A 72,089-nucleotide genomic window follows, 5' to 3' on the forward strand; every position below is an offset into this window, starting at 1 on the left:
AGCCTGCTTCCCCCTTTCTCTCCGCCTGCCTCTCTGCCTACTTGTGATCTCTGTCTGTTAAATAAATAAAATCTTTAAAAAAAAAAAAAGATATTTAAAATGGTTCAAAAGAACATATCAAATTAAAATACAGACATTGCCTATTCTCACTGTTTTTCTTCAACAATGTACTAAAAGTCCTAGCCATAGCAATCAACCAAGAGAAAGCAATAAAACGCATCCAAGTTGGTAAAGAAGAAAAACTTCTATTATTTGCAAATGACATGATACTGTGTAGCAAGAACTCAAAGATTCCCCCCCAAAAGCTATTAACTAATAAATGAATTCAGTAAAATTGCAGGATACAAAGTTAATATACAGAAATTAGTTGCACTTATATACACAAAGTAGCAGAAAAGGAAATTAAGAAAATAATCCCCATTTGCAATCACACTATAAAGAACAAAATGTTTAGGAATGAATTTAAGCAAGAAGGTGAAAGACCTGTACTCTCAAAACTGTAGAACACTGATGAAATTGGAAGGCATGCATTGCATGGAGAACTGCATGTTATATATAAACAACAAACCTTGGAACACTGCATCAAAAACTAATGGTATATTTTATGGTGACTATCATAGGACAATTAACCAAAAAAAAAAAAAAAAAGATAGAGAGAGAGAGAGAAAGAAATTGAAGGCAATGCAAACAAATGCAATGATACTCCATGCTCATGGATAGGAAGAATTGATATTATTAAACTGTCCATACTACCTATCGCAACCTACATATTGAATATAATCCCTATCATTCCTTATCAAATCAATCCCCGTTAGCATTTTCACATGACTAGGATAATCATAAAATTTTTTATGGAACCATAAAAGATCCTGAATACCCACACCAATCTTGCGAAGGAGAACGAGGATGGAGGTTTCACGATCTCAGATTTCATGGTATACTATGAAGTTATGGAAACAGTATGGTACTGGCACAAAACAATGCACACATAGGTCAATGGGACAGCTTAGAGATACCAAAAATAAACCCACAGTTGTAGTGCCAATTTACCTACAAGGAAGGAGATGAGAATATGCAATAGAGAAAAGACAGTCTCTCCAGTGAATGCTGTTTGGAAGACTGGACAGCTTGTAATAGAATGAAATTGGACCACTTTTCTACACCATACACAAAAATAAACTCAAAATGGATGAAAGGACAAATGTGGGATCTAACATCATAAAATTCTGAGAAAATAACATAGGGAGTAATCTCTTGGGCACAGACCTTAGCAATGTGATGTGTCCTTAGGCAAAGGAAACAACAGCAAAAATAAACCATTGGGACTACACCACACTAAAAATTTTTGTTTCACAAAGGAACCCTCTAATAAAATGAAGAAGCAGCCGACAGAATGGGAGGGGACATTTTCAAATAATATATCTGATAAGGGTTAATATCCAAAATATACAGAGAACTCTTCCAACTCAACACCAAAAATACTACTCCTCCAATTAAAGAGACAGAGAGAGGAGCTGAATAGACATTTTCCCATATAAGACATACAAATAGCCAACAGGCACAGGAAGAGATGCTCAACATCACTCATCATCACGGAAATACAAATCAAAACCACAATGAGATACCACCTCCCACTTGTCAGAATGGCTAAAATCAACAACACAGGAGACAATAAATGTTGGCTGAGAAGTGGAGAAAAGGGAACCCCTATGTACTGTTGGTGGAAATGAAAACTGGAAAATGGTATAGATGTGGAGGGCATTATGTTAAGGGAAATGAGTCAGAAAGAGAAAGACAAATGTCATACGATTTCCCTTATATGAGAAATTTAAAAAGAGCTAACAACAAAACCAGAAGAGAGTTGTAAGTACAGAGAACAAACTAATGGAGGGGATTTGGGCAGATGGGTAAAGCAGGAAAGGGGATTAAGATGTAGAAAATTCCAATCATAAAATAAATAAACCACAGAAATGAAAATTATAGAATAGAGAATGTATTCCTTATTATAGTAATTTTGTATGGTGATAGAGGGTAACTACACTTATCTTGGTGAGTACTGTGCTATGTAGAGAATTGCCAAAGCATTATATTACACACCTGAACCTAGTATAATATTCTGTGTCAATAATACTTCAATAAAATGAAGAGGTGTGTATCTATTCAAGAGAAAAAAATATAAATGAAAGTCTAAGCAGAATGCATGATCCAACAACTTGCTGTCTAAAACAATTGGCAGAGTCAGACTAACAGATTATTCAATAAAATAAAGAAGTGTGTATCTATTCAAGAGAAAAAATATAAATGAAATTCTAAGAGGAATGGATGAACCAACTATATGCTGTCTAAAACAAATGGCAGAGCCAGACTAACAGATTAAGCTCAAAAGATGTTATAAAAAGTTCCACGCATGTAGTAACCAAAGGAATGCAGTGGTGGATATATTGTTAGCAGACAAAACAGACTTGAAGTAAAATATTTTACTACAAAGGAGGACATTGTATATTGGTAAGAAGTTCTACCTGTCAAAAGATACAAGAATTATAAACATGCCCACCTAACAACAGAGTTCCAAATATCTGAGTCAAAAACAGACAAAATTTGAGAGGGAAATGGTTAACTATATCCAATGAAGGATACAAGAACAAAAGATCACTGATGAACTAGAAGATATAAACACTATTATAATCCACCAGTGCTAACAGGTATATACAGAACAGTACCACCGCCAATAGAAGACACATTCTTCTGAAATGCACATTCAGTATTTCCCCAGATGGGCCATATGCTAGGTCATACATAAATTTCAATAATTTAAATGGATTGAAATCATAGCAACTATGTTCTCTCACCACAATGGAATGAATCTAGAAATCAGTAATGGAAGGAAATTCTGGAAATTTAGAAATATGTGTAAATTAAATAGCCAGTCCTTAAATACTCAGTGGGCCAAAAAAGAATTCACAAGGGAAATTTTAAAATACCTTGAAATAAAAATGAAAACACAATATGTAAAACAGCATGGGGTGCAACAAAAGCAGTTTCAAGAAGAAATTTGTAGCTGTAAACACTGACATAAGGGGAAAAGATCTCAAATGAATTACCCAAACTCACATCTCAAGAAACTAGGAGTAAGAAATTATAACCATAGAAAAAAAATTTAAAAAGAGGAGAGTAACAAAGGCTAAGATGTAAATTAAAAATAGAGAATAGTAAACATAGCAGAGAAAAATCAACAAAAGTCAAAAGTTGGGTCTTTAAAAAAGTTAACAAAACTGGGAGTCAAGATGGCAGGGAAGTAGGAGGAGGCGCCGTTTCAACCTGTACCCTAAAGTGAGCTGATTGCCTATGAAAGAACTCTGATCACCCATGAAATCAGCCTGAGATCAGAATTATACACATCTGGATCTCTACAGGAGCAGAAGACACCAGTGGGCAAGTAAAGCAGAGTGGGAACTTTGGACTGATATCGGAAGATAAAGAAAAGGGGGAGGGAGCCACTAGAGGCGACCAATTGGAAAGTAATGCCCCAATACAACAGTGCCCTGGGTGTGGGGACCAGCATTAACTTGGAGTCTGGTTGAAAGCACTTAAAAAAGAGCAAAGGATCACTGGGGGGAATTGTGGGAATTGGGGCAGTTAGGGACAGGGGCTTAATTCCTGGACCCAGAACAGCCTCCCCTGGTGCTGAGCCAGAGAGAATGGGGCAGAGAAACCAGGCCTTAGTCCCTGAGCCAACAGCGTGCCTGAGCTACCAGCATCCCCGGGGTCTGGCTCCCAAGAGGGGCTGGGAGCCTTGTGAGATGGCATTCCTGAAACACGCATGTCCCACACCCTCCCTGAGAAAGGTGCAGGCAGGCATTAGCCTGCCTTAGTTCTGCAGAGGGAACAGAGCCTGAGGCTCGTGCATCCCACACCCTCCTCTGGGAGGTGCTCATAGGTGCTAGTCTGGACCTCTGGCATCCTGAAAAACCAGGCACCCAGCCCGGGCCAGTGGGAAAATCTCAGTCTGTGATCACTGCTTGGAACCTCTCTGACAGTCTGGAGCTGCCCAGACAGCTGCCACTGCCGTGGTTTGGGGTACAAGGAGGAGATCCTGCATCCTCAGGGAATGTGACTCAGAACCTACTGTGCCAGCAGCTCTGCAGAACATTCTGAGGCTTCTCTCTGAGAGGAAGGTCGGGGTGCAGTTTGCTCTCCTCTAAACCTCCCCAAACCATCAAAAGCTGTCAAGACAAGAGAAAACAGATGAACAAACATAAAAGCCTCCACAGAACAAAAGCCTGAAAAAAAAAAAAAAAAAAGGTTTCCTCAGAGCCCACCCCCTTGGGGGGGGGAGGACATAACTCAGGGAACATCATTGACTGAAAACCCACATCGCAGGCCGTCCCCCAGAAAATCAACCAGGAAAGAAGGAAAAAAACAAACAAACAAATAAACAAAAAACAAAAACAAAACGACAAGAGAACAACCACCACTACTTCATAAATACAACTTTTATTTTTACCTCTTTACCACTCTTCTGGTTCATTTTTTTAATACATATAGATAATTTTTGAACCTATTTACCATCACAGTGAGATGTCCAGTACATCAAATTCCTTAATAACCTTCTAACCTGAACTTTTTGTTACATTCACCTGTTTTTATTTTGCGTTTCTATTTTTAAATTTTTTTTAATTTAGTTAAGTTTAGCCTAGTTTATTCTTTTATAATATTTATTTTCTGATATACATATAGAGTTAAACTTCAAGGTAATCCTCTTTCCCCAATCAATGTTACCCCTATAGGCAAACCAATTTTTAATCCCCTTTTACCTTAGGAAAGTTGAGTCCCTTAACAAAGACATCAAGATACATCCAGAAAGAATAAAAATAACCTTCCTCTCCCAAACTAGAATTTATAACCACTCTCCCATCTTTTTCTTCCGCCAGTGTTTCTGTGTATTTGTGTTTGTCCTGATAATTATCTTATCTAATCTTATACTTGGGGTTCTATGTGAGGAGGTACTTCCTTTTTTTGCATATATACACACACATATACATATGACAAGAGAAAAAAAGATTATATATATATACATATATATACACATATATGTACATATATAATATACATATATATATATATATAATCTTTTTTCTCTTGTCATATACATTTTTAAATTTTTTTATTATTTTTTTATTTGTTTATTTACAGCATAACAGTGTTCATTGTTTTGGCATCACACCCAGTGCTCCATGCAGTACGTGCCCTCCCTATTACCCACCACCTGGTTATATACTTTTATCAGTCTTTTTGTTTGTCTGTTTTTGTTTGTATGCTTCATAAATCTTACCTTGAGGCCCATTTCAGCTGAGCCTTCTCTTTTATCTTCCCTTTATTTCCTCTCTCTCTCTCCCTCTCTCTTTTCTATTTCTTTTTCTTTTATCTCTCATTTGGGTGGGGAATCCTGATTGCATAGAAGCGTTCCAGGGTGCACCTTGACTATAACAAGTCAATACATCCAGCTGCCTTTGTTCAGTCATCTCTTACCAAAATGACTAGGAGGAGGAATGCCCAACAGAAGAAAAATACAGAGCATAGACCTTCTGCAACAGAGCTAATGGCTATCAACATAGACAATATGTCAGAAAAGGAATTCAGGCTAACAATTATCCAGGCAATAGCTAGGTTGGAGAAAGCCATGGATGACCAAACAGAATTGATTAGGGCAGAACTGAAATACACCAGGGATGACGTTCAAAATGTTAGAGCAGAACTGAAGCCATCAGGGTTGATGTTCAAAATGTTCTCAATGAGTTCCAATCTAAACTAAATTCTCTAAAAGCTAGCGTAACTGAGGCAGAAGCTAGAATTAGTGATCTGGAGGACAAACAGATAGAAAGGATCAGGAGGAAGCCTGGAACAAACAGTTCAGAAGCCACAAAAACAGAATCAGGGAAATAAATGATGCCATGAAACCTTCCGACATCAGAATTATTGGAATCCCTGAAGGGGAGGAGAAAAAAAAGAAATGTAGAAGGTATAGTGGAACAAGTTGTCCATGAAAATTTTTCCAATCTCACGAATAGAACCAGCATTCATGTACTAGAGGCAGAACGGTTTCCCCCCAAGATTTTAGATTCTCTAAAGTCCTTGTGATACCTGATAGTTAAACTCCCTGGTATGAGGACATGGAGCTGCAACATGGGGGTTAGGGGGATAGGAGAAGAATAAATGAAACAAGATGGGATTGGTAGGGAGACAAACCATAAATGACTCTTAATCTCACAAAACAAACTAGGGGTTGCTGGGGGGAGGTGGGGTTGGGAGAGGGGGAGGGGGTTATGGACATTGGGGAGGGTATGTGCTATCATGAGTGTTGTGAAGTGTGTAAACCTGGCAATTCACAAACCTGTATTCCTGGGGATAAAAATATATTATATGTTTATAAAAAAAAATCAGAAGGGGAGGTGAACCATAAGAGACTATGGACTCTGAAAAACAACCTGAGGGTTTTGAAGGGTCGGGGGTGGAAGGTTGGGGGAACAGGTGGTCAGTAATAGGGAGGGCATGTATTGCATGGAGCACTGGGTGTTGTGCAAAAACAATGAATACTGTTACTCTGAAAAAAAATAAATAAATTTTAAAAAAAGAATGAAGAATTATAATTCCAGACAGACCATCTTGAAAGCAGCTAGGACAAAGAAGCTGCTTACATACAGAAGAAAGCTTATTAAATAACATCAGATCTCTCCACATATACCTGGCAAGCCAGGAAGGGCTGGCAAAGTATATTCAGAGTACTAAATGAGAAGAAAATGCAGCCAAGAATACTTTATCCAGCAAGACTGACATTCAAAATTGATGGAGAGATAAAGAGTTTCCAAGACCCACAAAGCTTAAAGACTATGCAACCACCAGGCTGACACTGCAGGAAATATTAAGGGGAGGTTCTATAAAAGAGAAAAAATCCTATCAGTATCATTGAACAGAAATATAGAGACAATCTACAGACAGAAAGACTTCAAAGGCAACACGATGTCAATCACAATCTATCTATCAATAATCACTCATAGTGAGAATGGTTTAAATCCACCAATTAAATTACACAGGGTTGCAGATTGGATAAAACAACAGGACCCATCCATATTTTCTCTACAAGAAACCCATTTTGAAACTAAATATACACCCAGACTGAAAGTGAATGGATGGAGAAGCATCTTTCATGCCAGGGCCTCAAAAGAAGGCCAGGGTAGTGATTCTCATATCATATAAATTAGATTTTAAACTAAAGACTGTAGTCAGAGATACAGAAGGACACTACATCATTCCTGAAGGGACTATCCACCAAGATAATCTAACAATTGTAAATATCTACACCCCCAAAATGGGAGCAGCCAACTACATAAGAAAACTAATAATCAAGAGAAAGAGTCATATTGACATGAATACACTAATAGTAGATCTTAACATGCCTCTCTCAGTAATAGATCATCGAAGCAGAAAATCAATAAAGAGATAAGAGTATTGAATGAAACATTGGACCAGATGGACCTCATAGACATATATAAAACATCCCACCCTAAAACAACAGAATACTCATTCTTCTCAAGTGCACATGGAACATTCTCCAGAATAGACCACATACTGGGTCATATCAGGACTCAACCAATACCAAAAGACTGAGATTATTCCCTGCATATTCTCCGATCCCAATGCTTTGAAACTGGAGCTCAATCACAAGGAAAAGTTCAGAAGGAACTCAGACACCTGGAAGCTAAAGACCACCTTGCTTAAGAATGCTTCAATCAAGCAGGAGAACAAAGAAGAACTTAAACAATTCATGGAAAACAATGAGAATTAAGACACTTTGATCCAAAACCTATGCGATACAGCAAAGGTGGTTCTAAGGGAGAAATACATAGCCATCCAAGCCTCCCTCAAAAAAATTGAAAAATCCAGAATACACCAGCTGTCTCTACACCTTAATGTTCTGGAGTATCAACAACAAATCAAACTAACTCCACACGCAAGAAGGGAAATAATCAAGATTAGAGCAGAGATCAATGAGATAGAGCCAGAGATACAGTAGAATGTATCAATGAAACTAGAAGATGGTTTTTTGAAAGGATCAATAAGATCGATAAACCATTGGCCACACTAATCCAAAAGAAAAGAGAGAAGGCCCAAATTAATAAAATTATGAATGAAAAGGGAGAGATCACAACTAACACCAAGGAAATAGAAACAATCATCAGATTATTACCAACAGTTATATGCCAATAAGTTAAGCAACCTAGATAAAATGGATGCATTCCTGGAAAACTATAAACTGCCAAAATTGAACCAGGAAGAATTTGACAACCTGAATAGACTGATATCTAGTAATGAGGTTGAAGCAGTGATCAAAAACTTCCCCAAAAAAAGGAGCCCAGGACTGGACAGATTCACCGGGGAATTCTACCAAATTTCAAAGAGGAGATAACACCAATTCTGAATCTGTTTCAAAAAATTGAAGCAGAAGGAAAACTTCCAGACACTTTTTATGAAGCCAGCATTATACTGATGATCAAAACAGGCAAAGACCATATAAAAGGAGAATTTCAAACCAATATCAGTGATGAATATGGATGCTAAGATTCTCAACAAGAACCTAGCAAACAGGATCCAGCAGCACATTAAAAATATTATCCACCATGACCAGGTGGGATTCATTCCTGGGTTACAAGTTTGATTCAACATTCTCAAATAAATCAATGTGATAGAAGAAATCAATAAGAGAAGAGAGAAGAACGTGGTCCTCTCAATTGATGCAGAAAAAACATTTGACAAAATCCGGCATCTATTCCTATTAAAACACTTCAAAGTATAGAGATGGAGGGAACATTCCTGAAATTAATAAAAATCTGTCTATGAAAGACCCACAGAAAATATCATCCTCAATGGGAAAAAGCTTGCCGACTTCCCATTGAGATCAGGAACACGATAAGAATGCCCACTCTCACCACTCTTGTTCAACATAGTATTAGAAGTTCTAGCAACGGCAATCAGACAAAAAAGAGAAATAAAAGGAATTTAAATTGGCAAGGAAGAAGTCAAACTCTCTCTCTTCGCATATGACATGATTTTTTATATGGAAAACCCAAAAGACTCCACCCACACACTACCAGATCTCATACAGTTCGGTAATGTGGCCAGATACAAAGTCAAAGTACAGAAATCAGTGGCTTTCTTATACATGAACAATGAAAATACAGAAAGGAAATTAGAGAATCGATTCCATTTACTATAGCACCAAGAACCATAAGATACCTGGGAATAAATCTAACAAAAGAGGTAAAGGATCTATACTTGAGGAACTACAGAAGACTCCTGAAAGAAATTGAAGAAGACACAAAAATAGATGGAAGACCATTCTATGCCCTTGATGGAAAGAATAAACATTGTTAAAATGTCTATCCTGCCTAGAGCAATCTATACTTTTAATACCATTTCAATCAAAATTCCACCAGTATATTTCAAAGAGCTGGAGCAAATAATCCTAAAATTTGTATGGAATCAGAAGAGACCCCGAATTGCTGAGGAAATGTTGAAAACAAAAAGAAAACTGGTGGCATCACATTCCCTGATTTCAAGCTGTACTACAAAGCTGCGATCACCAATACAGCATGGTATTGGCATAAAAACAGACACAGAGACCAGTGGAGCAGTGTAGAGAGCCCAGATACGGACATTCAAGTCGACGGTCAAATAATCTTCACCAAAACAGGAAAAAAAAAATATGCAGTGGAAAAAAGACAGTCTATTCAATAAATGGTGCTGGAAACTGGATAGCTATATGTAGAAGAATGAAACACGACCATTCTCTTACACCATACACAAAGATAAACTCAAAATGGATAAAAGACCTCAATGTGAGACAGGAATCCATCAGAATCCTAGAGGAGAATATACGCAGTAACTTCTTCGATATCAGCCACAGCAACTTCTTTGAAGATATGTCTCCAAAGGCAAAGGAAACAAAAGTGAAAATAAACTTTTGGGACTTCATCAATATCGAAAGCTTCTGCACAGCAAAGGAAACAGTCAACAAAACAAAAAGGCAACCCATGGAATGGGAGAAGATATTTGCAAATGATAGTACAAACAAAAAGGCTGATATCCAGGATCTATAAAGAACTCCTCAAACTCAACACACACAAAATAGATAATCATATCAATAAATGGACAGAAGATATGAACAGACACTTCTCCAATGAAGACATACAAATGGCTATCAGACACATGAAAAAATGTTCATCATCACTAGCCATCAGGGAGATTCAAATTAAAACGACATTGAGATACCACCTAACACCAGTTAGAATGGCCAAAATTAGCAAGACAGGAAACAACATGTGTTGGAGAGGATGTGGAGAAAGGGGAACCCTCTTACACTGTTGGTGGGAATGCACCAACACATCTGGCCAGCTAAACAAGGTCAAATTAAGGCAAAACTCAAAGGGGTCCACACAGATCCTGTGCATGTTATATTATCTAGCAAAAGGAATGTTACAAATATGATAAGATTAAGAGCCTTGAGATGAGGAAATTATATTGTGTTATTCGAGCAGTCTCGACATGTTCCTTGGAAGAGGAATGCAGGTGAAGTCATAGAAGAGAAAGACATAAAAAAGAAAAGAGCCATGGAGTGATGAAATTGAAGATAAAGAGGCCATGAGTGCATGAATACAGGAGGCTGCTAAATTGAAAGTGTCAAGAATATGTGTTATCCCAGCAGAGACTCTAGCTGAGCCAGCCCTGCTGACACCTTGATTTCAGCCCAGTAAAATGAGTTTTAAGTTTCTGATATTCAGAAGAGTTAAGAGAATAATTTGTGTTGTTTTACCCCTATCTATTTGTGGAAATTGGTTACAACAATAAGAGTGAATTAATGCAGTAATTATTTCTCTCTTATCTAATATGAACCCCTTGTGTACAGAGAAAAAAATTATAAATCCATGCTGGTGGGAATACAGTGTACAAAGATGTCATTTGTGATAACAAAAAAAGGTGAAGACACAAAGAATCAAAGTTTATACATATTTTTTAAATGAGGCTGGCATTAAATCAATCGAATATGTCAATTTTAATCTCCAAGGCAACTCCTAATAGAATGATCCTAAAATATTTAGTAATAAATCCAGAACTAAGACAACAAAAATGAACAAAAAAACCTAAGACATTTAAACAAACCCTTAGATATTTAAAATGGTTCACTAGGAAATATCCAGTTAAAAGACAGAGATTGCTTATTCTCACTGTTTTTATTCAACAGTGTACTGAAAGTCCTAGCCATAGCAATCCAACAAGAGAAAGAAATAAAACGCATCCAAGTTGGTAAAGAAGAAAAACTTCCACTATTTGCAGATGACATGATACTATGTAGCGAGAACTCAAAGACTCCCCCCAAAAGCTACTAAACTAATAAATGAATTCAGTAAAATTGCAGGATACAAAGTTAATATACAGAAATTAGTTGCATTTATATACACAAAGTAGCAGATAAGGAAATTAAGAAAATAATCCCCATTTGCAATCGCACTATACAGAATAAAATGCTTAGGAATGAATTTAAGCAAGAAGGTAAAAGACCCGTACCCTCAAAACTGTAGAACACTGATGAAAGAAATTGGAAGGCATGCGTCGCATGGAGCACTGCATGTTATATATAAACAATAAATCTGGAACACTGCATCAAAAACTAATGATATATTTTATGGTGACTATCATAGGACAATTAACAAAAAAAGAGAGAGAGAAATTGAAGGCAATACTAAACAAATGCAAAGATACTCCATGCTCATGGATAGGAAGAAATGATATTGTTAAAATGTCCATACTACCTATGGCAACCTACAGATTGAATATAATCCCTACCAATCCTTATCAAATCAAATCCCTATTAGCATTTTCACATGACTAGGATAATCCTAAAATTTTTATGGAACCATAAAAGATGCTGAATACACAAACCAATCTTGAGAAGGAGAACGAGGATGGAGGTTTCACGATCTCAGATTTCATGGTACACTATGAAGTTATGGAAACAGTATGGTACTGGCACAAAACAATGCACACATAGGTCAGTGGGAAAGTTTAGAGATACCAAAACTAAACCCACAGTTGTATTGCCAATTTACCTACAAGGAAGGAGATGAGAATATGCAATAGAGAAAAGACAGTCTCTCCAGTGAATGCTGTTTGGAAGACTGGACAGCTTGTAAAAGAATGAAATTGGACCACTTTTTTACACCATACACAAAAATAAACTCAAAATGGATGAAAGGACAAATGCGAGACCTAACATCATAAAATTCTGAGAAAATAACATAGGGAGTAATCTCTTGGGCACAGACCTTAGCAATGTGATGTGTCCTTAGGCAAAGGAAACAACAGCAAAAATAAACCATTGGGACTACACCACACTAAAAATTTTTGTTTCACAAAGGAACCCTCTAATAAAATGAAGAAGCAGCCGACAGAATGGGAGGGACATTTTCAAATAATATATCTGGTAAGGGTTAATATCCAAAATGTACAGAGAACTCTTCCAACTCAACACCAAAAATACTACTCCTCCAATTAAAGAGACAGAGAGAGGAGCTGAATAGACATTTTCCCATAGAAGACATACAAATAGCCAACTGGCACAGGAAAAGATGCTCAACATCACTCATCATCACGGAAATACAAATCAAAACCACAATGAGATACCGCCTCCCGCTTGTCAGAATGGCTAAAATCAACAACACAGGAGACAACAAATGTTGGCTGAGATGTGGAGAAAAGGGAACACTTACGTACTGTTGGTGGAAACGAAAACTGGAAAATGGTATAGATGTGGAGGGCATTATGTTAAGGGAAATGAGTCAGAAAGAGAAAGACAAATGTCATATGATTTCCCTTATATGAGAAATCTAAAGAGAGCTAACTAACAAAAAACAGAAGAGAGTTGTAAGTACAGAGAACAAACTAATGGAGGCGATTTGGGCAGATGGGTAAAGCAGGTGAAGAGGATTAAGACATAGAAAAGTCCAATCATAAAATAAATATACCACAGGGATGAAAATTATAGCATAGGGAATGTAGTCCTTATTATAATAATTTTGTATGGTGATAGAGGGTAACTATGCTTATCTTGGTGAGTACTGTGCAATGTATAGAATTGCCAAATCACTGTATTACACACCTGAAACTAATATAATATTGTATGTCAATAATACTTCAATAAAATAAAGTAGGTATCTATTCAAGAGAAAAATTGTAAGTGAAAGTCTAAGCAGAATGGATGATCCAACTGTATGCTGTCTAAACCAAATGGCAGAGTCAGACTAACAGATTCAGCTCAAAAGATGTTATAAAAAGTTCCGCGCATGTAGTAACCAAAGGCATGCAGTGGTGGATATATTGTTAGCAGACAAAGCAGACTTTAAGTAAAATATTTTACTACAAAGAAGGACATTATATACTGGTAAGAAGGTCTACCTGTCAAAAGATACAAGAATTATAAACATGCCTACCTAACAACAGAGTTCCAAATATCTGAGTCAAAAACAGACAAAATTTGAGAGGGAAATGGTTAACTATATCCAAAGAGGGACACAAGAACAAAAGGTCACTGGTGAACTAGAAGATATAAACACTATTATAACCCACCAGGGCTAACAGGCATATACAGAACACTACCACCACCAATAGAATACACATTCTTCTGAAATGCACATTCAGTATTTCCCCAGATGGGCCATATGCTAGATCATACATAAATTTCAATAATTTAAATGGATTGAAATCATAGCAAATATGTTCTCTCGCCACAATGGAATGAATCTAGAATCAGTAATGGAAGGAAATTCTGGAAATTTAGAAATATGTGTAAATGAAACAACCCATCCTTAAATACTCAGTGGGCCAAAAAAGAATACACAAGGGAAATTAGAAAATACCTTGAAATAAATGAAAATGAAAACACAATATGTAAAACAGCATGGGGTGCAACAAAAGCAGTTTCAAAAAAAAAAAAAAAATTGTAGCTGTAAACGCCCACATGAGGAAAAAAGATCTCAAATCAATTACCCAAACTCACATCTCAAGAAACTAGGAGTAAGAAATTATAACCACAAGACAAAAAGAGATTAAAAAAGAAAAAAAAAAGAAAAAGAGGAGAATAACAAAGGCTAAGATGTAAATAAAAATTAGAGAGAGTAAACAGAGCAGAGAAAATCAACAAAAGTCAAAAGTTGGGTCTTTAAAAAAGTTAACAAAACTGACAAACATTAGGTTAGACGAAAAGGGGAAAAAATAGAGATGACTCCATTACTAAAACCAGAAGGAATAAGGACATCACTAGGAACTTTACTGAAAAAAAATTAAAAGACTATACTAGGTATACTTATATGTCCACAAATTACTTTTTAAAAATCTGATATGAGTTTAATATCCAAAATATATAAAAATCACTAAATATATCATCACTAATCAGGTCAATAACAACAACAAAAAAATAGCAGAGAATCTGAATAGACTTTTTTTTTTCCCCCAAAGAAGATACATAGATATCCAACAGACACATGAAGAGATGCTCTACATCACTCATTGTCAGGAAAATAGAAATCAAAATGTCCACAGATTTCTTAACGTAGATAAAATATCCAAATTACTAGAAAAACACAAGCCACTGGAAACTTTTTTTTTAAACAGAAAATTTGAATAGATCTATGACAGATAAAGAGATTGCCTTGTTAATCAAAATTTCCACAGGAAAGGGGGCCGGGCAAGATGGTTTTTAGGGTTAATTTCATCAAATGATTCCCTAAGGTCCTTAATGGAAATATATTTTCGATACAGGGTTTGCCATCTTGTAGCAATCAGTCAATATGACATTTATTATTATTCATCAGAAATGCATTGGGTGCTTAACATGTGCCTTGAGTTTTGTCACATCCTGGTGCCTTTGATGATCTAGTTAGCATCTGTGTTTCTTGTTTAATGGGCACTGATAACATTGATCACTTTGCTTTCCAGTATCCCTCAGAAAGCGTGTTTCAAGGCCTTATAATGACACAATGCCTAGAAGCGAAGGTTTCTGAGATGACTGGGTACATCCTCACCATAAATAATCTTTGTTAGCATGAAAAAACTGAGTTTTACATAAATAAATATAAAAGTAACGTTTCATGGTATAAGGCGACGTTGTAAAGTTTTTAGGTAACAACGTTCTTTTCATTTTATTATGTTTTCACATACGTACTATTTCAAACTTCATGACTCATACTGAGGTAAAGTGACGGATGTTGTTATCACAGTTGCTCAGAAGGGGAAAGTGAGGCACTGGTCTGTAGTCAAGTGTGCAGTTCAGGGGTTGGAGTGGAAATCGGTCTGTTCTGACAGCGGATTTGAAATTGTAAAGGCTTAAATTCCATGGCTCAAAACCTACGAGTCATTGTGGGAACCTTTATCACGGCTTCAGTTTGTCGCCTGCTTGCTCGGTCCGTTTTTCGGCGCGGACTTGACCTGACTTCTGTGTTACACAGTGTCATGCATAATTCGTGAGCGTGAGCAAAACACGGGAGCTTTACGTGAACTTTGCTATTTTCCATGAGCTTTTCAGTGCCGGAATTATGTGTATACTAACTTATACCCATTTTACCCGAGGCAGCCACCAGACGGAGTGGCGCTCCTCCTGCCCACAGCCGGCGGCGTAATGAGTCGCACAAAGGCTGCTGACGTCATACGTGATTCACAATGAGGCGCGACGGGAGTAGCACCAAACGACTCTTTTCAACCTCGGGCTCCGCGGCTGCCATCTTGTTTCGGCGGTTGAGGTAAAGGAGGCCTCGTTCGTGGAAGGGACTGCCAGGAGAGGGGGAAGGCTGTGGCAGTGTGACTCTCCGCTAGCCAGTCCGCGGGGACGGAGGAGGACAAGGAGGGCGGCTGCTGGGCTTGCTTTGGCTGCGTGAGGAGTGGGCGGCGGGGCGATCCGTGGACGCAGCGCTGGTAACTAAGGGTCAGTGAAGGCGCCTCCCTGGCCCGGGGCGTGATGCTCTGGGACTTTGCTGGGGCCTGAGCTGGGTCTCTGTGGCGGCAGCCTATGGGCTGATCCTGGGGCGGGCCCCACGTTTGTTTTTAAGAATGTGACCTAGTGTTTCCCAAGGCCCCGTACCAGCTTTTAAGTAAGTTTCAGGTCAAACGTACCTAGGCACAAATCTCATTCCTTTGCAGACAGAGCGGCTAAAGTCAGCAGTTTGAACGTACCTAGCGAACATATGCCATCAAGGATTTTAAACCAAAATTATCCATTCGTCTGCCAGCACTTCTCACAGCCTCCAAGGGGACCAGACCGTGGTCTCGGAAGTTCTATTTGACTTCCATTTCCCCCAGAAAAGGTTTTTGAGGAACTTTGTTTTCAGACGGCCCATCGCTTGCTGACATCGTCTTCCTGGTCACCTTGCAAAGCTAAAAACACGGACCAGACTATGCAGAGCATCTAGGCCTGGCGCTCTGTCAGAGACTTCTTCCTCACATCTCTCATCATAGCTTCTTCTGCCAGAGATCCTCCGGATCCAGCGTTTCTATTCAGATATTTGTTGCTTTGTTTCTACGTTCGACTTCACTACCCAGTCCTAAAGACGTCTTTCTTTCTGCATCCCCTTCTAGACCCAGCATTTGTAATTAATGGCCCACCTCCCCTAACTCCTCAAGACCTTAGCCTCTTCCATGAGAAACTCCTTTGGGCCCCGCATTGCCCTTCAGTGACAAGCCCTCCGTATCTACTTTTGAAGAGTCTCTTTCTTTGTGGTCCCAGCATTCTTTCCAGATAACCCTGATCTATCTTCCCTGCGAGCCTCGTCACTGGCGAACATCACACAGGAACTGTTTGCACAAAGCTGTCCTCCATCAGAGGATTCTCCCAGTGCCGCCCTCACTTCCATAAGTATCTGCCCCTATCGATTTGGGTCCTAACCACCTCTGTCCGGTACAAGTCTTCCCAGCCTCATCCGAGGCCTGTCTGTGAATTCAAAAGTCAACAGCTGCCGTAGCTTCACTCAGTGTCCCTTGACTCCACGTCACACATTGTAGTCTTCCCTGAGAGCCTTTCAGGTGTTCCCTCAGGTGCCCTCACCTTCTGCTTTCTGCTTCGTGGGATTCCTTACCATTATCAGATATCCCCTTCCCCATGATTTCCACCAGAGTAGAGTGCTCTCCCAGCATCTACTGACTGTGTGCGCTCAGAGTTACCGACTGACCAGAGAACTTCAGATTCTAGCGAGCCTCTTCTCAGTCCTTTCGGCCTGAACCGTCTTGTCTGTCTGTCTTTCTTTCTTTCTTTCTTTTTTTTTTTTTTTTTTTTGCATTCCCTTGGAATGGGAAGTGAGGGAGGCATTCCAGAGGTTAGCAGGAATGGAGCTTAAAGAGTTAAACTGGCACTCTCTTACCATCCACCCTGCAGCTGCATCTGAGCTTAACCTCCTCTTTTCACTTCCTCACAGCAACCCCAACATGTAGCATCTCTTCTTTATCTTTCTCTTCTTTAAAAAGCACTGCTAGTAGTTAAGGCCTTCCCTCCTCCAAACTTGCCACCAACAAGAAAGGCTACCCACCACAGAGGGCTCACCTCTAGCCCTTTTCTTTCAGATGTCCAGCTCGCCACTCTCCAAGAAACGCTGTGTGCCTGGGCCTGATCCAAAACCAAGTTGTGATTGCCCTTCTACCTGTTCAGCAATGTTTAACGTGCCCTCGGGACCGACCAACGTGAGTATCTTCTCCTTAAAGACTCATAGGTGGGGTGCAGGGTGTAAGAGAGTGCAGTTTGTTAACTATTTAAGTTCCTTTCTTGCTAAGCCCTGGAACGTGTTTTCCCCTCTTCATTCCTAGGGAATGCCAAAAAAAGAGAGGGAAACAGACATAGATGAGGGTCTTTACTCCCGACAGCTGTAAGTCTGGCTAAGTATGGGGATGTGGAGTGGGAAGGGGCACAGAAAAGATGGTATTGATTCCGTCAAGTCCTGACCCAGACTCTTTCCCAACCTGGCAGGTATGTACTTGGCCATGAGGCAATGAAGCATCTCCAGTCATCCAGTGTACTGGTATCAGGCCTCCGGGGCCTAGGGGTGGAAATTGCCAAGAATATCATCCTTGGTGGGGTCAAAGCTGTCACCCTGCACGACCAGGGCACTGCCCAATGGGCTGACCTCTCCTCCCAGGTACCTTCCTCTTCCTGGCTCCTTTACTACCTTTGCCAAGATACCACCCCCCCCCCTTGAGCTTTACATTTACTTCTCTTCCTATACCCTGTTGTAGTTCTACCTGCGGGAGGAGGACATTGGTAAAAACCGGGCTGAGGTATCACAGCCCCGCCTTGCTGAGCTCAACAGCTATGTGCCAGTCACCGCTTTTACTGGTACCCTCACTGAGGACTTCCTTAGTGGTTTCCAGGTACCTTGCTGCATCGTGCTTCTTGCCTAATTTTCTCAGATTCTATTTCTGCTTGGTCATTTGAGGAGTTACTAAATAGACTGTCCCAGTGTTTAGGTTCGTTGGGGGCGATCTCAGGGATGTAGGGAGGAATTGGGTTCCGGACTTTGTCCTGGGGGGATCTCACAGCTTTTCTGAAGGGAGGGTAGGGCCAAGTACTGTGATGCAGTGTTAGTGAACATTGAACTCTGAAGCCAGACTACCTTGGGGGGTGGGTATCTCGCTCTTGCAGTTGTCTCCCAGTGAACAAGTAACTTAGTTTACCTGCCTTTATTTTTTATCTGCAGAATAGAAATAATAGCAATAATGACTTCAAAGTTTTTGTGATGGTTAAATTCTTAGAAGAGCAGTTGGCACAATGGAAGTTCCAAATGTGTGTTTGTTAAACAGCTAGACTGGAAAGAGGGTACTGTGGGTACTGATATACTTGTGTAGGGTTTCCCAGAGGAAAGGCATAGTGGAATTCCTGGTATATGATTAGGGAACAACAGACACAAATCCCCACAGACCAGATGGGCAGGTGTTTCATTTATTTTTGAATTGAAGCAAGTGAGGGTGGAATATTGGGGCATAAACTCAGAATTTGGCAACAGAGTATGATTCTTTTTTTTTTTTTTTTTTTGTCTCCCCTAATACTCATAGTTCATAGGAAGGCAGGGATTGGTGTTTGTCAAATAAAAGAGTTTGTTCGTCTTTTCAGGACCTCATTACTTTTCTTATCTGAGTCTGGGGATTCCTGTTTCTCTTCAGTGAGCTTGCTCTCACTGAATGCCCGAGCCCTGCCAGTGGTGCAGCAGGACAGCCTGATCAGACAGTTTCTATAAATAGAAGAAGCCTGAGCCAGCAGAGTTTAAATCCTGATATCCGACCAGTGCTGGACTGCGTGACACTTCACCCACCCCAGTCTGCATTTCTCCTTTATTTTCTTACCTCTCCGGCACCCCACTGCCAAGCCTTGTGTCTGAGCCTCCTTCTCTGTATAGGTGGTGGTCCTCACCAACACTCCCTTGGAGGACCAGCTGCAGGTGGGTGAGTTCTGCCATAGCCATGGAATCAAGCTGGTCGTGGCAGACACACGTGGCCTGTTTGGGTGAGTGCCTGCCTCTCACTTTCTCCCAAGCACCTGCCAGGCCCAGGCAAGATCCTTTTGCTCCCACTTGAACTCATACTACTACCAGCCAACCCAAGCCTAGGTTTTGATTCTGTATATTTTAGCTTTCCCTCTTTGGCATGAGTGCCGTCTCATCGCCAGAAGAAAGGGGCTGAGTTTGCTTAGCAGTTACTCACTGCATCTTGAAGGAAACATAGAGTACTTGGATGCATGGGTTTTAGGCTCTAGCCCTGTTGTCTCCTACAGGCAGTTGTTCTGTGACTTTGGAGAGGAAATGATCCTTACAGATTCCAATGGGGAGCAGCCTCTCAGTGCTATGGTATCTATGGTTACGAAGGTAAGAAGATCAACCCCGAGGGTTCTGGCTGGCAGTGGGCAACCATAATTCTCCCTGTCTCCTGATGGTACCCTGAGCCTACCCCTGAGGTTTACTTTTCTTTTAATTAGGATAGCCCAGGTGTTGTCACCTGCCTAGATGAGGCCCGGCATGGATTTGAGAGCGGTGACTTTGTCTCCTTCACAGAAGTCCAGGGCATGAATGAACTCAATGACATCTACCCCATAGAGATCAAAGTCTTGGGTATGTCAAGGCTGGGGCCAAAGGGAGTTCTGTGGGCTGATCCAGAAGCCAAAATGTGACACATAACTGTAACATGAATTAGACCAAAGGCCAAGAAGACCAAAGGCCTTTCGACCTGAGCTGAGACTTAGGAGAGATGTGTCCATGGGACCTTACCAAATAGATGTGAACTGAACTATAGAGGCATAAGTTTATGCTACTCGTGTTCGATTTTACTTCCTGCTTAGTTGTTCACTATATCTCTTTCTGTTTATTTGCATTAGAATTTATAATACAGAACTTCATGTATATTTAGTGTATAGTCTCTAAGTAACACTTTGTCACCTCATGTATTAAAAAAAACAGCCTTAAAACAGGATATTCCCAGTTCCTGGTTCCCCATGTATATTTTATGTCTCTCATAAACGTCTCAATATGTTAGCTTGGATTTAAAAGCTATTGTTTAAAAGGTCCTTGAGGGATGCCTGCATGGCTCAGAGGGTTAAGCCTTTGGTTCTGCCTTTGGTTCAGGTCATGATCAGGGTCCTGGTATTGAGCCCCATTTGGGTTCTCTGCTCAGCAGGGAGCCTGCTTCCCCCCCCCCCCCCCGCCTGCCTCTCTGCCTACTTGTGATCTTTTTCTCTGTCAAATAAATAAATAAAATCTTTTTTTTTAAAGAGACTTGAAAGAATTAAGAAAGTATGTTTTTTAATGCATTTTTGTTTTATGTATGCAAATTATGTTTTTTAATGCATTTTATTGTGTTGTTTTGTTTTTCGTCAATCCGGATTTACATCTAGTATAGTTTTCTTTCTACCTGAAGGATGCCTTTTACCACTTGTTGTACTCATTGGATTTGCTGGTGGTAATTCTTTTAGTTTTTTAAGTCTTTTAAGTTCTTTCAGTTTTTTAAGTCTTTTAGTGACTTGTATTTTATTTTGCCTATATTTTTGAAAGACATTTTTGTGGACTTTAGAATTCTGATTGTTAGTTGTTGTTGTTTTTTTTTTCTTTTCTATTTAAAAGATGTTGCTGTATTTTCTTATTTCCATTGTTTTCCACCAGAAGTATCCTTTCATTCTCTTCCTTGTTCTTTATGTTTGTAATGTGCTTGTTTTCTCTACCACTGACTATAAACAATGTATGTGACCATGACAATGTACCTTAGTGCAGTTTTCTCCAGATTCTTTTGTTTGTGTTTATTGAACTATATTATTTCTGGGTATATAGTTGTATCAGGTTTGGAAAATTCTGGCCATAATTTTTTTTCAAAATGTTACTCTTTCTTCTTTCCTCTCCTTCCCTTCCCTCCCAAATGCTCCCTTCCCTCCTTGTCCTCTGAGACTTCCCACAACTCCAATTAGATGCATATTAAACTACTTGACTTATTTTGTGTTTGTTTGTTTTCCCTCCCTGTTGTATTTTGAATAGTTTTTTTTTTTTTAGTGTAGAATGGGGTCAAGATGAATTTTTCTTTCTTGTTTTGATGATGCTATTGATTCTCTGGTGGGGCAGGAGGATTGATGGTTGAAGTAACAGACACTCTGTTCTTTACCCCCTTAGGTCCCTATACCTTTAGTATCTGTGACACTTCTAGCTTCTCTGAGTATACCCGGGGAGGCATTGTCAGTCAGGTTAAAGTACCTAAGAAGATCAGCTTTGTAAGTATGTGTGGAGGTGGGCTATAGGGTTCTACACCTCTAGGATTTTCACTTCTCTGGTGCTGATATCCCACTCTTCACAGAAATCCTTGCTAGCCTCACTGGCAGAGCCAGACTTTGTGATAACGGATTTTGCCAAGTTTTCTCGCCCTGGTCAGCTGCACATTGGCTTCCAGGCCCTGCACCGCTTCTGTGCTCAGCATGGCCGGTCTCCTCGGCCCCACAATGAGGTAGATGAGTGGGCAAGCCAGCCGGCGTCTTTGGCCCAAAGCCTCACCTGCTCTCCTCTCTACTGTTTTCCTCTCTGTTCCCACAGTTGGCCTGACTGGTCCTCTCTTGCCCTGTTTGCCTTTCCAGGAGGATGCTACAGCTCTGGTGGCCTTAGCCCAGGCTGTGAATGCCCAAGCCCTGCCAGTGGTGCAGCAGGACTCCCTGGATGAAGACCTCATGCGAAAACTCGCATATGTGGCTGCTGGGGATCTGGCACCCATAAACGCCTTTATTGGGGGCATAGCTGCCCAGGAAATTATGAAGGTCAGTGTGCGTAAAGAAGGGCAGAGCTGAGGACAGGCCAGGTGCCTTCCTGATTCCCTCACTGGCTGTCCATCTAGATCCGATTCTCACAAAGCACTGATGACCTCCCATTCCTTACTATCTCCCCAGGCCTGCTCTGGGAAGTTTATGCCTATCATGCAGTGGTTGTACTTTGATGCACTTGAGTGTCTCCCTGAGGACAAACAGACCCTCACAGAGGACAGATGTCGCCCGGTATGTGAGGGGGCCTCATGGGGCAGGTATTATTTTGGGTCTCTGCAAGGCAACTCGTCTCTGATCCTCCTTTCTTCACGTGACACAGTGCCAAAACCGTTATGATGGGCAGGTGGCTGTATTTGGCTCAGACCTGCAAGAGAAGCTGGGCAAGCAAAATTACTTCTTGGTGAGTGATGCCACGGTGCACCAGCTACATCATCTTTACTTGCCTCTGGCCAATCTGTTCTAGAGTCTCCTGCCTCACAAGGGAGGGTAATTGGATTATTTTGGCCCTCATCTCCTCCCTTTCTCCATTTTCTCCATACATAGGAAAGCCTGATAATGTGCCTTCATTGGCCTCCTTTCCTAGATGACAGTGGGTGTTTATGGCTCTCGGATTTGAATATGTAATACTAGACCCACTTACCTACTGTTGGTCTCTTCAGGGGAAGTTAAGACTAACAATTTTCATTTCTTTGCTTTCATTCTTTGTGTCTCTCTTCTTGGCAACCTCTCAGGTAGGTGCAGGGGCCATTGGCTGTGAACTCCTCAAGAACTTTGCCATGATTGGTCTAGGCTGTGGGGAGAATGGGGCAATCACTGTTACAGACATGGACGCCATTGAGAAGTCCAATCTCAATCGACAGTTTTTGTTCCGGCCCTGGGATGTCACGGTGAGTAGTTACACCTGGTAAATGGATGAGCTGCTTCTCTCTCTTTTCTCCTATATTTCTTGTCCTTAATCGTAATGGCTCAGGTCTTTTTGCCTCTTTCTTTCTGCTTTTCCCTTCTCTCTTTTTTCCTACCATTCATTCTTTCAGCAGATATTTGTATACTTACCATGTCTTTTCATTTCATTCATCATTTTATACCTACCCCACTTTTTTTTTCTCCCTCAATTGTCGGGAGCTGCTAATATAGTGCTGTGGATGCCAGGTATGTAAAAGGGTCAATATGAGAAGTCTTCTGTGTTATTTCTGTCATTAGTTTTTGATGTAGTTTAAGTTTTCTAATACAGGAAATATTGGTTACTGTAGCCCCACATAGCAGATGCTCCTTATATGATCCTTATATTTGAAGATGGTTGAATAAACAGTAATTTACAATAGCCAAGTACACAGCTGATGTTAATAAGGTGAAAAATAACAGGAAACATGAAAAACCAGGATGAGAGGGAAGTGCCATGGAGAGTGGTTTGCAGTGTGGTAAAGGAAGTCCTCAGTGGAAGGGTCGCATTTCCTCAAGACTTGGATGATAGAGAAGAGTGAGAAGGAGTGTATTGGGTAAAGGTAACAGCCTGAGCGATATTCTGATGTTGGAATATCGCTCATTGTGTAAGGAACAGAGAGGTCATTCAGAAGGGACCGTGGTAGGAGATGAGGTTGTAGAAGTAATATGGGCCAACTCATACCCTAAGTGAAAGCGGAAGCTAGTGGAGGATTTTGAGCAAAAGAAGAATGTGACCTGACTGACTCGGGCCTTCAGAGGATACTGTATATATTTTTACAAGGACCTTGGCTTTATTTGGGTAATGGCTTCCCAACTCTGGATGCTGTTAAGTCAAAAAACAATGAATGTTGCCGATATCTGATCCGTTTTCTCCTACTTGGCTTTTTGTTCCTTTTCTGCTTCCCCTTGTCACAGCCTCAGCCATGTGACACTTGTCAGGCTGCTGCTAAAGAAGGGAGCCTACTGAACTCAGAGTGTAGATCTTGCCCACCATTAGATAAACCAGTTGTCAGAACAACTCTCTAAAGGTTTATAGGGTGAACATATGAATGACAGCTCCTCCTCCACCCCTACCCAGAAACTGAAATCTGAAACAGCTGCTGCAGCTGTGCGCCAGATAAATCCGTACATCCGGGTAATGAGCCATCAGAATCGTGTTGGCCCTGACACAGAGCATATCTATGACGACAGCTTCTTCCAGAACCTTGATGGTATTGCCAGCGCCCTGGACAATATGGATGCTCGTGAGTTTGGGGTCAGGGGTGAGGACAAGGGCAGAGTAATATGTGTGTGTCTGGGGGTGTATCTGTCCTCCTGTCCCATCCTAATGTTATCACCCCCTGTCATCTTCCCACAGGCATGTACATGGACTGCCGCTGTGTGTACTACCGTAAACCACTGCTGGAGTCAGGCACACTGGGCACCAAGGGCAGCGTGCAGGTGGTTATCCCCTTCCTGACAGAGTCGTACAGCTCCAGCCAGGACCCTCCTGAGAAGTCCATCCCCATCTGGACCCTGAAGAACTTCCCCAATGCCATCGAACACACACTGCAGGTGATCACTTTTGGAGGGAGGGAGAGGTGGAAGGGACAGGCACCTAACAGCCTCTCAGCCACCTGACTTGTCATTCAGGTGATGTAAGTGCCAGTGTAACATGTACCTTTTCTTCAAATCTCTTTCTCTCGTTTTACACCCTTCAGTCTAAGCCTTACTAAATGATTCATTTAACTTAAAAATGTTTAGTTTGTAGACCCAGAGATGGGTATTCATATAATATGTAATGTATTTTACGGAACTTCTATTTGAGAAAAGAAAGTGTGATCTTATATAAACAGATTATATTCTGGCTAAAAACTAAATTCTTAGCATTATCTCTGCTATTTACGTTATTACTTATAATATTTAGCCCATTTTTGGATTTCCCTTCCTATTGCACCAAATATGTTTAAGAATTGGCATGTCAGGGTAATTCTCTGTGTATAACGTACATACACAACAGTGTACGTATTGTCTAAATGGACAAAGTAAACATACCTATTTAACCAATACCCAGAACCTAACTCAATTTGTGTTCCTTGAACCCAAGGATGACCACTATATTATGTATTATGTATTAATTAGGTATTATGATTCTTGGAAGTTTGAGGAGCCCCTTTTAAGGGGCTTTCTTCCTTTGTTCTCTTGTGGCCACCATGTTGTTCCTAATTGTTTCATTCACTGATGGTCTGTCTTTTTTATATATATATTTTACTTAATTATTTGTCAGAGAGAGAGCAGGCAAAGGGAGAAGCATCTCCCCGCTGAGCAGAGAACCTGGTGTGGGACTTGATCCCAGGACTCTGGTATCATGACCTGAGCCAAAGGCAGAAGCTCAACTGACTGAGCCACCCAAGCATCCAAACGGATGATCTTTCTAGTGCCTACAGAAGCCCATTTTGTCTCTTAGCCCCATGTAATGTCTTTGCTTTGTCTGCAGTGGGCTCGTGATGAGTTTGAAGGTCTCTTTAAGCACCCAGCAGAAAATGTCAACCAGTATCTCACGTGAGTAATCCTGTCCAAATGTTCTCTCACTTCTGCTCTACATACATGCCAGCCGAGCATACTGTATCCACTGTATGGCCCAGCACCTGCCACATGTTCTGAATCAATTAATGAATGTATAGGCCTCCTGCCACTGGAAAGTCGGGACCAGCTCTCCATGTAGTTGACCCCACTCCTGGGGCCTCTGTGTAATCTTGCCCATTTTTCCTCTGATTCCTGTCAGAGACTCCATGTTCATGGAACGGACACTGCGCCTGGCAGGCACCCAACCCCTGGAAATGCTGGAAGCCGTGCAGCGTAGCTTGGTACTACAGCGGCCACGGACCTGGGCTGACTGTGTGACCTGGGCTTACCACCACTGGCACACTCAGTACTCCAGCAACATTTGCCAGCTTTTGCACAACTTTCCACCTGACCAGGTATTACATACTTGCTGAGTTCATTTGGCAGAATGCATTTTTTGGAAGCAGGGAGTGTGTGAGAGTTCTTGTTACAGCTAATTCAGCTATGGTAGGCACACCAAGACCATTTTATAAGACCTCAAGAAAGACTGAGTCAATACTTTAGGGAACCTGGGTGGCTCAGTCGGTTAAGTGTTTGCCTGCAGCTCAGGTCATGATCTCAGGGTCCTGGGATGGAGATCTGCATCAGGCTCCATGCTCCGTGGGGAGTCCTCTTCTCCCCCGGCCCCCACACTGTCACTCCCACTGCTTGTGTATTCTCTCTCACTCAAATAAAATCTTAAAAAAAAAAAAGTTTCTCCCTCTACCTCTCCCCCCTTTAAAATGAGTAAATCTTTGTTTTTAAGTTTTTATTTAATATCAGTTAGTTATAACATACAGTGTGGTATTAGTTTCAAGAGCATAATATAGTGAGTAATTCAGCACTTCCACATGATACCCACTACTCATCACAAGTGCACTCCTTTATCTCCATCACCTGTTTTACCCATCCCCCTCCCCATGTCACCACTGGTAACCATTAGTTTGCTCTCTAGAGTTAAGAGTCTGTTTCTTGGTTGTCTCTCTCTCTCTCTCTTTTTACCCCCTTTGCTCATCTGCTAAATTCCACATGTGTGTGAAATCATATGGTACTTGTCGTTCTCTGACTTATTCAATTAGCCTAACAGTCTCTGTCTCTATGTAGGCCATTGGAAATGGCAAGATTTCATTCCTTTTTTATGACCAAGTAATATTCTGTTGTAAACATATACCATATCTTCTATCTATGCAGTTATTGTTCGATGACTTTTGGGCTGTTTCCTTAATTTGGTTATTGTAGATAATGCTGTGATAAACATCAGGGTGCAAGTATCCCTGTGAATGAGTATTTTTGTATTCTTTGGGTAAATACCCAATTGCTAGATTATAGGGTAGTTCCCTTTTTAAGTCTCTGAGGAAACTCCATACTGTTTTCCCCAGTGACTGCACCAGTTTGCATTTCCGCCAACAGTGCATGACTGTTCCTTTTTCTCCACGTCCTTACCAACAGTTGTTGTTTCTTATGTTGTTGATTTTAGCCATTCTGACGCGTGTGAGATGATATCTCCTTGTAGTTTTGATTTGCATTTCCCTGATGATGAGTGGTGTTAAACATCTTTTCATGTCTGTTGGCCATCTGTATGTTGTCTTTGGAAAAATACCTATTCGTGTGTACTGCCCATTTTTTAATTGGATTATTTGTTGTTTGGGTTTTGAACTTTACAATTTTTTAAGATTTTATTTATTTTTAACTCTTTTTATTATATTATGTTAGTCACCATACAGTGCGTCATTAGTTTTTGATGTAGTGTTCCCTGATTGTTTGCATATAACATAACACCCAGTGCTCCGTGCAGTGCATTCCTTCTGTAATACCCATCACCCACCTAAAACCTCAGTTTGTTTCCCAGAGTCCACAGTCTCTCATGGTTCCTCTCCTCCTCTTATTTACCTCCTTCATTTTCCCTTTCCTTCTCCTCCTAAAGTCATTCATGCTATTCCTTATTTTCCACATATAAGTGAAACCATGTGATAATTGTCATTCTCTGCTTGACTTATTTCACTTAGCCTAAGACTGTTCCTACCTTCCGCTGTGCCCCCTGTTCCTCCCCCAAAATAAATAAATAAATCATTAAAATAAAAAAGAGGGAGAGAGAGAGTACAACGGTTCACTTTCCAACTTCATTTGACCTTAGAGACAGTCATGTATTCTTCTCGACATCTTAGTATCCTCATCTGTGAATAACTATGGCCTAATTTATGGGAGGTTTGGGATTAATTTGTATTTATTAAGTTATTTAAGTTGGCATAATGCCTGAAAATTCATCAGATACTGATAAATATTTATGTATAAATAAAATATTTTATTTATATATATAATCAGTCATAAAGTGAATGCTCTCCCAGGGATAGTGAGTTGGGACGTCTGGGTCTGAGACGGCTCAGGCCCTGCTCCCCTAAACCCTTTCTATCCACTTAGCTTACAAGCTCCGGAGCCCTATTCTGGTCTGGGCCCAAACGATGTCCACACCCCCTCATCTTCGATGTCAACAATGTAAGTCTCTCCTTAGGGTATCCTGGGATCAGGTGGAAAGTGGTGGCTGGGAAAGCCTCTGGGGTTCCAGGGTGAGGACTGATCTGCTCACTATTTCATATCTTGCCTTCTAGCCCCTGCATCTGGATTATGTGATGGCTGCTTCCAATCTCTTTGCCCAGACCTATGGGCTGATGGGGTCTCAGGACCGAGCTGCTGTGGCCATACTTCTACAGTCTATGGACATCCCTGAATTCACCCCCAAGTCTGGTGTCAAGATCCACGTCTCTGACAGGGAGCTGCAAAACGCCAGTGCTTCTGTTGGTGAGGGTGCTTAATCCAGTTGGCTCAGGGCACTGTTCCATTTATCTTATGTCCACATTTCTACACTAGTTGTCCTGGTTTCTCTGCTCTGAGTTCCCGGGCCTGAGTTTGACTCATGCTTTCCTGTGGTCTTTGTTTCCTCCAGTGTTAAGATGGGTGATTGAAGAAAATTCTTTCATGTATTCCTCCTTTCTCTTCCCATTTTTCTTTTTCCCATTCTGGCTCTCAGGATTAATTGTACATCTTCTTTCTGTGTGTTTGTTTGCATTTTTGTTCTCCTTTCCTCCATTTTCTTCTTCCTCTGTTTTTCAGACAATCACAAATAGTTTGCCTTGATGTCTTCTCTGGGTCAGTTCCTTCCTGATATCCCCATCCATATCCCCAACTTCCATCTGTATGTATTTTCAGTGTATTTATTGACCTCCATGTCTTTCTTCATTTCCTCTCAAGGTCTTCCTCCTCATCTTTTTTTTTTTTTTAAGATTTTTTATTTATTTATTTGACAGAGAGAGAGATCACAAGTAGACAGAGAGGCAGGCAGAGAGAGAGAGGAGGAAGCAGGCTCCCCACTGAGCAGAGAGCCCGATGTAGGACTCGATCCCAGGACCCTGAGATCATGACCTGAGCCGAAGGCAGCGGCTTAACCCACTGAGCCACCCAGGCGCCCCGGTCTTCCTCCTCATCTAACCATTTATAACTACCTTCCAACTCCCAGCTTCCATCTTTCTCTATCCCTCTCGCATCTGCCTGATTTTCTGTATATATCTTTCCATTTTTTCCTCTGTATATCTGTTCCCACCCTGCTCTTTTCCAAATACTTCCTCTCTCTTGTCCCTCTCTTATATTTCTTTGTGTGTAGTTGTCTAGAGTTTTCAGTGCTGCATGTACTTCTCTCCAGCTCATCCTCCTTATGTAATTTTTATTTCTGCTATTCTTCTTCATCTTCATATTTTGATTTTATCCTGTTCACATTTCTCTCCTCTTCCTGTTTTTCCCTACCGCTGCTTCTCGTATTTTCTTCCCCTCTATTTCTGTCATGTTTCCCTGTCTCTCTCCTCCACGTTTCTCCATTTCTGTCTGTGGCACTCTTTAAAATCTCCTACCTTTGTATAATAACCTACATTTGTTTACAATACAATAGAAATACCTAAGATTTAGAGCGTTAAGCACTTTTAAAAAAAAAAAGATTTAATTTATTTATTCGACAGAGAGAGGGCGTGCACATGCTCAGCTGGGGGAGTAGCAGACGAGGGGGAGGGAGAAGGAGGCTCCCTGTGGGGCTTAATCCCAGGACCCTGAGCCAAAAGCAGACATGGAGCCACCCTTGAGTCCCAAGTGTTACCCATTTTTCAGTGTTCTGTTTAGCAGGATTTAATATATCGATGCTGTTGTGAAGTTTCACCAGGACTTTCTCACCTTTCAAATATGAGATTCTGTCCACACTAAAAATAACTCCCCAATCTCCTGCCCAGGCCCTGGCAACCGCTGTTCTGTCTTCTCTGTCTATGAAGTTGGATTCTTATAGATATGTATCTCATGTAGGTGGAATCCTGAAGTAGTCATCTTTCTGTCCCTAGCCATAATACATCCTGGCTGTATCCATGTCCTTGCAAATGGCAAGATTTCATTCTTTTTGATACCTGAGTAATATCGCATTATGTGGACACATGCCTTCTTTAGCCTTCCATTGGTGAATGCACCCTTGGGCTGCCTCCGCCTCTTATGTGTTCTGCATAATGTTCCTGTCTACATCCGTTATTATTGCTATTATCTTTGTTCAACATCTCCATTGTTGTATATCTCTCTTTATGGTCCTATTCCTGTCTACATATTTCTTTCTTGTGTGGAGTATTTTCTGCTCCATGTTTCCCTGATGCCCCAGATCTTTCCCACAGTGTCTCTCCTATTCAGATCCTTGGTCTGTCTGAAATCTCTGCCCCATTCTAATCTCCTTCTTTCTCCTCATACCTGACCTGGAATTAAAAGGACTAACATGCTCCTCTTTTCCTACAGATGATAGCCGCCTACAGGAGCTCAGAGCCATGCTTCCCAGCCCAGAGAAACTCCCTGGTTTCAAGATGTACCCTATCAACTTTGAAAAGGTGCTAGGGAGGGTTGGGACCGTCAACAGGGTAGGAACACGGGCTGAGGCATCATAGGCTTCTTTGGGACTAGGACTGCTGGATTCTTTGGCTGGTCTGCAAAGTAATTGAGGTGCAAATATAGTTGAATCCTTAGTAGCCAAGAAACCTTGTTTTCCTCTCACTCCCTCTTCCATACCGGTCCTCTCTTCCCATTCGCAACAGGATGATAATACCAACTTTCATATGGATTTCATTGTGGCTGCATCCAACCTCCGAGCAGAAAACTATAATATTCCCCCTGCAGACCGGCATAAGGTAATGGTAGTATAGAGCTTAAGCTTTCACCCTTTCCCAAGGGTGAGTCTCCCACATTTATCCTCCTCTGTAGACCCTGAACCTCTCTAATGATGGCCTCTGCTGGTCATCTTCTGTCTGGCAGAGCAAGCTGATTGCAGGGAAGATCATCCCCGCAATTGCCACAACCACAGCAGCTATAGTTGGCCTCGTGTGTCTGGAGCTATATAAAGTGGTGCAGGGACACCGGCAGCTTGAATCTTATAAGAACAGCTTTATGAACTTGGCCCTGCCCTTCTTCAGCTTCTCTGAACCCGTTGCCCCACCCCGGCACCAGGTAGGGGTCTGCTTATATGGAAAACTTTGTTTATTTCCATCAGTGAGTGAGGCTGCCTGTATGTGGTGGGTAGGGTGTGTGTTCATCTGTATATGGACAGCTGCCTCATAGCAGATGATGTTCTTTGTATGTTTGGGTACATACTGTCTGTATACCATTTGGCCATTCATTATACAATTTTTTTGCATTGTGCCAAGTACAAATGTGACTGGCCTATTTGAGAAGTACTAAGAAGGTCTGTATAGTTAGATAATATTAAATGGGAAGATAAGAAAGTAGAAGGATAGTGAAGATACCAGGATTGACTTATTGTGTAGACACATTGGTCAGTATAAGAATATCACTTGATTGCACACTGATATGGGGCCCCAGGTGGCTTAGGACGAAAGAAGGTTGTGATTGATCTATCTTAAAAACTCAAGTTCAGTGGTTACGCTAGGATCATCTGGGTTAGCCCATATTAGACTCCCCTGTGTTTGTCCTACAGTACTATAACCAAGAGTGGACCTTGTGGGATCGCTTTGAGGTGCAGGGGCTGCAGCCTAATGGTGAAGAGATGACTCTCAAACAGTTCCTTGACTACTTTAAGGTGAGGTTTTCTACACTCACTCCACCTGAGGTTGGTTATTGTGCAGGTGATTCGTATTCTCCTTTTCTGTGACACTGTTGTCTGTCCTCCGTCCCACCCTCTCCAGACAGAGCACAAATTAGAGATTACCATGCTGTCCCAAGGTGTATCCATGCTGTACTCCTTTTTCATGCCAGCTACCAAACTCCAGGAACGGTTGGATCAGCCGTGAGTTGGCCACTGGGCAGGATGAGGAAGGCCCTGTGTGGGGTGGAGAGCCTTACTACTTGTGGTCATGGCTTTCCCTACCTTCTTCAGCCCCATATGTGTCTCCTCTCTTGCTATGTCCCTGACCCTCTCCTCTCTCTCCCCAGGATGACAGAAATTGTGAGCCATGTGTCGAAGCGAAAGCTGGGTCACCATGTGAGGGCACTGGTGCTTGAGCTGTGCTGCAACGATGATACTGGCGAGGATGTCGAGGTTCCCTATGTACGCTACACCATCCGCTGACTCCCCAGACCCCAGATAGTTTACTTTCAGATGCCTTCTAGTTGTGCCCAAACATGTGCTGGCCAGGCACATAAACTTTACATCCTGTTGAGAACTTTTTTTGTGGTTGCTTTCTCCTATTTAGAGTTGGAACTGTTAATAAAGGCTTATTAACGCAGATGTGGCATGTCCTGGTTTTGGCAATGGCCCATGGCCTGTTTCGTCTGGGAAATGATGGGCTACCTATACCTTTGTTCAGGACATAATTCAAAGAGTTCAGTCCCATCCCAGAAACATGGAATGGGTCCCAAATCCAAGGTTATGAGACAGAGAAGATTAAGTGCAGCTCATCTAATAAATATGAGGTGTGATGATTCCTTTTCCTCCTGTCCTGCCTCCTCAAACAAGAGAGAGGCAGTTTTAGGCTACAGAGCAGGTCTTCCTTTGCCCTATGTTAAATTTCACTCACTTTCTAATCCTATCTTTGCTACCTCCAGCCACCTGCCATACTATTTTGAGATATAGTAGACACCCTGGACCCAGACTGTGGGTCTGAATACTAAGCCTTGCCAATGTGTGTTGCGTTCTCACATACCTTAACTGCTTTGTGTCTCAGTTCCACGTGTGAAAAAAATAAAGGAATAAAGGGTTGTTATGAGGGATAACGGCATTTAATGTCTATAAGGTGGCGTATGGTACGTGTTGTGCCTATGTATACTGTTATCATTTGAGAATGTACTTTCGCTACTCCATAAACTTTTTTTCCTGTAAGAACATGGTCCCATCCCACCTCACTTGATGCATGGAGACCATCCACAAATTGGCTCCATAAGCTCTCCTGGACTGTGATGCCAGGGCCTTAAGATACATTATACACTTACTAATGAAATTATTTTGCAGAGCACATCAACAGAACAAAGGCTTTTCTTGCTCCAGCCCAACCCCTTTCCCTAGGACTCCTTGTTCTTTTCCTCAAAAGCCTTCAGGCCTCCTACCATTGAGGAAAGGGCTTGCTTCTGAGACTGAGGGGGTTTCGTATGTTAAATCTGACAGCAGGAGTCTCCCAGCTGTCCCTACAGATAATGGAAGGCACACACGTCTCCACATAGCAGAAGGCACAGTCTTCTGCTGGCACATCCATACCTGTGTCTTCTTCATTGGTACCACTTGGGTGGTGAAGGATACCACCCAAACCTCACCCAGGACTGTTCAACATTCTGCCCTCTGGAGGATTTTCTTTCACCCCCAGCCCAGGGATGTGCCAGAGAGGGGCTGTGCTGTTGCAGCTGTCTACTTTTAGGTGGTGTCTATGTATAGCGTAGAACTGTCTGAGACCAGGCCTGAGTCTTTCTCAGTCAACCGATCGTAGGAACCCCCTGCGGCAAGCAGTTCAGGCTTTCAGAAGGCAGTGTAGCAAGAGTGGGGATCACAGGCATTTGGGCCACGAGGTCATCTAATTTCCTTGTGCTTTTACAACTTCCTTGGGCCTGATCTCAGGTATACCACTTCCATTTGATGATGCAATGTTGCTGTGCATGCCCAACTTTATGGCCTAATGGGTCAGATAACTCCCCGTTCATAATGGGCATATGAGGTTCCATCATTATTCCACGGTCCAGTTCCTATATGGTAGTCTCTGCTAATGCCCAGTAACAGACCAAAGGCTGGTTCTCAAAGGCGGAGTAAGCATGGCAGGGGTTTACTAAAACATTCTAAGGGACTGTGCTACAGGTCACATGTACAACCCTATCAAAGGCTCCAAAGAGTATTCCTAGCTGCCACAGACCAAGCCCCATTGAGTCTGCTAGATTGTACGTCTCACATACACAGAGCACTTTGCAGGGGTGTCTGGAACTGTTGCAGAATTTTCTGCTGCTGTGGGCTCCTAAAACCAGCAACTTCTTGGGCCACCCAACAAATTGATCAGAGTAACACACCCAAAAGAGTAATTGGCCCTTCAAATTCAGACTCAATAAACATTATGTATCCTTTTTTAGTTAAAAGACAGACCACGTGCAACTATTACTCATCTTAGGAGAGATATATCAACAAGCTTCATTCACATAAACTTGTGAAGGCTGAGAAATCCAAGCTCTGTAGTCCAGATCTGCAAAGACAAGACTCTAGATGGCCAACAGTTTAGTGTAAGTCCAAAGGCTTGAGAAGCAAGAAAGTTATTCCAGTTGGAGTCTGAGTCCAAAGCAGGGCGAGACCCATGACCCAGCTTGAATATAGGCTGAGCCAATTCTTTAAGCCCAGCGTTTTTGTTCAATTCAGGTCATCGACAAGTTGGCTGAGGCCTACCTGTGTTTAAAAAAAAAAAAAAAAAAAAAAAGACAATCTGCCTCTTTTAGTCTAGAAATTCAAATGGTAAGCTCATCCAGAAACACCTTCTCAAACACCTCCGAAAATCATGTTTAACGAAATCTCTAGGCATCCTGTGGCCCACTTAAGTTGACACATAAAATCCAACATCTTGATAACTGCTCAGGGTTGCAGGAGAGGCTTGATCAGGTTGAGATTTAAAAGGTTGGGTGAGCCTGCTGTTGGGTGTTATGGAGGGCACATATTGCATGGAAAACTGCGTATGGTGTATAAACAATGAATTCTGGAACACTGGTAAGAAATTTTAAAAATGAATAAAAGTTAAAAAAAGATTGTGCTCTTGGATTTTGACACCTGAGTGAAGGTGAGTCCTTTGCTCAAAATTTTGGCATGGTCTCCCTTCTTAATGATGTAATTACCAGAATCCTTGCTGAATCATCCAAACCTGATAATCATATTCCACTTATCCTTCTGACCTAACTTCTGCTACTTCCTCCTTTACTCATTCTTTTTAACTTTTTACACATTCCTTGCGAGGTGAAAAAGCTGTACATGAACAGGCATTAGGAGATGCGGTGCTCAAAACTTGGGTTGAAAGTGGGTTCTCTTGTTCCTAACATAGACTTGACAGTAATGAGGTCATCCTCACTAATTTGCTTCCCGGGACAATTAGGCTTCTATGGGCAAATAAACCCAAGTTCGGTCTGGGGTGGGGATAAAAGTGTATGATGGGTAAGTGTACAATGACTTCCCTCCTACACTCATTTCAGGTTGCAGTTATATCTCTGTAGATTCCATGAAACATGTGTCCTCAGTTTAAAGGAATAAATTCACATCCTTCTTGACAATGATTGAAACTAGGGAATTAGAAGGCCAGTGGGAAACTGGGAGGATGTGTCTGTTACAGACAATTTGTAGATTGTATCAGGCTCAGCATAAGCAGGTGCTTCTGGTTTCATATATTGATTTTGATGTTGTAGGAAATTATGTTTAATATACAGGGTTTTTTTTTTTTCTCATTTTATTTATTTTTTCAGCGTAACAGTATTCATTCTTTTTGCACAACACCCAGTGCTCCATGCAAAACGTGCCCTCTCCATTACCCACCACCTGTTCCCCCAACCTCCCACTCCTGACCCTTCAAAACCCTCAGGTTGCCCCAACCTCCCACCCCTGACCCTTCAAAACCCTCAGGTTGTTTTTCAGAGTCCATAGTCTCTTATGGTTCGCTTCCCCTCCCCAATGTCCATAGCCCGCTCCCCCTCTCCCAATCCCACCTCCCCGCAGCAACCCCCAGTTTGTTTTGTGAGATTAAGAGTCATTTATGGTTTGTCTCCCTCCCAATCCCATCTTGTTTCATTTATTCTTCTCCTATCTCCTACCCCCCCATGTTGCTTCTCCATGTCCTCACATCAGGGAGATCATATGATAGTTGTCTTTCTCCGATTGACTTATTTCACTAAGCATGATACGCTCTAGTGATCCGAAGGGGCACGTGTACCCGAATGTTTATAGCAGCAATGTCTACAATAGCCAGACTATGGAAAGAACCTAGATGTCCATCAACAGATGAATGGATAAAGAAGATGTGGTATATATACACAATGGAATACTATGCAGCCATCAAAAGAAATGAAATCTTGCCATTTGCGACGACGTGGATGGAACTAGAGCGTATACAGGGTTTTTTAAATTTGGATTTTAACTATAAAATTTTATTATGAACATTTTCATGCACTCCGAACAACCCATTATACATTATTTTTTTCTTTTTAGTAAAATTGTGATAAAATATATGTAACATAAATTTATCATTTTAACTATGTTTAAGTGTGTGGCTCAGTGGCATTAACTGTATTCATATTTGTGGCAAACATCACCATCATCCATATCTGGAACTTTAGTACTCTTCAAATTGGCCTTGCTCCAGTCCCTGGCAACCACTATTCTACTCTCTATGAATCTGACTACTTCAAACTCATATAAGTGGAATTGTACAATTGCATTTGTTCAAACTTCCTTTCCGTTTAAGATTGGAGAGTAGTCCTTTGTGTACCAATTTTGTCCATTTATCTATGATGGACACTTACTCATTACTTCTTAAGAAAACGTGAACCATGTTGTTAATTCCTCAAAACATAAAAATGAAAACAAACATAAAAGTACTGCTTGAAGAATTCTTATAAAGGTCTAAATAAAATTTACTGTGGAACCAAAAAAAAAAAAAAAAGAATTCTTATAAAGATAATACACTCATGCATCAGGATTGGAATACACCATAGCCATCTTTCCAGAAGATCTTTTGATGCTCCTTTCTGGATACTAAATCCTTAGAGTTTAGATGTAAAGTTTTGCCTGTTTCTGACCAATAAGTAAATTGCAACACAACGTACTTTTTTTAAGTTTATTTTTTTGAACCTTATTTAAATTCTAGTTAACACATCTGGTAATACTGGTTTCAGGTATAGAATTTAGTGATTCATCATTTACATATAACACCCAGTGCTCATCATAACAAGTGTCTTCCTTAACATTTATCACAAATTTAGCCCATCCCTGCCTACATCCCATAGATTATTTTTACTCAACTTATTAAAAAAAATGTTTGGGCATCGTGGTGTTCTCGTTCATTAAGAGTCTGCCTTCAGCTCAGGTCATGATCCCTGGGGCCTGGTATTGTGCCATGCACCGGGCTCCCTGCTAGACAAGAAGGCTGCTTCTCCCTCTCCCACCTCCCTTACTTGTGCTCCCTCTCTCACTGTGTATCTCTCTGTTAATAAATCTTTAAAAACAATGTGGGACACATGGCTGACTCAGTTGATAGAACATGCTACTCTTGATCTGGGGGTTGTGGGTTTGAGCCCCATGTTGTGAGGAGAGATTAAATAATTTTTTGTAAATTTAAACAATAAAAATTATGGGCATTTATAAGAATTATTATCAACAACCATAGTACAATGAGCTCCATGTATCCATCAGGGAGGTTCAATAACCTTAAAATCATGGCCAGTTTGGTTAATAGCACTGTATTACATTGAAATCAAGTTGGAACACTATACGATATTTTTAAGTTCTTCAATATATTTTTCTAAAACAAAGGACTGTACATCCTACAAAACAATACCATCACTATCACAACTATTTTTTAAAAAGTTTAAAAACCCTCCTTTCATTCATTTACGTGCATTTAAATAATTAAACTTACGTTAATATTTTGTCATATTTGTATTTTTTTTCCTTTCCCTCTGGAATAGCTTTAAACAATGTGACATGTAACACAATGCTTATACCGCTTTAATTTGAATCTGTAAAGAATAACCCTGTTACAGAGCTGTAATTCTATCATTACACTTAAATTTAACGTCTGGGTTTCATGAGGTAGACTGTTTTATTTTCCTAAATTGCAGCCACGCTCTCTTTGAAATTGTTTGGCAGGTGAAATGCAAGTCTCTCAAAGAAAGAATAGATTTTCTTCCCAAAAGGGGCTACACATGGAGTGACACTGAATAGTTGCATTGGTTATTTCTCTCCTCTCCAATACTCATAGATACTTTTGTATTTGTGCGAATCCAAATTTGGCTATGAAAGGGATTCATCAATGGTCTCCATTAATAGGTCACTCAGCTGTGTTTCCTGACCCGCATCACTGCCCGTTCTACCAAACTTCTTGCCTACCAAAAAACCACCTGCATGTTTGCTGGAAGTTAGGCTGGCTTTTTACATGAAAAAAGAAACTGATTATAGGTGTAGAATCAGCAGAAGATGCCATAGTCCTTGCAATGCAGCTGGAACTTTAATTCAGTAGAGGCAGTGATTGTACCCTGAGTATGACATCTCAACTGCCCTTTAAGCATGATATAATATCCTTATGTATTTCTAACCACAGTCTTTAGCTTAAAATCTAATTTGCCCGATATGAAAATTGCTACCCCAGCTTTCTTTTGAGGTCTGTTGGCATGAAAAATTGTTCTCCCATCCCCTCACTTTTAGTATCTTTAGGTTCAAAATGAGTCTCTTGTAGACAGCATATGGATAGGCCCTTTCTTTCATCCAATCTGCAACCCTGTTCCATTTCATGGGAGCATTTAGGACCTTCATATTGAGAGTGATCATTGAAAAAGATGATTTTTTTTTTTGTCATCAAGTTGCCTGTGAAGCCCTTGTTTCTACAGACTGTAATTTTCTGTTTTATATCTTGCTCCATTTTAGAGTCCTGCCCCTTAATATTCCTTTCAGGATGGCTCGATGGTCAGATATTATTTCAGCTTCTGCCCATCTTAGAAGCTCTCTCCATCCATTCTGAATGACAGCCTTGCTGGATAAAATATTCTTGGCCACATGTTCTTCTCATTCAGTACCCTGAATATGTCTTCCCAGCCCTTCCTGGTTTGCCAGGTTTCTGTGGACAGATCTGACTTATTCTGATGTTCCTCCCTCTGTATGTAAGAAATTTTTTCCCTCTCACTGCTTTCAAGATTGTTTCCTTGGATCTAAGATTTGAGAATTTCATTATTATATGTTGTCGTGTCGGTGTATGCTCATTGATCTTGGGAGGGGTCCTCTCTGTCTCGTGGCACAAATGCTTATTTCCTTCTCCAGATTAGGGGAGTTCTTAGCTAAGATGTGCTGAAATATATATTTGAGACCTCTCTCTCTCCACCCCTTCACAGATCCCAATAATTCTGATATTGGAATGTTTCATTCTGTCACTAAACTCTGTTTGATTGCTTGGGTTTTAATTTGTTTTTCCCATGCCAACTCGAGTCCCATCATTTCTATCATCTTTTTTTTAAATTTATTTGTTTTTTCAGCGTAACAATATTTATTGTTTTTGCACAACACCCCGTGCTCCATGCAATATGTGCCCTCCCTATTACCCACCACCTGGTTCCCCCAACCTCCCACCCCCACCCCTTCAAAACCCTCAGGTTATCTTTCAGAGTCCATAGTCTCTTATGGTTCGCCTCCCCTTCCAATTTCCCTCAAGTTCCTCCTCCTCTCCATCTCCCAATGTCCTCCATGTCATTTATTATGCTCCACAAATAAGTGAAACCATATGATACTTGACTCTCTCTGCTTGACTTATTTCACTCAGCATAATCACTTCCAGTCCCATCCATGTTGCTACAAAAGTTGGGTATTCATCCTTTCTTTCTTTCTTTTTTTTTTTTTTTTTTTTGTAAACATATAATGTACTTTTATCCCCAGGGCTACAGGTCTGTGAATCACCAGGTTTACACACTTCACAGCACTCTTGATAGCACACATCTTTTCCTCTATCTCTCTAATTCATTCTTCTGCCTACATTACCGTGGCCATCAGCATATCCAACTGAGGCTGAATTTCATTCATTGAATTTTATGCTTGGGCTGATTAGATCCCCTTTCTGCCCTTAGAGATTCTATATTGTCAGTATTTTTCTCAAGCCTAGATATTTCCTTGATAATTGTTACTCTGAAATCGGTTTCTGACATCTTGGTTATACCCATATTCAGTAGTTTTGTGTCAGAGATCCCTTTGCCTGGTTCTTCCCTTTGTTGGGGGTTCCTCTTCTAAGTCATTCTGTTGGGGGGTGATTGAGGGAATGCACAGAGCCCAAAGTACTGACCACAACCCAAGCAAGATGCTCCTGTTTTATTGGGACCTTAGGGTTGTCGGCCTCTTGTTCTTCCAGCCTGTCTCCAGGGAGAGGCTCCTACCATGCCATTACTCCTGCAACCCTGTTTGGGAAGATTTGCCCTACCCCCTGTGGGGAGGAGGGATGGGCTCTGTGAAAACTGGTTTTAGGGGGCTTTTGTTCTCTTGGGGCTTTCCTCAGTTGCTTTCTGCTTCTCTTCTGAGAGTCAGAGCAAAAGTGATTGCTCAAACCTCTGCTCAGAACAGAGATAGCAGTCTGACGCTCCATGAGCTGTTACCATTTTTGTCTGTGCAGCTAAAAACTTCAGTGTCCTGGGTTGTGCACCTTCACAGCAGCACTCTCACCCCTTGCTTCCAGGTCCAGACATACCTCTGCCCTTTGTGCTTCTAAAATTGTAAGCCACCCCCAGTTCACACGTGTGGTCCCGAAACTCCAAGTTTCAGTCTGGGGGTTGCACTAACATCATTTTCCCTCCACTGCCAGACTGCAAGTCTGTGCCCATTCCCCAGAGCAAATGTTTTTACGATCCTGTGTTATTTCACCTTCCCAGCTGATGACAGTCCCCTCCCATTTCCATTCATCTTCCAAAACCTGCCTGATGAATCACAGCTCCTTGCTTCATATCGTAAGACCAACCGCCAGAGATATTTTGTTAGTAGAGATACAGATACATAGAGATACATCTTCTTACACTGCAGGCTGATTTTGTTGGTGTTCAGAATGATCTGATAGATATCTAATTCAGGGGACTGGTTGGAATAGGGACCCCTACTGCTCTGCCATATCATCTGCATTCGTGCATTGTATCATGGAGACTTCTCAATGTTTCATTTATTAGTACTATGTTTATAAATTTTTACTTTTAGTGAGTATAGTATTTTTAATACTACATCATTGCATAAGGACTGGGAAGACCCAACTTTCTCTATAAATCTTCACCCTTGACAACTGGCCCCAGCAGTCTGAATATGTTTAGTAGGAAACCGCAGCATCACTGTGGTTTCTCCCTAAGAAATGGATAGAACAAGTGAATGTGTGCATTAGGTGTGGTAATGTCCACCCACCTATGGCAATCCTCCTTCATAGGCCAATCTCCACACAGCCCTCTTTTCCATTAAAAAACCCAGCCATCTTTCCAGCAAAAGGGCTGGGGACAGACTGAATTGAGGAGCCAATGTACATGCCTCTGTGAGCAGGAATGGACTACTCAGCCATACGTTACTCTGAGAACACTTTTAAGGCAGGGCTGTGGAGGTCACCATCTAGTGCATAAAGCTGGAACAGTTTTAAAGGTATATAATCATAATGAAAAAAAAAATCTTAAGTGAAAAACTTGTTTCCCATATATTGAACCATCCTTGCATCCCTGCAACAAATCCTACATGATTATAGTGAATGTTCCTTTTAATGCATTGTTGAATTTGGTTAGCTACTATCTTCCTGAGGATTTTTGCATCTATATTCATCAGCAATATTGGTCTCCAAATTTCCTCTTTTCCTTCCTTTTTCTCCTTCTCCCATTCCTTCCCGTCCTTTCCCTTCCCTTCCCTTTCTCTCCATAATGTCTCTGTCTAGTTTGGGAATCAGTGTAATGCTGGCCTCATCGAATAAATCTGTTTGCATTTCTTCCTCTTTAATTTTTTGGAATATTTTTAGAAGTATAAATACGAGCTGATTTCTAAATATTTGGTGGAGCTCACATGTAAAGCCCTCTATCCCTGGGCTTTTCTTTATTGGAAGATGTGTTGATTCCAAATTTAATTTTGCTTTAGTCTGTTCAGATTTTATATTTCTTCTGGATTCAGTTTTGGAAGATTCTGTGTTTCTAGGATATATCCAATTGGCTGTCCAATTTCCTGACACAAAGTTTTTCATAATATTCTCTTCGTTTCTTTTTTTTTCCCCACATGTTCAACTCCACTCTAAGGAGTAAGCTCTTAATTTAAAGTCAATTTAGTTAACATATACTTTATTATTTCTTTCAGGGGTGGAATGTAGTGATTTATCAGTTGTATATAATACCCAGTGCTCATTACATCATGTGCCCTCCTTAAGGCCCATCAACCAGTTACTGTAGCACCTCACCCACCTCCCCTCCAGCAACCTTTGGTTTATTCTCTATAGTTAAGAGTCTTTTACAGTTTATCTTATTCTCTAATTTCATCTTATTTTATTTTTCCTTCACTTCCCCTATCCTCATCTGTTTTGCTTCTTAAATTCCACATATGAGTGAAACCCTATAATTTTTATCTTTCTCTGACTCACATTGCTTAGCATGGGACCCTCTAGTCCCATCCACATTGTTGCAAACAGCAAAATCGCATTCTTTGGATGGCTGAATGATATTCCATTGTACATATACACCACATGCTCCATATCCATTCATCTTTTCATGGATATCTGGACTCTTTCAATAGTTCAGCTATTGTGGACATTGCTGCTATAAACATTGGGGTGTTTGTGCCCCTTTAAATCATTGTGTTTGTATCCTTTGGTTAAATACCTAACAGTGCAATCGAGGAAACTCCATACTGTTTTTGAGAGTGACTGCAACAGTCTGCATTCCCACCAACACGATAAGAGGGTTCCCCTTTCTCCAAATCCTCATTAATATCTGTTTTTTCCTGAGTTGTTCATTTGAGCCTCTTGTGTCTATTGGCTATCTGTATAACTTCTATGGAGAAATAAATGTCTCTTCCTGTTTTCTACTTGCCTGGATTATTTGGTTTGGAGTGTTGAATTTGGTAACTTCTGTATATATTTTGGATATTGGCTCTTTATCTGATACAATATTTGCAAATATCTTCACCCATTGTGTAGGTTGTCTTTTATTTTCTCAACTCTTTCCTTTTCTGGACAAAAGCTTTTTATCCTGGTGAAGTCCCAATAGTTTGTTTTTGCTTTTTTTACTCTTGCCCTTTGATACATATCTATCAAGAAGATGCTGTGGCTGAAGTCAAAGAGGATGCTTACTCTATTCTCCTCTAGGATGTTGATTGGTTCCTATCTCACATTTAAGTCTTTGAGTTCATCTTTTATATGGTGTAAGAAAATGATCCATTTATATTCTTCTGCATATGGCTGTCCCATTTTCCCAACACCATTTGTTGAAGAGATGGTCTCTTTTCCATGGGACATTCTTTCCTGCTTTGTCAAAGATTAAGGGGACTATAGGGTTCTGGGTACATTTCTCAGTTCTCTATTCCATCCCATTGATCTATTGTGTCTGTTTCTGTGCCAGTAGTATACAGTCTTGATGATTACAGCTTATTGTAATACAGCTCAAAGTCCAGAATTGTGAGGCCTCCATGACTGGTTTTCTTTTTCAACATGCTTTGTCTATTCAGGGTCTTTCCTGGGTTCCATACCAATTTTAGGATTATTTGTTCCAGCTCTGTGATAAATGCTGGTGTTTTCTTGATAGCATTTGCATTGAATGTGTAGATTACTCTGGATATCACAGCTGTTTTAACAATATTTGTTCTTCCAGTCCATAAGCATTGGATATTTTTCCACTTCTTCGTGTCTTCTTCAGCTTCTGATATAAGTGTACCATAGTTTTCAAAATACAGATTCTTTACCTCTCTGCTTAGATTTATTCCTAGGTATTTTATGGTTTTAGGTGCAATTGTAAATGGGATCAATTCCTTAATTTCCCTTTCTTCTGCCTCATTGGTTGTGCGTAGAAATGCAACTGACTTCTGTGCATTGATGTTATATCCTGGGATTTTACTGAATTCTTCTATGATTCTAGAAATTGTCAGGTGGAGTCTCGGGTTTTCAATAGAGAATCATGTCATCAGCAAGGAGTCATCTTATTTGACAAATTTGATTCCTTTCTTTTTTTTTTTTTAATGTCCTCTTCCTTTTTTTTTTTTTTTAATTCTGATTGCTGAGGCTAGGGCTTTGTCCTATGTACTATCCTGTACTATGCTGAATAATAGTGGTGAGAGTTGACATCCTTGTCATGTTCCTGACCTTAGGGGAAATGCTCTCACTTTTTCCCAGTTGAGGATGATATTTGCTAAGGCTAGACCTTTTTCCCATGAGCTATCCAATACTATGTTGAACAACAGTGGTGAGAGTGGACATCACTGTCATGATCCTGACCTTAGGGGAAACACTCTCAGCTTTTCCCCATTGAGAAAGATATTCATTGTGGCTTTTCATAGATGGGCTTTTATGATATTGAAGTATGTTCTCTCTATCTCTACACTACAAAGCGTTATAATCAGGAAGGTTTCTGTAGTTTGCCAAATGCTTTTTCTGTGTCTGTTGAGAGGATCATCTGGGCCTTGTACTTTCTTTTATTAATGTCCCATATTTCAGTGTTTGATATGCTGGTGTTGAAGCACCCTGCAGCCCAGGAATGAATCCCACCTGGTCCTGGTGAGAAATCCTTTAAATGGACCATTGGATCCTGTGGCCTAGTACCTTGTTAAGAATTTCTACATCCATGTTTATCAGGGATATTGGTCTGTTATTTTCCTTTTTGGTGGTGTCTTTGTCTGGTTTAGGGATCAAGGTAATGTTGACTTCATAGAAAGAGCTTGGAAGTTTTGGAAGTTTTCTTTCCATTTTTTTTTCTTAATTTTTTGAAACAGTTTCGGAAGAATAGGTATTAAATTATTTAATCTTTGATAGAATTCTTCTGGGAAGCCATCCAGGTCTGGGATCTTGACATTTTTGATTACTAATTCAATTTCTTTGTTAGGGTCTGATCAGGCTTTCTATTTCTCCCTGGTTTAGTTTTGGTAGTTTATATGTTTCTAGGAAGGGATCCATTTCCTTGTTGGAATGATATTGCTCCCAATACTCTCTTATGATTGTTTGTATTTCTGTCATATTGGTTCTGATTTCTTTGCTTTCATTCATGATTATATTTATTTGAGTCCTTTTTCTTTTCTGTTTGAAAAGTCTAGCTAGGGCTTTATTGACTTTATTAATCCTGTCAAAGAACCAGCTCCTAGTTTGATTGCGCTGTTCTACTGTTCTTTTGATTTTTATTTCATTGAGTTTGCTCTAATCTTTGTTATTTCTTTTCTCCTTCTGCATTTAGGCTTCATTTGCTGTTCTTTTTCCAGCTCCTTTTCATGTAAGGTTAGATGTATATTTGAGACTTTTCTTGTTTGTTGGGAAAGACCTATATTGTAATATACTTCCCCTTAGGACTGCTCTTGCTGCATCCCAAAAATACTGAGGTGTTGTCTTTTCATGTTCATACATTTCCATGGATTTTTAAAAATTCTTCTTTAATTTCCTGGTTAACCCATTATTTCTTTAGTGGGATATTCTTTAACTTCCATATATTTGTGTTCCTTCCAATATTTCTCTTATGATTGAGCTCAATTTTTAAAACATTGTAGTCTGAAAATATTCACGAAATGATTTCAGTCTTATGGTACTGGTGAGACCTGACTTGTGACCCTGTATGTGACCTATTCTGAAGAATGTTCCATGTGCACTCAAGAAGAATGTCTATTCTGTTGCCTTTGAATGAAATGCTCTGAATATATGTGTTATATACAATGATATATTGTAATATATGTGAATATATACCAGTCCATCTGGTCCAGTGTGTCATTCAAAGCTCTAGTTTCCTTGTTGATCTTCTGTGCATTGCTTTGCATAGGGTGTTAAAGTCTCCTACTGTTATCATATTATTATCAATGAGATATTTTAAGTTTGTTATTAATTGGTTTATATAATTGGTGGGTCTCAAGCTGGGGTATAAATATTTACAATTGTTAATCTTCTTGTTGGACAGATGATGATATAATGTTTTTGATGATTTTTTTGTTTTTAATGTTTTTATGATGATATAATATTCTTGTTCATCTCTTATCACAGTTTTCCTTTAAAATCTAGTTAGTTTGATATAAGGATGGTTTTTCCAGCTTTTGATGTCCACTAGCATGATAAATGGTTTTCCACCCCCTCACTTTCAATCTAGATGTGTCTTTTGGTGTCTTAGAGACAGCATATCAGTCAGTCCTACGTTTTTTTTTTTAATCCAACCTGACACCCTGTGTCTTTCGATTGAAGTAGTAAGTCCATTTACATTCAGCATTATTATTAAAAGATAAGAACTTATATGATCAAATATCACTAGCCATTGTAAACAATGAAAGGGAGTATATACATAATCAGCTCAATTACAAGAGAAGTACACAGATAAAAAACTGGAAGGATAGGGGCACCTGGGTGGCTCAATGGGTTAAAGCCTCTGTCTTCAGCTCAGGTCATGATCCATGATCCCAGAGTCCTGGGATCAAGCCCTGCCAAGCAGAGAGCCTGCTTCCTCCTCTCTCTCTGCCTGCCTCTCTGCCTGCTTGTGATTTCTGTCAAATAAATAAATAAAATCTTTAAAAAAACCTGGAAGGATAAACAAAACAATTTTAGAAGTCTTTAACTTAGAGTTAGATTGTAAATATATTTTAATGCAGTTATTCTTTCTAAAAGGATTTTATATACTTATTTGAAAGAGAGAGTAAAAGAGTGTGAATCAGGGAGTGGCCAGGGGAGTTTGAGAAGCAGACTCTCTACTGAGCAGGCTGGTAGTTATTAAGTTATTAAGGTGAGCAATTATTATATGGGTGTTCATTGTATTATTTTGTTTACTTGTATTTATGTGTCATATATTCCATAACAAAAAGTTGAAAGGAAAAACAGAAGAAGAAAATAGGAACTTGGTGTCATTGTATTATGAAACTCACTGCTCCTCTCAATTTTTCTCTGCTCCTTTCTCATCGTTGTTGCTTTTTGGCTCTGTCTTTGCTCCCATTTCTTGCAGAGATGGTTTAGTGTTCACAAATCCCTTTAGTTTCTGTTTGTCCTGGAAACTCTTTGGTTTCTATTCTTAATGACAGCTTTGCTGGATCAAGGATTCTTGGCCACATATGTTTCCCATTTATCAGTTGAGTTTCTAATGCCAGTTCTTTCTGGTCTTCCAGATCTCTGTGAACAGGTATGCTGCCAGCATTATGTACCTTCCCTTATTGGTTATAGACCTCTTGCCCCAGTCTGATTTTCAGGATTTTCAATCTCTGAAATTTGCAAGCTTCACTGTTGTATGTTGGGGTGTAGGCCTATTTTTATTGATTTTGAGGGCAGTTCTCTCTGCCACATGGACTTCAACTCCTTTTCCCTTCCCCACATTGGAGAAGTTCTCAGTTCTCATTTCAGATATGCCTTCTGCCCCTCTCCCCTCTCCTCCTGTTCCGGGACCCCTATTATTCAAATATTATTTTCCTTTCTGGTATCATTGATCTCTTGAATTCTCCCATGATGACCTAGGAGTTGTTTTTCTCTCTTTTTCTCAGCTTCTTTTTCTCCATCATTTTCTCTTCTAAATCACTGACTCTTCAGCCTCATTTATCTGAGCAATTCCGGATTCCATCTTTTTTATTATTATTATTTTTAATAGTAAATGATTATAGGTCACCTTGGTGGCTCATGGGGTTAAACCTCTCTGCCTTTGGTTCAGGTCATGATCTCAGGGTCCTGGCGTCGAGCCCCACATAGGGCTCTCTGTTCAGCAGGGAGCCTGCTTCCCACCCCCCCCTTCCTACTTGTGATCTCTCCATCAAGTAAATATATAAAATCCTTTAAAAAATCATAAATGATTATATTTGTAGTGTCCTTATTTCTGGATGACTCCACAACTTTATTTCTATATATTTTTGTTATGTTAATCACCATACAATACATGTCCCCACTTGTCTCCATGCCCCTGTGCCACCAAAACCATAAGTGTTACTGGTCCTGGCAAGCCTGGTCCCAGAAGCTGTCACTCCTGGGACTGCTGACTACAGCCATGCCCACTTTGGGTGTGCTCAGTCCCGGCAATGGTGGTAGAAGCAGTGGGATGGCTGTGGTGACTTCAGACCCAGGGACCACTGACTTGAGCCAATCTTGGGCTCTCTCAGGCATGGACAGGCACCTGCTATGGCCATCCTAGGACCATGGGCTTAAGTCCACACAGAAGCTTTCTGGTCCTAGAAATTGTCCCTGAGGTCCCTTTGTTCTGTTTGAATGCTGTAATTAATGCCTCACCTTCTCACACCCACTGGTCTTTAAGCTAATGCTGTTCACCAAGTGCAGTGTACCTTCCCATTGTGGTATTACTTTCCAATGGGTTGTTTCTGGTGGCTCCCTCCCCCTTCTGTTTATCCTCTGATATCTTTCCGCATACTCCTAACTCCTCTGTACCTCTCCACTGATGATCCTTTGTCCCTGTAAGTCATCCAGATATGTATCATCTTATATCTTAGGCTGATTTCATTGTGTTAAGAGTGCTCTGGCAGATATCTAGCTTACTTCAGTGGGATGGTTGAAAAGGGATCTTTAGGGGACCAGTTGAAATAGTGCCTTCAACTCCTCCACCATCTTGCCCCTCCCTTTGACCTTGATGATCTTAATGACTCCTTTTCCATTCACCTTTTGATGAACATGTGGATTACTTCCTTATCTTGACTATCATAAATAACACTTCAATAAACATAGGGATATATGTAACTTTCCAAATTAATGTTAGTTTTTTCGTTTTTGGGGGGGGCGGGGGTAGATACCCAGTAGAAGATAAACTGGATAATATAGTATTTCCATTTTTAGTTTTTCCAAAAAAAAATATTTATTTACTTTTTGAGAGAGACACCACAAGTGGGGAAGGGACAGATGGAGAAATAGACTCCCAGTTCGGTGTGGAACACCATGCAGGGCTCAAGTCCAGAACCGTGACACCATGACCTGAGCTGAAGTTAGACACTTAACTGCCTGAGCCAACCAGGGACCCTGCTATTTTCAGAATTTTGAAGAAACATCATATTGTTTTCCAGAGAGACTGTATCTGTTTGCATCCCCACCAACAGTGCAGGTGGCTTCCCCTTTCTCTGCATCCTCATGAACACCTCTTGTTTCCTGTGTTGTTAATTTAAGCTATTCTGACAGGCATGAGGTGATATCTAATTGGTTTTTTAATTTGTATTTACCTGATGATCATTGATGTTGTGCATCTCTCATGTGTCTACTGTCCATCTCAATATCTTCTTTGAAAAATTGTCTGTTTATGCCTTCTACCCACTTTAATTGCTGTGTGTGTGTGTGTGTGTGTGTGTGTGTGTGTGCGTGTGTTGAATTGTATATGTTCTTTGTATGTTCTGGGTATTAACCCCTTATGATATCTGTAGAATATTAGAATGATGGAAAATTACTGTGTCATAAGAAGAATAAAATTTTGACATGTGTGACAACACATATGAAGCTAGAAGTATCAGGCTAAGTGAAATAAGTAAAACAGAGTAAGACAAATACCATATGATTTCACTTATAGTTGATGGTTTCCAAAAGGGGAGAATTCGGGGAAGGGAGAGTGGTGAAAGGGATTAGGAAGGATGATTTCTACTCGTGAAATACATAACACATGGAATGAAAACTATAGCACAGAGAACATAGTGAATAATATTGTACCTTTGATGGTTATAGACAAATGGTGGCTGCTAATCATTGAACAGAAATATAGAGACAATCTACAGACAGAAAGACTTCAAAGGTAACACGATGTCAATCACAACCTAACTATCATTTCAAAATGTATGTAATTATTGAGTCACTATGTTGTGGAACTTGTACTATTTTTTTACCATTATGGAGATATTTTTATCTTTTTTTATTTTTTTTAATTTTTTCAGCGTAACAGTATTCATTGTTTTTGCACAACACTCAGTGCTCCATGAAAAACGTGCCCTCCCTATTACCCACCACCTGTTCCCCCAACCTCCCACCCCTGACCCTTCAAAACCCTCAGGTTGTTTTTCAGAGTCCATAGACTCTTATGGTTCCCCTCCCCTTCCAATTTTTTTTTTTATAAACATATAATGTGTTTTTATCCGTAGGGGTACAGGTCTGTGAATCGCCAGGTTAACACACTACACAACACTCACAATAGCACATACTCTCCCCAATGTCCATTACCCCCTCCCCCTCTCCCAACCGCACCTCCCCCCAGCATCCCCCAGTTTGTTTTGTGAGATTAAGAGTCATTTATGTTTTGTCTCCCTCCTAATCCCACCTTGTTTCATTTATTCTTCTCCTATCCCCCTAACCCCCCATTTTGCATCTCCATGTCCTCATATCAGGGAGATCATATGATAGTTGTCTTTCTCCAATTGACTTATTTCACTAACCATGATATCCTCTAGTTTCATCCACGTCGTCGCAAATGGCAAGATTTCATTTCTTTTGATGGCTGCATAGTATTCCATTGTGTATATATACCACCTCTTCTTTATCCATTCATCTGTTGATGGACATCTAGGTTCTTTCCATAGTCTGGCTATTGTAGACATTGCTGCTATAAACATTCGGGTACACGTGCCCCTTCGGATCACTATGTTTGTATCTTTAGGGTAAATACCCAGTAGTGCAATTGCTGGGTCATAGGGTAGTTCTATTTTCGACATTTTGAGGAACCTCCATGCTGTTTTCCAGAGTGGTTGCACCAGCTTGCATTCCCACCAACAGTGGAGGAGGGTTCCCCTTTCTCCACATCCTCGCCAGCATCTGTCATTTCCTGACTTGTTCATTTTAGCCATTCTGACTGGTGTGACGTGATATCTCATTGTGGTTTTGATTTGTATTTCCCTGATGCCGAGTGACGTGGAGCACTTTTTCATGTGTCTGTTGGCCATCTGGATGTCTTCTTTGCAGAAATGTCTGTTCATGTCCTCTGCCCATTTCTTGATTGGATTGTTTGTTCTTTGGGTGTTGAGTTTGCTAAGTTCCTTATAGATTTTGGATACTAGCCCTTTATCTGATATGTCGTTTGCAAATATCTTCTCCCATTCTGTCAGTTGTCTTTTGGTTTTGGGAACTGTTTCCTTTGCTGTGCAGAAGCTTTTGATCTTGATGAAATCCCAATAGTTCATTTTTGCCCTTGCTTCCCTTGCCTTTGCCGTTGTTCCTAGGAAGATGTTGCTGCGGCTGAGGTCGAAGAGGTTGCTGCCTGCATTCTCCTCAAGGATTTGGATGGATTCCTTTCTCACATTGAGGTCCTTCATCCATTTGGAGTCTATTTTCGTGTGTGGTGTAAGGAAGTGGTCCAATTTCATTTTTATGCATGTGGCTGTCCAATTTTCCCAGCACCATTTATTGAAGAGGCTGTCTTTTTTTCCATTGGACATTCTTTCCTGCTTTGTCGAAGATTAGTTGACCATAGAGTTGAGGGTCGATTTCTGGGCTCTCTATTCTGTTCCACTGATCTATGTGTCTGTTTTTGTGCCAGTACCATGCTGTGTTGATGATGACAGCTTTGTAATAGAGCTTGAAGTCCGGAATTGTGATGCCACCAACTTTGGCTTTATTTTTCAATATTCCTTTGGCTATTCGAGGTCTTTTCTGGTTCCACATAACTTTTAGGATTATTTGTTCCATTTCTTGGGAAAAAATGGATGGTATTTTGATAGGGATTGCATTAAATGTGTAGATTGCTTTAGGTAGCATAGACATTTTCACAATATTTATTCTTCCAATCCAGGAGCATGGAACATTTTCCCATTTCTTTGTGTCTTCCTCAATTTCTTTCATGAGTACTTTATAGTTTTCTGCATATAGATTCTTAGCCTCTTTGGTGAGGTTTATTCCTAGGTATCTTATAGGTTTGGGTGCAATTGTAAATGGGATTGACTCCTTAATTTCTCTTTCTTCTGTCTTGTTGTTGGTGTACAGAAATGCAACTGATTTCTGTGCACTGATTTTATATCCTGACACTTTACTGAATTCCTGTACAAGTTCTAGCAGTTTTGTAGTGGAGTCTTTTGGGTTTTCCAGATATAGTAGTATCATATCATCTGCGAAGAGTGATAGTTTGACTTCTTCTTTGCCGATTTGGATGCCTTTAATTTCTTGTTTTTGTCTGATTGCTGAGACTAGGACTTCTAGTACTATGTTCAATAGCGGTGGTGATAATGGACATCCCTGCTGTGTTCCTGACCTTAATGGAAAAGCTTTCAGTTTTTCTCCATTGAGAATGATATTTGCAGTGGGTTTTTCATAGATGGCTTGGATAATATTGAGGTATGTGCCCTCTATCCCTACACTTTGAAGAGTTTTGATCAGGAAGGGATGCTGTACTTTGTCAAATGCTTTTTCAGCATCTATGGAGAGTATCATATGGTTCTTGTTCTTTCTTTTATAAATGTGTTCTATCACATTGATTGATTTGCAGATGTTGAACCAACACTGCAACCCTGGAATAAATCCCACTTGATCGTGGTGAATAATCCTTTTAATGTACTGTTGAATCCTATTGGCTAGTATTTTGGCGAGAATTTTTGCATCTGTGTTCATCAAGGATATTGGTCTGTAGTTCTCTTTTTTGGTGGGATCCTTGTCTGGTTTTGGGATCAAGGTGATGCTGGCCTCATAAAATGAGTTTGGAAGTTTTCCTTCCCTTTCTATTTTTTGGAAGAGTTTCAGGAGAATAGGAATGAGTTCTTCTTTAAATGTTTGGTAGAATTCCCCTGGGAAGCCGTCTGGCCCTGGGCTTTTGTTTGTTTGGAGATTTTTGATGACTCTTTCAATCTCCTTACTGGTTATGGGCCTGTTCAGGTTTTCTATTTCTTCCTGGTTCAGTTGTGGTAGTTTATATGTCTCTAGGAATGCATCCATTTCTTCCAGATTGTCCAATTTGTTGGCGTAGAGTTGCTCATAGTATGTTCTTATAATTGTCTGTATTTCTTTGGTGTTAGTTGTGATCTCTCCTCTTTCATTCATGATTTTATTGATTTGGGTCCTTTCTCTTTTCTTTTGGATGAGTCTGGACAGGGGTTTATCAATCTTATGGATTCTTTCAAAGAACAAGCTCCTAGTTTCATTGATTTTTTCTTTTTTTTCTTTTTTTCTTTTTGGTTTCTATTTCATTGATTTCTGCTCTGATCTTTATGATTTCTCTTCTCCTGCTGGGTTTAGGGTTTCTTTCTTGTTCTTTCTCCAGCTCCTTTACGTGTAGGGTTAGGTTGTGTACTTGAGACCTTTCTTGTTTCTTGAGAAAGGCTTGTACCGCTATATATTTTCTTCGCAGGACTGCCTTTGCTGTGTCCCACAGATTTTGAACTGTTGTGTTTTCATTATCATTTGTTTTCATGAGTTTTTTCAACTCTTCTTTAATTTCCTGGTTGTCCCATTCATTCTTTAGAAGGATGCTGTTTAGTCTCCATGTATTTGGGTTCTTTCCAGCTTTCCTCTTGTGATTGAGTTCTAGCATCAGAGCATTATGGTCTGAAAATATGCAGGGAATGATCCTAATCTTTTGATACTGGTCGAGACCTGATTTGTGACCCAGGATGTGATCTATTCTGGAGAAAGTACCATGTGCACTAGAGAAGAATGTGTATTCTGTTGCATCGGGATGAAATGTTCTGAATAGATATGTGATGCCCATCTGGTCCAGTGTGTCATTTAAGGCCTTTATTTCCTTGTTGATCTTTCGCTTGGATGATCTGTCCATTTCAGTGAGGGGAGTGTTAAAGTCCCCTACTATTATTGTATTATTATTGATGTGTTTCTTCTATTTTGTTATTAATTGGTTTATATAGTTGGCCGCTCCCACGTTAGGGGCATAGATATTTAAAATTGTTAGATCTTCTTCTTGGACAGACCCTTTGAGTAGGATATATTGTCCTTCCTCATTTCTTATTATAGTCTTTGGCTTAAAATCAAATTGATCTGATATAAGGATTGCCACCCCAGCTTTCTTCTGATGCCAATTAGCATAGTAAATTGTTTTTTCCACCCCCTCACTTTAAATCTGGAGGTGTCTTCACGTCTAAAATGTGTTTCTTGTAGGCAACATACTGATGGGTTTTGGTTTTTTATCCATTCTGATACCTTGTGTCTTTTGATTGGGGCATTTAGCCCATTAACATTCAGGGTAACTTTTGAGAGATATGAATTTAGTGCCATTATTAGTCTCTAAGGTGACTGTTCCTGTATATTGTCTCTGTACCTTTCTGATCTACTACTTTTAGGCTCTCTCTTTGCCTAGAAGACCCCTTTCAATATTTCCTTTAGAGCTCGTTTGGTGTTTGCAAATTCTTTCAGTTTTTGTTTGTCCTGGAATCTTTTTATCTCTCCTTCCATTTTCAATGATAGCCTAGCTGGATAGAGTATTCATGGTTGCATGTTTTTCTCGTTTAGTGCTCTCAATATATCATGCCAGCTCTTTCTGGCCTGCCAGGTCTCTGTGAATAAGTCTGCTGCCAATCTAATATTTTTACCATTGTATGTTATAGACTTCTTTTCTCGGGCTGCTTTCAGGATTTTCTCTTTGTCACTAAGACTTGTAAATTTTACTATTAGGTGACGGGGTGTGGACCTATTCTTGTTGACTTTGAGGAGGATTCTCTGCACCTCCTGGATTTTGATGCTTGTTCCCTTTGCCATATTAGGGAAATTCTCTCCAATAATTCTCTCCAATAGACCTTCTGCTCCCCTCTCTGTTTCTTCTTCTTCTGGAATCCCAATTATTCTAATGTTGTTTCGTCATATGGTGTCTTATCTCTCAAATTCTCCCCTCATGGTCCAATAGCTGTTTGTCCCTGTTTTGCTCGGCTTCTTTATTCTCTGTCATTTAGTCTTCTATATCACTAATTCTTTCTTCTGGCTCATTGATCCTAGCAGTGAGAGCCTCCATTTTTGATTGCACCTCATTAATAGCTTTTTTGATTTCAACTTGATTAGATTGTAGTTCTTTAATTTCTCCAGAAAGGGCTTTTATATCTCCAGAGAATGTTTCTCTAATATCTTCCATGCCTTTTTCAAGCCTGGCTAGAACGTTCAGAATTGTCATTCTGAACTCTTGATCTGACATATTACCAATGTCTGTGTTGATGAGGTCCCTAGCCTTCAGTACTGTCTTGTTCTTTTGTCTGTGGTGATTTTTTCCGCATTGTCATTTTGTCCAGATAAGGGGACATGAAGGATCAAATAAAATACTAAAAGGGTGGCAAAGACCCCCAGAAAAATGCGCTGTAAACAAATCAGAAGAGACCCCAAATTGTGAGGGGGAGAAAGGGGATAAAAACAGGTTCTGAAAAAAAAAGAAAAAAATTTTAAAAATAAAACAAAGAAAAAATATAAAAAGTAAGAAAAAATATATATATTTAGATAAACTAGTCAAAAAACGTTAAAAAAGATAGGTAAAATGAATAAAAAAATCAAAAAAAAAGAAAAGGTAAAAGTTTTTAAAAATTTAGCAGAAGGAAAAAGAAAAAAAATATTGAAAAAAGAAAAAAAAATTGAATTAGCCGCAAGACTAAAAAATCATGGGGAGAAAGCCAAGAGTTCCGTGATTTGCTTTCTCCTCCTCTGGAATTGCGCTGCTGTCTTAGGAATTGAACCTGCTTTCCTTGATAGATGAACTTCGTCCTGGCTGGATATTTTGTTGATCTTCTGGGGGAGGGACCTGTTGTAGTGATTCTCAAGTGTCTTTGCCCGAGGCGGGATGGCACCACCCTTACCGGGGGCCGGACTAAGTAATAGGCTCGGGTTCGCTTTTGGGAGCTTCTGCTCCCTGAACGCTTTCCGTAGAGTTCTGGAGGGCGGTAATGAAAATGGTGGCCTCCTAGTCTCCGGCCCGGAGGAGCCGAGAGCCCGGGGCCCCACTCCTCACTGTACCCCCAGAGGATAGCACCCAATCACTCCCATATCCCCAGCCTCTAGCCACGCTCCGAGCTCACCCAGCCCGCGACCAGTTCAAGGTAACCCCGAGCTGAGAGTTCAGTCCATGGCTCTGTCTCTTTAGCCGGCTTCTCCGTTCTAATACCTGCGAGCTCTGTGACACTCCGACACCCCCGATCCTTCTGTGACTCTGCGGGACCTGGGGCCACGCTGACCCCGCGTGGGCTTCTCCGCGGTTTAGCCTCTGGAGCAATGTCCCTCAGTGGAACAGACTTTTAAAAGTCCTGACTTTGTGCTCTGTTCCTCTGCCGCTTGCCAGGAGAGGCCCCTCCCCCCGTGGTCTATCTTCCCATCTTTTTAGATTCACTTCTCCGCCAGTCCTACCTTTCAGAAAGTGGTTGATTTTCTGTTTCTAGAATTGCTGTTCTTCTTCTCTTCCATCTCCCGTTGGATTTGTAATTGTTTGCAATGTTTAGATAAGCTATCGAGCTGATCTTCTGCTACCTGATGTAGTCTGAGCCTGCTACTTCTCCGCCATCTTGACTCCTACCCCTGTACTAATTTTTTTTAATTTTTACTTAAATTCCAGTTAGTTACCATATAGTTTAGTAGCATTATTTCCACATGTACAATACAATGATTCAATATTTCCCCATACAATACCCAGATGCCCATCCCAAGTCCCCCTCCTAATCCTCATCACCTTTCTAATGCACCACCTCTGCCTTCATCATCAGGTGTTTTCCATAATTATGTTTTCCATAATTAAGGGTCAGTTTCTTCGTTTGTCTCACTCTTTCTTTTTCTTCCTTTTGCTTATTTGTTTCATTTCTTAAGTTAGCCATGATTTAAATCAAATGGAATGTGTCTTTCTCTGACTGACTAGTTTCACTTAGCCTAATACTCTCTAACTCTGTGTTGTTTGAAATAAGATTTCATGATTTTTTATGACTGAGTAATATTCCATTGTATAGAGCAACTCCATTGTTCATTCATTAGTTGATGGGCTTTTGGGCTCTTTCCAATAATTAGGCTATTGCTGATCATGCTGCTATTAACAAACAAAGGGGTGCATGTATTCCTTCGCATTAGTGTTCTTGTATTCTTTGGGTAAATAGCCAGTAGTGCAATTAATAGAACATAGGGCACTTCTCCATTATTTTTTTAAAGAAAACCTGCAGTTTTCCAGAGTGACTGCACCAGTTTGTATTCCAACAAACAGTGCAAGAGGGTTTCTCTTTCTCTACATCTTCACTAACGCTTGTAGTTTATTCTATTGTTAAGTTTAGTCATCCTGACAGGTATGAGGTGATATCTCATTTTTGTTTAGAATAGTATTTCTCTGATCAGTGTTGTTGAGCACCTTTCCATATGTTTCTTGGCCACTTGTATATTTTTGTTTCTATTCATGTCTTCTGCCCTTTTCTTAAAAGGATTATTTGCTTTTATGGCTGTGGAGTTTTATAAACTCTTTGTATATTTTGGATACTAATTTTTTTGTCATGTATGTCATGTGCAAATATCTCCTCTCATTCGGTAGGTTGACTTTAGTTTGGTTGATTGTGTGATTTGTTGTGTAGAGGCTTTTTATTCTGGTGAAGTACAAGTAGTTTGTTTTTTATTTTGCTTCCTTTGTCTCCGGAGACTTATCTAGAAAGAAGTTGCTACAGCTGATGTCAAAGTGGTTACTGCCTGTGTTCTACTGTAGGATTTTGATGATCTCTTGTATTTAACCCATTTTGAATTTATTTTTTGTAAGTAGTGTAATAAAGTGGTCTAGTTTCATTCTTCTGCATGTTGTTACCAAGTCTTCCCAACACCACACATTGAAGAGACTGCCTTTTCCCCAAGAGACATTATTACCTGTTTTGTTGAAGATTAATTGATTATATAACTGTGGGCTCATTTCTGGGTTTTCTGTTCTTTCTTATTGGTTGATGTGTCTGTTTTGGGGCTCTTTTTGATGTGTTTGTTTTTGGGTCTGTTTTGATTTACAGTTCTGTACTATATCTTGAAGTCCAGAACTCTGAGGTCCCCAGCTTTGCTTTTGTTTTTCAAGGTTGCTTTGTCATTTTGGGGTCTTTTGGGGTTCCATGCAATTTTGGGATTGTTTGTTGTAGCTCTGTGAAAGATGCTTTCAGGGGGAGTCAAGATGGCGGGGAAGTAGGAGAAGGCACCGTTTCAATATGTACCCTAAAGTGACCTGATTACCTACCAAAGAATGACGACCACCCATGAAATCAGCCTGAGATCAGAATTATACACGTCTGGATCCCTACAGGAGCAGAAGATGCCAGTGGCAGGTAAAACCGACTGAGAGAATCGGACTGATATAGGAAGATAAACAAAAGGGGGAGGGAGCCACCAGAGGTGACCGATTGGAAAGTAATACCCCAATACAAGAGGGCCCTGCGTCTGGGGACCAGCATTAACTTGGAGTCTGGATGAAAGCACTCAAAAAAACAAAGAGCAAAGGATCGTGGGGGGAAATAGCGGGAACCTGGGTGGTTAGGGTCAGGGACCTAAGTCCCCGAAACCAGGACAGCCTCCCCTGGCACTGAGCGAGAGAGAGTGCGGCTGAGAAATCAGGTCTCTGTCCCTGAGCCGCCAGTGCACCTGAGCTGCCAGTACACCCCAGAACGAGTGGGGTCTGGCTCCCGTGAGGGGCTGGGAACCTGGCCAGATGGCAATCCTGAAACATGCGCGTCCCACACCCTCCCTTGGGAGAGGTGCTCATAGGCGCTAGCCTGGAGCTCTGGCATCCAGAAAAACCAGACATTCCCAGCCCGGGACAGCAGGAAAATCTCAGTGTGTGATCTCTGCTCCGAACCTCTCTGGCGGTCTGGAGCTGCCTAGACAGCCACCACTGCCCTGGTTTTGGGTACAACGAGGAGCTCCTGCATCCCCAGGGACAGTGACTCAGAACCGAACCTGCCAGCAGATCTTGCAGAACATTCTGAAGCTTATCTCTGAGAGGGAGGTCTGGGTGCAATTTGCTCTCCTCTAAAACTCCAAAAACCATCAAAAGCTGTCAAGGCAAGAGAAAGCAGATGAAAGAACATAAAAACCCCAGAGAACAAAAGCTTGAAAAAACCAGTTTCCTCAGAGCCCACCCCCTTGAGGGGAGCGGGAGGACCTAACTCAGGGAACATTATTGTCTGAAAACCCACATGGCAGGCCCCTCCCCCAGAAAACCAACCAGGAAGGAAGAAAAAAAAAAAAAAAGACTACAAGACAAAAACCATCACTACTTCATAAATACAACTTTTATTTTTAACTCTTTACCAATATTCTGGTTCTTTTTTTTATACATAGAGATAATTTTTTAACCTATTTACCATCACACTGAGATGTCCAGTATATCAAATTCTTTAATAACCTTCTAACCCGAACTTTTTGATACATACACCCGTGTTTTTCTTTTGTTTTTCCATTTTTTAAGTCTTTTTAAATTTTAACTTAGTTTAATCTAGTTTATTCTTTTTTAATTTTTATTTTCTACTATACATATAGAGTTATACTTCAAGTTAATCCCCTTTCCCCAATCAATGGTACCCCTATATGCAAACCAGTTTCTAAACCCCAGTAACTTAGGAAAGTTGAATCCCTTAACAAAAACATCAAGATACCTTCAGAAAGAATCAAAATAACCTTCCTCACCCACACTGAGAATTTATAACCACTCTCCCAATTTTTCCTTCTGTCAGTGTTTCTGTGAATTTGTGTTTGTCCTGATAATATGGAAATCTTATACTTGGGGTTCTTTCTGATGAGGTTCTTCCCTTTTTTTTGCTTATATATATTTTTTTCTCTTGTCATATACTTTTATCAGTCTATTTGTTTGTCTGTTTTTTGTTTGTATACTTCACAAATTTTACCTAGTGGCCCATTTGGGCTGAGCCTTCTCTTTTATCTTCCCTTTTTTTCCTATCTCTCTCTCTCTCTCCCTCGCTTTTTCCTTTTCTCTTTCCCTTTTTTTTTCTTTCTTCTTCTCTATTTCTTTTTCTTTTCTTTTTTCTCTTATTTGAATGGGGAACCCTGATTGCACAGAAGCGTTCCAGGGTGCACCTTGACTGCACCACAATCAATAAGCCCAGCTGCATCTGTTCAGTCATCTCTTACCAAAATGACTCAGAGGAGGAATACCCAACAGAAGAAAAATACAGAGGAAGGACCTTCTGCAACAGAGCTAATGTCTATTGACATAGACAATATGTCAGAAAAGGAATTCAGACTAACAATTATCCAGGCAATAGCTAGGATGGAGAAATCCATGGATGACCAAACAGAATTTATTAGGGAAGAACTGAAAGCCACCAGGGATGATGTTTACAATGTTAGGGCAGAACCGAAAGCCACCAGGGATGATGTTCAAAATGCTCTCAGTGAGTTCCAATCTAATCTAAATTCTCTAAAAGCTAGGGTAACTGAGACAGAAGATAGAATTAGTGATCTGGAGGACAAACAGATAGAGAGAAAGGACCAGGAGGAAGCCTGGAACAAACAGCTCAGAAGCCAAGAAAATGGAATCAGGGAAATAAATAATGCCATGAAACATTCCAACGTCAGAATTATTGGAATACCTGAAGGGGAGGAAAAAGAAAGAAGTCTGGAAGATATAGTGGAAGAAGTTGTCTATGAAAATTTTCCCAATCTCATGAATGGAGACAACGTTCATGTACTAGATGCAGAGAGATTTCCTCCCAAGATTTTAGATTCTCGAAAGTCCTCAGGACATCTTATAGTTAAAATGAGGAATTGTATAAAAAAAATGAGGAATTGTGTTTCACGACAGAACCTCTTAAAAGCAGCTAGGACAAAGAAGCTCCTTACATACAGAGGAAAGCCCATTAGAATAACGTCAGACCTTTCTACAGAGACCTGGCAAGCCAGGAAGGGCTGGCAAAATATATTCAGAGTACTAAATGAGAAGAACATGCAACCAAGAATACTCTATCCAGCAAGACTGACATTTAAAATGGATGGAGAGATAAAGAGTTTCCAAGACCGGCAAGGCTTAAAAGACTATGCAACCACCAAGCCGACACTGAAGGAAATATTAAGGGGGTCTTATAAAAGAGAAAAAATCCTAAGAATATCATTGAACATAAATATAGAAACAATCTACAGACAGAAAGACTTCAAAGGCAACACGATGTCAATAAAAACCTATTTCTCAATCATCACTCTCAATGTGAATGGCCTAAATGCACCCATAAAATGACACAGGGTTGCAGATTGGATAAAACGACAGGACCCATCCATATGTTGTCTACAAAAGACCCATTTTGAACCTAAGGATACACCCAGACTGTAAGTGAAGGGATGGAGAAGCATCTTTCATGCCAATGGGCCCCAAAAGAAGGACGGGGTAGCAATTCTCATATCAGATAAATTAGATTTTAAGTTAAAGACTGTAGTCAGAGATACAGAAGGACACTATATAATTCTTAAAGAGAATATCTGCCAAGATTATCTAACAATTGTGAATATCAATGTCCCCAATATGGGAACACCCAATTACATAAGAAAACTATTAATCAAGATAAAGAGTCATATTGATATGATACAATACTAGTAGGAGATCTTAATACACCTCTCTCAGAAATAGACTGATCATCGAAGCAGAAAACTAATAAAGAAATAAGTGCATTGAATGAGACATTGGACCAGATGGACCTCATAGACATATGCAGAACATTCCACCCTAAAATAACAGAATACGCATTCTTCTCAAGTGCACATGGAACCTTCTCCAGAATAGACAACATACTGTGTCACAAAGCAGGACTAAACCGATACCAAAAGACTGACATTATTTCCTGCATATTCTCAGATCACAATGCTTTGAAACTGGAACTCAATCACAAGGAAAAGTTCAGAAGGAACTTAAACACCTGGAAGCTAAAGACCACCTTCCTTAAGAATGCTTGGATCAAGCAGGAGATCAAAGATGAACTTAAACAATTCATGGAAACCAATGAGAATGAAGACACCTCGGTCCAAAACCTATGGGATACAGCAAAGGCTGGTCTAAGAAGGAAATGCATAGCCATCCAAGCCTCCCTCAAAAAAATTGAAAAATCCAGAATACACCAGCTGTCTCTACACCTTAAAGAAGTGGAGAATCAACAACAAATCAAACCAACTCCACATGCAAGAAGGGAAATAACCAAGATTAGAGCAGAGATCAATGAGGTAGAAATAAGAGATACAGTAGAACATATCAATGAACAGACAAGGATGCCCACTCTCTCCACTCTTTTTCAACATAGTATTAGAAGTCCTAGCAACGGCAATCAGACAACAAAGAGAAATAATGGTATCCTAATTGGCAATGAAGAATTCAAACTCTATCTCTTCACAGATGACATGATTCTTTATATGGAAAACCCTAAAGACTCCACCTCCAAAGTTATAGAACTTTTGCGTTATAGACTTTATGACTTTATAGACTATATAACTTTATGACTTTATAGACTATATAACTTTATGAGTTATAGAACTCATACAGCAATTCAGTAACGTGGCAGGATACAAAGTCAATGTACAGATATCAGTGGCTCTCTTATACACTAACAACGAAAATACAGAAAGGCAAATTTGAGAATCAATCCCATTTACTATAGCACCAAGAACCATAAGATAACTGCGAATTAACCTAACCAAAGTGGTAAAGGATCTGTACTCAAGGAACTACAGAACACTCATGAAAGAAATTGAAGAAGACACAAAAAGATGGAAGACCCTTCCATGCTCTTGGATCGGAAGAATAAACATTGTTAAAATGTCTATATTGCCTAGAGCAATCTATACTTTTAATGCCATTCTGATCAAAATTCCACCGATATTTTTCAAAGAGCTAGAGCAAATAATCCTAAGATTGGTATGGAATCAGAAGAGACCCCAAATCGCTAAGGAAATGTTGAAAAACAAAAACAAAACTGGCGGCATCACGTTACCAAATTTCAAGCTTTACTACAAAGATGTGATCACCAAGACAGCCCAGTTCTGGCATAAAAACAGACACATAGACCAGTGGAACAGAGTGGAGAGCCCAGACATGGACCCTCAACTCTATGGTCAAATAATCTTCAACAAAACAGGAAAAAATATACAATGGAAAAAAGACAGTCTCTTCAATAAATGGTGCTGGGAAAACTGGACAGCTTTATGTAGAAGAATGAAACTCGACCATTCTCTTACACCATAGCCAAAGATAAACTCGAAATGGATAAAAGACCTCAACGTGAGACAGGAATCTATCAGAATCCTAGAGGAGAACATAGGCAGTAACCTCTTCGATATCAGCCACAGCAACTTCTTTCAAGAGATGTCTCCAAAGGCCAAGGAAACAAAAGTGAAAATGAACTTTTGGGACTTCATCAAGATCAGAAGCTTCTGCACAGCAAAGGGAACAGTCAGCAAAACAAAAAGGCAACCCACGGAATGGGAGAAGATATTTGCAAATGACAGTACAGACAAAAGTTTGATATCCAGGATGTATCAAGAAATTCTCAAACTCAACACACACAAAACAGATAATCATATCCAAAAATGGGCAGAAGATATGAACAGACACTTCTCCAACGAAGACATACAAATGGCTTTCAGACACGTGAAAAAATGTTCATCATCACTAGCCATCAGGGAGTTTCCAATTAAAACCACATTGAGATACCACCTGACACCAGTTAGAATGGCCAAAATTAGCAAGACAGGAAACAACGTGTGTTGGAGAGGATGTGGAGAAAGGGAAACCCTCTTCCACTGCTGGTGGGAATGCAAGTTAGTGCAGCCACTTTGGAGAACAGTGTGGAGATTCCTGAAGAAATTAACAATAGAGCTTCCCTATGACCTGCAATTGACCTGCAATTGCACTGCTGGGTATTTACCCCAAAGATACAGATGTAGTGAAAAGAAGGGCCATCTGTACCCCAATGTTTATTGCAGCAATGGCTATGGTCGCCAAACTGTGGAAAGAACCAAGATGCCCTTCAACGGATGAATGGATAAGGAAGATGTGGTACATATACACAATGGAGTATTATGCCTCCATCAGAAAGGATGAATACCCAACTTTTGTAGCAACAAGGACGGGACTGTAAGAGATTATGCTGAGCAAAATAGGCAGAGAGAGTCAAGTATCATATGGTCTCACTTAATTGTGGAGCATAACAAAGAACATGGAGGACATGGTGAGATGGAGTGGAGAGGGAGTTGAGGGAAACTGGAAGGGGAGATGAACCATGAGAGACTATGGACTCTGAAAAACAATCATAGGGTTTTGAAGGGGCTGGGGGGTGGGAGGTTGAGGAACCAGGTGGTGGGTAATAGGGAGGGCATGGACTGCATGGAGCACTGGGTGTGATGCCAAAACAATGAACACTGTTATGCTGTAAATAAACAAATAAAAAAAATTCAGAAAAAAAGACCTATTAAGTATTATGAATGATAAATAGTTACATAGTTGGTCTAGAGTTCTGCATTCTGTGTGCAGGGAATTCAAATATACTTCTAACATCTAGAATTATTCCCTGAGGCACAATCTTTTACATGGATTTATTACCAAAAGGTTCTTTTTGTGCAAAGTCTTATTATCCTATGTGTATATTCAATAAACTTGGAGTACAAGAAAAAAGATGCTTTCAGTAGGTTGATAGGGATGTCATTAAGTGTATATATTTCTTTGGTGACTACAGACATTTAAAGAATATCTATTCTTTCAATCCATGAGCATGAAATGTCTTTCCATATTTGTGTCATCTTCAATTTCTTTCATCAGTGTTTTATAGTTTTCAGGATACTGATATTTTACCTCTTTGGCTACACTTATTTCTAGGTATAGAATAGTTATAGTGCATTATAAAGTTGGAATTGTTTCCCTAATTTGTCTTTCAGCTGCTTTATTACTGATGTATAGAAATGCAACAGAATTTGTATCCTGAGAATTTACTGAATTCATGTATCAACTCTAGCAATTTTTTGGTGGGTCTTTTGGGTTTTCTATACTTGATACCATGTCATCTGGAAATAGTAAAAGTTTGTCATCTGGAAATAGTAAAAGTTTGATTCATTTCTTGATAATTTGGATGACTTCTTTGTGTTGTCTGATTACTGTTACTATAGTCTTTTTTAGTGTCTAGTTTCCCCAACACGGGATTGCTGCTTTAACTTTCTTTTGACGTCCACTTGCATGATAAACTTTTCTGCATTCCCTCACTTTCAATCTTCAGATGTCTTTGTGTCTAAAATGAATCTCTTGTATGCAGCATGTTAGATGGGTCTTTCTTCTTCTACCCATTCAGAGCATTTTGTCCATTTACATTCATATAAAACATTTTTAGATATGTTTTTACCGTCGTTTAATATTGTTTTGTCACCATTTCTGAGACTTTCTCTAAACCTTTCTTTCTTTGTTACTTTCGGTCACTCCTTTGCTCTCAAATAATCCCCTTTAATATTTCCTGCAAGGATGGTTTAGTGATCATGAACCGCTTTAGGTTTTGTTCGTCTGGGGAACTCCTGATCCTCCTTATCTCTCCTTCTATTCTGAATGACAGCTTTGACAGAACGAGTATTCTTGGCTCTATATTTTCCCCCTTCACCATCATGCCACTTTTCTCTGGATTCCCACGATTCTGTAGAAAGAACTGCAACTAGCTTAGTGTATCTTCTCTATAAGATAGGGACTTCTTTTGTTGCTTTTATTTTTTTTTTTTATTTGTCACTACATCTTGCAGATTTAATTACAATATGTCTTGGCATTGCCCTGGATTTGTTGTTTCCTCTCTTTTCTTAAGGCACTCCTATAATGCAAATGTTACTACATTTGATAATGTTACTGAGTTCCCTAACTTAATACTCATGTTTCATAATTCTTCTTCTATTTTGTTAAGCTTCATTGTTTTCCATTATTTTGTCTTCTACTTTGTTAATTCAATCTTCTGCTTCTTTCGGTCTCTGTTCATTGCAATCAGTCTGTTGCCAATGTCATTTAGTCGATTCTTCATCTCTGACAGAGTCTTCTTTTTTTTTTTCTGGTTTACTTTTTTTTTTCCATTTTATTTATTTTTTCAGCGTAACAGTATTCATTCTTTTTGCACAACACCCAGTGCTCCATGCAAAACGTGCCCTCCCCATTACCCACCACCTGTTCCCCCAACCTCCCACCCCTGACCCTTCAAAACCCTCAGGTTGTTTTTCAGAGTCCATTGTCTCTTATGGTTCGCCTCCCCTTCCAATTTTTTTTAAATTCCTTTTTAACTCTCAGCAGCAAGGGTTTCTCTGATATGTTCTATTCTTTTCTGAAGCCTGGCGAGTATCGTTAGGATTGTGGCTTTACATTTTTCTCTGGCATGTTTACTTATATCTGCTTTGCTTAGATGTGTGGCATAGCCTTATCTCATTCTTTCCTGGGATAAACTCCTCTGTGTTCACCTTTTATCTAAGTATCTGCCTTCCTCTTTGTGTTAGAAAAGCCAGTTATGTCTCCTGTTCCTGAAAATGGTGGCCTTAGGATGAAGAGTTAATATCTTGCCCAGGCCCTGGCACTTCAGGAAATATCTCTGATGTGTGCTGGGTGCAGTTTTCTCTCATGTTATGGCTGCTCTGTCTTTCATGCCAGTCATTTCTATCTCTCTGTGCCAGGTGTTGGCAGTATTTGGCCACTGAAAATAATGTGGTGAGTTTTAACTAGGTGAGCTCAGATCTGCTTGTAAAATGTGACTTTGCACCACCTCCACCAGAACTGCATCCTGCAGAACTCTCTGGTCCAAAGAATTGGTGTGGACAGCTGTTTGTGTTGGTCACTTAGGAGAAGACCCAGAGTGCTGGGATGAGGCCAGAGTGATTAAGAATAGCAATCCCACCAGGGCACCAGGTGGTGCGGCTTGGTGAATGCCAGTTAGGCAGTGAATGTGGGTGTGCTCTGCTTCCAGCAGCTGATTCTCTGTTTATGCTGATTGCGGAGGGAAGGAGAAGTGCTGGCCAGTTCCTTTTTTCCTGGAGAGGCAACTCCGTGAACATTACTTCTCAGGTAACCATTCTGAGAAGAGCAAATAACCTTCCCCTGTGAGCCAAAGGCATTTTCAGGCCAAATTCTACACCGTCCATTCTTGGTTGTTTTCCTCCCTTCTCTCCAAAGGGGCACAGCTCTCTCAGGGTTCTATCTCTGCCAAGCCCACTGGCCTTTACAACAACAGTCTTCAAGCCCTGCTTTTTTGCAGAAACTCACAAAATTTGTCCTCTTCATTCCCCAGTTAATGGTATTCTAGTGCATTACTTTGTGCATTCTCCTGTGAGCTCCCCTCTCTCACACCCTTCCCTGACGCTGGCTCTCCATTGCACCCATGATCTGTTTGTCTCCTCAACCACATCTTGGCATTTCCTACCTTCCTTGATATGACATCTTCTATCCCTTTAATTGTGGGCTTTGTTCTGTCAGTCTTCATGTTGCTTTCTGGGGTATTTAGAATGATTTGATAGTTATTTAGTTGTGTCAGTGAGATGAAATGAGCCTAGGACCTTCCTACTCTACTGCCATCTTTCTCCACCCCAACCCCCACTGACACTAACTAAATATTATATGTCAACTGTAGCAATTAAAAATAATTAAAATAATCATTAAATAATTAAAATAAATAATCAAATAAATATAATAAATAAAATATAATAGCATATTGTACTTCTATATTATTAACATAATATATTATGCAATAAAATTTAATGATAAAAATAAATAGAAATAAAACAATTAAATATATTTTTTTAATTGTTACAATAATGAAAGGGATTAAAATGAAAAACCTGTTAGTGCAAATGCATTGCAAGCATGGAATCTCTAGCTAGGATAATTACTGGAAACTTGAAGAATTCCAGTTTCTTCACAGAGATCCCTGGAAGTTGACCATGGATGTACTACTTCCTAAGTAAAAGGGAGTATATTAAATTTAATTAAATGGGCTAAGAAGAAGCTGGCTTGATAAACAAATCTCCAAGGAGTTAGGTTTACTCAGGAATATGAGGAAGGCAGAGAAAGAGTGGAAGATGATGAGGTTTGAAAGACTGCTTGTTTAAAAGACACGTGGGAAAGCTGATAAAATCAGATGCTGAGGTGTTTACTAGAAGTGTGAGGCATTAAGACTCAGGGTAACCATGATATATACAACTGGGGTCTGGAGGACTAATAGAAGATTATGTGAGAATTGAAAACTATGATTTAAGAGGTATCCTTTAATCCTGGGTTCTGGAATTGGGGAATGAAGCCAAAGAAGGGTCCAAAGTTGTTGACATCCATGTGGTAACCAAGAAAAAGAACAGATAATCTTACAGTGAAAAGGTGTAACGTTTAGGGGAGGCATCGACCTGAAACACGTGTGATCTTTTGTTCTTGATCGATTGAGGAGGAAGGGCTTACATTATTTCTTGTGAGTGATAATTATTTCATTCTGTTCTTTGTCCTGGGCATTCTAACTAACCTATTGATTACTTCTGAATGAAATCTGGAATGTGACCTCAGGCAAAATGCACAGATCAATCTGCTAGGCAGCATACTATGTGCAAAGCCAAATAGCATTGCTTTGGGGCATCACGATGTTTAGTGCCTAAGTCCAAAGGAGCACCTTATCTCTACTTTGCCTCCTTAGCGTTTTGGTGATGTCTCCCAGTCGGTGATGCACACACCAAAATAGCTACTGACTCTCTGATTATACTACACTAAGTGAAGGCGTTAGATTAGCCTCCATATGTTTCAACAGAGCAAAACTTGTGGAACTCCCTCAGTTGGCTGAGGGTATTTCTCTATTTTATTTTATTGGCTCCAAACACTACTGATGGTAATGAAGCTGGAGAAAATATGACACTCACATTAGGATTGGAGATTTCCATTGAAATTTACTTGTGCCCTTGGAGTGGTGCATCATAAACAGGAACAAATTTACTTTTATTTACTGAATTTTTAAAAACGCGGTGAGCTTGTGATGAAAAGGCAATTGGAAGTACAGGTTTAATTAAGTGCAAAGATTTGAACTTTCTATGGGACTTGAGATGATAAAAATTTATTGGATGAGACAAATTAATTTGGATAATCCAGAGATTTCCACTGGCCTGTCAAAAGTTGACTGAACTTCAAGAGCCAGAACCAACACTGATTTGACAAATGTCTTTGGGTAGCCAAAATCAATCCAACTACTAAATTCTATGAGCACACTGGGTGCAAGGGAACCTGCCTACTGTTAGGGTCCGCAGTTCAAAACTGTGACTCATTTACACTGCCAGGTGTTGACCGAGGGCTGAAGTCATCATAGCAAAGAAGATCACTTGTTCTGACAGGTGTTTGTTCATCCAGCACGAGCAACTCAGATATGTGAAAATAAATTAAATCAATGGACACAATGGAGAGTACATGCATGGTATTTCAGGAGTTGTATGTGTTGGGGGAGGGGTATGCAGTGCATTGCAGGTCAAGAAAAACAAGTTCTTGTGGTCCCAGAAGTACAAAATAAATTTTATTTTTCCAATAAAATTTTCCAAACGTCAATATTTGTTTTAGGCTTGTTTTGGCTTTCAGTGACTCAGCAGTCATTGTGAAGGAACTTACTGAAACAGAAACAGAATAATAACCTTGTCTTGGAAAATCTTTTGGGTGTCCAGGTAGGGTTGACTCATGCACAGATGGATGAAGGAAACCAGAGGAAAACATTAAAGTCATAATCCAGTAGTAAGAGTTTTATGAGCAGAGACAGTCAACTAAAAAGTCTAGAGACCCAAGAAGGCAGCAGAGAACACCGTATGAATCACACTCTCAAACTTAAGCTTATGAGTTCTACAGTTAGAATGTTTTAGTTCCATATAGCTGGAAAAAAAATATTCTGGGCTTTAATTCCACTATCAATGAGAGAAGAACAGTGATAAACTTTGTTTCAAATACAGCAAATAATGCAATATAACAGAAAACGTGATTCATGTTTATTATTATTATTTGGTATTACTATTGAGGCTATGTAGACCTCTATATACCATAAAGGATCTGGAAGCAAGATTTCCTCATCATAGATTCATCAACTGTCTAAATAGGCCTGTTTTATGGAAAGAGATAGCAGTCTTCTGGTGTGGAGGCTGGCCTGATGGTTCTGTAGGCATGATTATCTGTAGTTACATATGCTACAAAAGAGGATGTGGAGAAATCATAACTCTTTTACACTGTTGGCAGGATATGACATGGCACACTTGCTATGGAAAACTGCAAGAAATTTCCTCATAGAATTAAAAATAGAAACACAGTACACTACAACCCCATTGTTGCTATACAGTCCAGGAAGTGAACTCAGGATCTTGAAGAAAGATATCCGTACTCCATATTCATTGTAACATTATTCAGAGTGACCAGGGGGGGAACCAACTGAAGCATCTATCACTGGATAAATGTATAAATAAGTTATGATACACACATGATTTTCAGCTTTAAAACAAGGAAAGAAATATCAAAAGAATAGGAGGGCTCTATAGCTTTTCTCCAAGGGATTTTGGAAATTACCCACAGAATTAACCAAACAGAATGGAGGTTAAATACATTAAGAAGAGTAAGAGAAAGAGTTTGAATTTCACATGTCATCCCTCCTTTTTAGGTTCAGGATTTCTCTTAAGCATAAAACAAAGAGACTGTGAATGCTTAACAGGTAGTGGTGATTGGAGAAATTCTGCATTATTTGAAACAGTTGTGAGAAGGACATCCTCTTAACCACATCCTAGACTCCATTAGGATCCCTGCACCTAAGCTATGGGGATCTCCCAACTGGCACATGGACACCTTTGGCAATCCACATACCTCACCACACACACTCCACTCTTTTTTTTTTTAATTTTATTTATTTTTTCAGTGTAACAGTATTCATTGTTTTTGCACAACACCCAGTGCTCCATGCAAAACGTGCCCTCCCCATTACCCACCACCTGTTCCCCCAACCTCCCACCCCTGACCCTTCAAAACCCTCAGGTTGTTTTTCAGAGTACATAGTCTCTTATGGTTCGCCTCCCCTCCCCAATGTCCATAGCCCGCTCCCCCTCTCCCAATCCCACCTCCCCCCAGCAACCCCCAGTTTGTTTTGTGAGATTAAGAGTCATTTATGGTTTGTCTCCCTCCCAATCCCATCTTGTTTCATTTACTCTTCTCCTATCCCCCTACCCCCCCCCATGTTGCTTCTCCATGTCCTCATATCAGGGAGATCATATGAGCGTTTTCTTTCTCCGATTGACTTATTTCACTAAGCATGATACGCTCTAGTTCCATCCACGTCGTCGCAAATGGCAAGATTTCATTTCTTTTGATGGCTGCATAGTATTCCATTGTGTATATATACCACCTCTTCTTTATCCATTCATCTGTTGATGGACATCTAGGTTCTTTCCATAGTCTGGCTATTGTAGACATTGCTGCTATAAACATTCGGGTACACGTGCCCCTTCGGATCACTATGTTTGTATCTTTAGGGTAAATACCCAGTAGTGCAATTGCTGGGTCATAGGGTAGTTCTATTTTCGACATTTTGAGGAACCTCCATGCTGTTTTCCAGAGTGGTTGCACCAGCTTGCATTCCCACCAACAGTGGAGGAGGGTTCCCCTTTCTCCACATCCTCGCCAGCATCTGTCATTTCCTGACTTGTTCATTTTAGCCATTCTGACTGGTGTGACGTGATATCTCATTGTGGTTTTGATTTGTATTTCCCTGATGCCGAGTGACGTGGAGCACTTTTTCATGTGTCTGTTGGCCATCTGGATGTCTTCTTTGCAGAAATGTCTGTTCATGTCCTCTGCCCATTTCTTGATTGGATTGTTTGTTCTTTGGGTGTTGAGTTTGCTAAGTTCCTTATAGATTTTGGATACTAGCCCTTTATCTGATATGTCGTTTGCAAATATCTTCTCCCATTCTGTCAGTTGTCTTTTGGTTTTGTTAACTGTTTCCTTTGCTGTGCAGAAGCTTTTGATCTTGATGAAA

The 72,089-nt window shown here is 40.2% G+C and overlaps 1 protein-coding gene across 1 annotated transcript; it reads left to right on the forward strand.

Annotated features, from left to right (window-relative positions):
- The first annotated feature begins 17,655 nt into the window (after positions 1-17,655).
- Positions 17,656-32,602, forward strand: LOC123935833 (ubiquitin-like modifier-activating enzyme 1). Its single transcript, XM_045996640.1, has 25 exons — positions 17,656-17,772; positions 17,896-17,954; positions 18,056-18,224; positions 18,322-18,456; positions 19,479-19,585; positions 19,853-19,943; positions 20,054-20,186; positions 21,729-21,826; positions 21,910-22,056; positions 22,184-22,360; positions 22,490-22,594; positions 22,683-22,763; positions 23,095-23,250; positions 24,384-24,549; positions 24,663-24,859; positions 25,782-25,846; positions 26,070-26,265; positions 28,307-28,381; positions 28,495-28,684; positions 30,698-30,786; positions 30,991-31,083; positions 31,208-31,399; positions 31,887-31,988; positions 32,095-32,195; positions 32,342-32,602. Exons 1-25 carry the CDS (start codon positions 17,656-17,658, stop codon positions 32,475-32,477), a joined length of 3,177 nt encoding a protein of 1,058 aa, XP_045852596.1. The 3' UTR covers positions 32,478-32,602.
- The last annotated feature ends 39,487 nt before the right edge of the window (positions 32,603-72,089 follow it).

The sequence above is a fragment of the Meles meles genome, chromosome Y, assembly GCF_922984935.1.
Source record: "Meles meles chromosome Y, mMelMel3.1 paternal haplotype, whole genome shotgun sequence".
NCBI lineage: Eukaryota > Metazoa > Chordata > Mammalia > Carnivora > Mustelidae > Meles > Meles meles.

Excerpts from the sequence above, each read along its gene's own strand:
- LOC123935833 (XM_045996640.1), top strand. The coding sequence starts at position 17,656 with ATGTCCAGCTCGCCACTCTCCAAGAAACGCTGTGTGCCTGGGCCTGAT. Across the intron at positions 20,187-21,728 it reads CATAGAGATCAAAGTCTTGG|GTCCCTATACCTTTAGTATC; the intron begins GTATGTCAAGGC and ends TTACCCCCTTAG. Across the intron at positions 31,400-31,886 it reads TTGCCCCACCCCGGCACCAG|TACTATAACCAAGAGTGGAC; the intron begins GTAGGGGTCTGC and ends TTTGTCCTACAG.